Raw genomic sequence first — 72,089 nt, 5'->3', positions numbered from 1 at the left:
CAAAACATGTGGCTCCTACAACTTGCACATAGACGTGCTGTGAATTACTTTTAGCAGAGTCTACGAATTAATTGCTTTGGCAGTGTGGGTTGGCCTGTGGTGCAGACATGTTAGGGTTCATACATGCATCAAGAGTCAGTTATTAATGAATAAGATACTCCATTTCTAACAACATTATTGCTGGGGAATTTGGGTTGCATTTCTGGCCTCCTTTCTGATGGCATCACCTTTTCCTCTATAGGTCCATGATGTCACAAAGTCTTTCTGTCTTGTTTATCAGTATATCTAGGGTCAATTATTTTCTCACAGCCAATGCAATAAAACACTCATTTATTACTGTGATATTCTTCTTATTAGTCTATCTCCTCCCACTCCTAAACCTCTCTTTCTGTCTTAAATACCATTACCTAGTTGGCATTCTATGCTCGCCATCCAGGTCTTATCACTTAAGAACATAAGAGGAGCTGTGCTGGATCAGACCAGTGGTCCATTCAGTCCAGTGGCCAACCAGATGCCCACGAGAAGCCTTCAAGCAGGATCTGAGTGCAGAAGCATTCTGTCCTCAGTTTCCAACAACTGGTATTCAGAAGCATACTCTCTCTGACTGTGAGGGTAGAACATATCTATCCATGTCAGTAGTCATATACTCCAAGTTTTTTTTCCCCCTAATCCTCTTTTAAAGCCATCCAAATTCACTGCCTCCTGTGGGAGCGAGTTCCATGCTTTAGCTATGAGCTATGTGAAGAAGTACTTTATTTCATCTGTCCTGAATCTTCCAACATTCAGCTACATTGAATGTCCATGAGTTCTAGTATTATGAGAGAGGGAGAAAAGCTTTCCCCTGTTCACTTTCATCAAATTCATGGGTTTTCTTTTCTGTTTTCGTTTCAAGGGCTGGGAGTGGAATCGGTGCTGCCAACCGCAAGTGTTTCAGAACTGCAACCCAAAACAGAAACAAGAAAGCTGGGATTTGCAGGTGGTGTTGAAAGAGAGGGAAGAGATGGATGAGACTGCCCACATTGGAAAACCTAGAGACTGATGTCCACAGATGGTTTGAAAAGCCCTTTTAAAACCAGAACAGATTCCTTTTTAGATTTCCTCAGCATCAGATCTACCGAGAAAAAAATGTGCGAGAGAAGAACACATGGAGAATGGGAGATTAAAGGACACACAAGAGGTAAGCAATTTACATTTCACTGAGGTGTGGACAGGCCCGAAGTTTAGCCACCTCAACTTTAGAAAACTGTAAGGTGGTCTGTGGTGACTTGTTTAACAACAGAGGCAACAACAAAAACTTCAGTGCCGTGCAAGGGAAGTCTAAGCGAGGATGGAATGTCAGGACATGGATTATTCCTGGTCAGGGCATTGTAGAAAAGGCAGGACCAGAAGGTTATGTGTGAGGAAATATTAAATGCACCTGTACTTCAGTACCCTTCTGAGAAAAATGACTTCCTTTAAGTTTTGCATCTTAGTTTTTATTTAGCTGTGCTCAAAGTATTCTCCTGTTTTAGAGTACTTTATGGATAGACCTGGCTAAATGAACTATTAAAAATCATACAGATTATACGTAAAACCTTTGTGAGGCTTGGGTCTCAAGCTAAGGGCCAAATCAGATGTAACTTTAATTGTCAGAGCTGCAGTTTAGAGAGTTCCTTTAATCCACATGTCTGGTTTGCTAAGGGACCAGAATTTTAGTAGCTCAAGGGGTAAACTGCTAAAGACTGGCTGTTGGAATCCTTCCAGCATGTTTGTCCGGGATCGCTGACAGTCAAGTTGATGTCATAAGTCATGGGTGTCAAACACAAGGTCCGCGGGCCAAATCCGGCCCGCCAGACCTCGTCATGTGGCCTGTGTAGCCAGGGCCGGCGCCTCCCCTTCCTTCCTGCTGAGCAGCACTGGCCAGCACCGCCCGCCGCCGCCCGGTACCACCTGCAGGGCCGTCTCTGGGCCCGGGCTGGGGAAGGAGGACGATGCGGGAGGTGATCCTCCTCTGAGGCCGCCACTGCTCAGCGGGAAGGAAGGGGCGGCGCCCAGCGGCGCCCGCAGCTTCTGATTGGCTACAGAAATCTCCTGCAGCCAATCAGAAGCTGCAGGCTCCTCTGGGCGCCGCCCCCTCCTTCCCGCTGAGTGGCCGAGAGCGGGAAGGAAGCAGCAGCAGCATGGAGACTGCCTTCACCGCCCATGCAAGGTAAAAAAGGGAAGCCCCTTTTCTTTCTTCCCCCTTCCCCGAAGCTGCTGGCGTGTGTGTGTGCGTGTGCCAGGCCCCGTTTCTTCGGGTTCAAGGGGGTTCATTCACAAGGGGGGGGGAGGGTAAGGATGAGAAATGGCGGCAACGGTGCGCCTCAGCCAGTTCTCAATCTTTATCTTGAACACACTCCACGTCCTACAGATACAACCGGCCCTTTGAGCGTGACCAAACTGCTGATGCGGCCCCCGATGAATTTGAGTTTGACACCCCTGTCATAAGTGTTCCCTGAAGGGACAAAGTGTTAAAAAATAATAATAAACCTGAATTAGCTCAATAAACTGCTTTGGCCACAATGACTTCCAGACATGTGGGCATTGGTTTGAGCACCATGAACATGATGAAGCCAAGCCAGTGATGTGAAGTGATTTTAATGCTGCTTGATATCGCCCCCCCCCTTAAATCAATATTGAAAAGAATTCCTTTCCTCCACAGGACAAAAGTATAATCCAAAAGGTTTGTTCTGACATTTCAGGTAGGCTTACTTTTGCCAACTATCAAATATTCATGTAACAATCTTGCTCCTCTTCCTGCTGGGATGGCAGTAGACACAGGCCACTGAGGACCTTTCGTCATAGCTGCTAATTGTCCTTACAGAACCCTGCTTTGCATTTCAATATCCTCCCCCCCCCCCAGCAGCTTTTCACACCTAACTGGACCTGCATTTCACCCTCATTATACCTGTTCAGCAGCCTGCAGCTTTTGAACTCTTAACAGTCTTGCATTGTGTGAGTGTTTTGAAACACACTGCATGTCCCAGCAGAGTGAGCCACTCACAATTTCCATACATTAACACATCATGTCATTTTCTGTAAGACTGATGAGTGTGGCTGTTTCTGGTGTGTGTGTGTGTGTGTGTGTGTGTGTGTGTGTGTGTGTGTGTGCATATGTACATATATTAGATCATGTGTCACATTAATGCACTTCTGCTATTTTGCTATCATTGCTTCTCTAATACAAGCTCTAAGAATGGGCTTGAACCTCCCTCCTCAACTATAGTCGCATTTTTATACATCTGTGGTGACTAAATTGATTACAGCCCTTGAATTTTGTTTGGTATCAATCAACTCCATATGCAAGAAGATTAATTGTGGCTGTCACTTTCTCAGTTACATAATGAATGGACATCGATCCACAATGGCAGATGCAAAGACTTACATTCCTAAACAAGTTACAGGTGGGTAGCTGTGTTGGTCTGAGTCGAAGCAAAATAAAAAAATTCCTTCAGTAGCACCTTAAAGACCAACTAAGTTTATATTTTGGTATGAGCTTTCGTGTGCATGCACACTTCTTCAGATACACTAGAAACAGAAGTGTCAGACCCTATATATATACAGAGGGTGGTGGGGGTGGGTGGGAATGGGAGATGGGCTGATGGGAGTGGTAAACCTGTAGATGGGTGTTAATGGCTGCTGATGGCTGCAATTAGTCCTGGGCTGAGGTGCTAAAGAAAGCTTGATCATGCATAATGAGATAAGAATCCGATATCTCTATTCATCCCAGGTGCTTCCATGGTTTTAAGCTTGGTAATGATTTCCAATTCAGCAACTTCCCTTTCCAGTCTGTTCCTGAAATTTCTCTGTAATAAAACAGCTGCTTTGAGATCTTGTATAGAATGTCCTGGGAGATTGAAGTGTTCTCCTACTGGTTTTTCAGTCTTATGGTTCCTGATGTCAGATTTATGTCCATTTATCCTTTGGCGTAGGGTTTGGCCTGTTTGTCCAATATAGAGAGCTGAAGGGCACCGTTGGCATTTGATGGCATACACAATGTTAGAAGATGAGCAATTAAATAGTCCTGAGATGGTATGTTGGATGTTGTTGGGGCCAGTAATGATGTTGTCCGGGTGTATGTGGCAGCAAAGTTGGCATCTGGGTTTATTGCAGGCTCTGGTACCAGTGTCCATGTTAAGTCTGGTGGTTGTATTATTGTGGGTGAGGAGTTGTTTAAGATTGGGTGGCTGTCTGTAGGCAATGAAAGGTCTTCCTCCCAGAGCTTGAGAAAGGGAGCTGTCATTGTCCAGGAGAGGCTGTAGATCTCTGATGATGCGTTGTACTGTTTTAACTTGGGAGCTGTATGTGATGACTAGTGGTGTTCTGTTATTTTCTTTTTTGGGTCTGTCTTGCAGCAGGTTCTCCCTAGGTATCAGTCTGGCTCTGTTGATCTGTTGTTTAACTTCATCAGGTGGATATTTTAGTTCTAAAAAGGTTTGCTGTAGATCTCTTAGGTGAGATTCTCTGTCTGTAGAGTTGGAACAGATACGGTTGTAACGTAGGGCCTGGCTGTATACGATGGATTGTAAAAAGAACTGAACAAGATTGTCAAGGAGCTACCCCTACACATCCAAGAACAGATCCTCACAAACACACCAGCAGAACCTCGACCAGGAACTTTCTACCTTCTACCTAAAATATGACTAAACGACTCAACAACAACAACAACAACAACAACAGCTAGGTCATGTGGCCAGCATGACAACGCCATGTGAGGCTGTATCATCAAATAATTTGGAGAGATTTGATCATAGTAATTCTATCTAGAAATATTTTGGAAAATGCGATTAAGCTCATAATATTATTCAAATAACTATGGATGAGCTCCAAACTCGGGTGCTTTTTGTGAACACTTTCCCCTCTTGCATAAAGCATCCCTGTTTTGGGTGATTGTTTGACTGTTCAGAGGGAAGACTAAGAACAGAGTGGAAAACATTTAACTATTTAAACTCTAAACTTCAGAGTGAAGGTTGTAAGCATTGGCTCTGTGATGCCATTGTAGGAGCCCTTTACCAGTCTTTTAAGTGAAGCCATATTAGGCCTGTGTCCCATGTTACCCAACTTTGCTGAATTCAATGAGTAAGAGGAAAAGGAGATGTATTTTGTTAGTTGGAATGTGGATGCAGACCATGGCAGAGTTAAAATTAGCTAGAAAACTGGAGTGAAGCTTTTGGTGGTAGGTTGTAGCCTAGCTAGCTGGGAATCTGAAGCGGGATCAGTGGTTGTGCTGTCTGCTTGAGGAATCTATTTGCTTCAGCTAGGCTCTGCCTGTCTATTTGTACACAAACCAATGCTACAAAAAACATAAGCCTGCAATGCTTTCTCTTTCAGCCACATGAAACTAAACTGCTTAGTGAACACCTCTGCTCTTAGAGAAATGGGTAGCACATAACAATATTCATTTAATCCCCCGGGACCTGTTATTTAAGCAGCCAAACTGACATTTGTAGTAAAAGGAAAAGGTAGTGGAAGGAAGAGAAAGTAATCTTTCCAAACCACTTGACAAAAGAACGTATTTACTGATAGTAGTCTCTAAAATGTTAGATCACACACATGCCTGTTCCTCAGTCAATGAAAGCAACTTTGAGGGATATCTATAATGAGTGAAACAGCCCTCATAGGCAAACCTCCCAGAGAGACCATTCATATCACCTTAAAAATTCAATGTGACATAACTGGTATGGTAGGGGTATAATACTGTTGCTTAATAAATAAATCTCACAACAGCTTGAAATATATGCAGCTCATATTTTTACTGAATTGCAAAATTTTGTAAAGTGTACCTGAATGTATATGACAGACTTGGTCGATGTGGGAGGCTATGAACCAGTTCCCATTTGTACAGAAATTCCTGGCTGGCCAAATAGCTGTTGGCTCACAGTTGCTACAGATTCCCAGAGATCTTTAGACTGTTCCTCTTAGCAGCATTGTTGTTTTTGAAACATCAGCCCTAAATGCAGACATTTTGCTGCCTCAATCAGGTGTCTGTTACCTAAGGCTAGCTAAGTTGTTTTGGAGCCTGAGGCAGAAAATTCCACAAGTGTAACCATGGCATGAAATTACTACCGGTACTACTACTACTACTACTACTACTACTACTACTACTGAAGATTGCTGGTCTGTCGTGACACCCCAAACCAGCTGTCTGAGGTGGCTGCCCCATTAGGGTTGCCAGACTCAATAGTGGACAGGACTTCTGTGCCTTTAATTGCCCTGCTCTCTTTTGAGTCTAGAAACCTTAAAGAGAAACCAGCAGACCCTTTGTTTAATTTCCAAGCGAAGGGTCTGCTGGTTTCTCTTTAAGGTTTCCAGACTCAAAAGAGAGCAGGGCAAATAAATGCACAGAAGTCCTGTCCTCTATTGAGTCTGGCAACCCTACGCCCCACTCTGACTCTGGAAGGTTGCCCACAAGGGAATGTGGCCCTTAGGCTGAGAAAAAGATTCCCTGCCTCTGCCTTTGCCTTGCTGTAGATTCCTTCCTCTTCTTTTCTGCTGCCCAGAGAAGGTGAGCTTTATCAACTGCAGTGAGATCAGGGGGGTGAGGATGAGTGGACAGGAATAGGGCTCTCTGGGTGAATGAGCCCAAAGAAAACGAGAGTGGGTTTCATGATCCTTCAGGAACATGGCTTTCAGTGACCAAATGCCACCTTCTCACCTTGGTAGAGCTGGTTATGTACATGCTGAAGTCAGTTCAGTCCAGCTTTTGGCACATTAATGTAAAAGTTCAAAGGCTATTCCTGCAACAGGGCACCCAAATCTGATCCATTTGACTTTAACATGCCAGCTGACATCTCTGTAACTACTTGAATCCATGAACACTAAGGTTGGGAGTCAGAATAGCTCCTGCGTCCCATGAAGTTTGTGAGAATAGGTCCTGAGGGACCTTCTTTTTTTTTTTTTTATGTCGAAAGGAATAAGCCCCCAGAGTTTATTGGAAGCTGTCGGCTCTGCTGCACATATGGAACAAAATGAATGTTGTCAGTTGTGGGGAATGCGGGTATGTAAAGCAGAATGGGAATGAGAAATACATAAACCACAATCCATTCATAGCCCCCAAGGTATTCTTGTGCTCCCAGTGTGTGTGTGTGTGTGTGTGTGTGTGTGCGCGCGCGCGCATGCACAGTTTTCGGTCTGATTCAAATAAGCAACCATTTGAAAACCGTTTCAAAAATGCATTGACCTTTGTTTTGGATGTACAGAAACCAAACCATTCTGGGATGAATGCCAACATAGAGAAAAAATAAAGTAGATGCCATTGTACTAGCTCTCCCTTTGACGTGGCGGCTTGCATGGTCTTTTAATGTCCTGGAGACTGTCCAAGCCTCATCTTCCTATGCCTGTGTAAGCAATCAATAGGGACAGTGCCGCACCAATTCTGTCCCCAGTCCTGGTCCATTGTTCTCCCCAGCGAGAGCAGGCCCTACCATTAGGCAGAGTGAGGCAGCTGCCTCAGGCAGCTGATTTTGGAAGTCACAAAAGAGTAGAAAATTGCTAGTTGTTTCTTATTGCGTCGTCATTATTTTTACAGCCAGGGATGAGGAGAGGAGTATTTGAGATTTTCTGTTACAATGGCAAAATATATTGGTTGAAGCACCATTTATCTATTCCACCTCAGGCAGAAAAATGTCTTAGACAGGCACTGTTATCCCTGCAGCTCTATTATCTATCTACTGTACAGTGGTACCTTGGTTTTCAAATGCCTTGGTACTCAAATGCCTTGGTTCCCAAACAACGAAAACCCAGAAATAAGTGTTCCGGTTTTCAAATGTTTTTTGGATGTGGTTGTGGGCTATTGTTTCCGGGGGCCCTGCACCAATCAGAAGCTGCGCCTTGGTTTTCGAACATTTTGGAAATCAAACGGACTTCCAGAACGGATTAAGTTTGGTTCTTTTGTTTTTGAGGCTTTTTCGGTTTTTGTGACTGTGTGGAACCCAGTTCAGCTACTGACTGATAGATTGTGACTGTGGAAATGGATAAAAGCCCCCCATCCAAACAATGACTGTTACCAGTGCAGGCAAGATTTTTTTTTTTGTCATCTACAATACTGTCTTATTTATTTTATAGTACAGTACATTGATTATTGTTTTCATTTCATGGATTAATGGTCTCATTAGATGATAAAATTCATGTTAAATTGTTGTTTTAGGGATTGTTTTTAAAAGTCTTGAATGGATTAATCCCTTTTGCATTACAGTACTTTCTATGGGAAAGCGCGCCTTGGTTTTGGAACACTTTGGTTTTGGAATGGACTTCCAGAACAGATTAAATTTGAGAACCAAGGTACCTGGTCAGCTATCTCTGACCACTTTGAGTAAGGGATTACCAGCAAGTCCCATTAGCACAGCCATGGGTTGTTCCTTTCTGCTTCTGGGTTCTCAATGGGTGAAGGTGAGAAAGGCAGCTCCCTCTCAGGCTGGACTAGCCTTGGGATTTTTAGTGGCTGAACTGTGATCCAGAGCTCTGGTGCAGATACCTGGAATCTAGTGACAATGCTGGGACAAGCAAGACTGCTTGTGCAAGTGAGGAACATTGCCCTTGTTTGATGTCAGATTTTCCTATTGGAGGAGATAAAGTTTGAAGAGTGCTAGTGGACAATAAAAGAATTTTTTTATGGTTAGTGATGTCCACAGGCTTTTCTTAAAACCAGAATGTCACTCTACGTAATTCCTAATAACAATTTGTGGGATGAGTTGCATAACTATTCCCATGGGATAGAGAAAGAATTCTTTCCTTGTGTATGCATTTTCAAGCTCTCTCATACTGGCATAGCTTTTAAAAAGTTCATTGTAGAAAGGTTTATTCCCCATATATTTGAACATAGCATGATGTAGCCATTTTTAAAGCAGTTGGAATCAAAGCTAGTTCCCTTTTTTGTTTAATTTACTTTCAGTAAACCAGAGGTGACTATTTTTAGATTCTGGCTTAGTTTCTGGAATATCCACTTTTCATCTCTTCCTTCCTTAGATCTAGCTAATGCTTTATCAAATTCAGATCAGTAGGGGAGAGGCGGAAACCCCCCCCCCCAAGTTCTTTTTTAATAAAACAAAAAAGAGAAATAGGTCAGTTGTTTTTCTTGCTAGGCTGCTTGGCCTCTGAAATGGGCTTTTTGATTTAACTCTCTCCTTTCTAAACCGCTCTGCTATTTCAAGCTGTACATGATCAGACTCCTCACAGCAGGATTTCTTTTTTGCCAACTTGTCAAAATGAAGCTAATTGTAAGACAATTGCTAATTGAATTAGAGAAGGAGAAGCCAGAGCCACAAATATTAGTCTCCCCTCTCTGCCTCTCACCTTCTTTGGAGGAAAGAAAACCCAAACCCATATTTATCAGTATTTATATTAATAATATTCACATTTATATATGCATTTTTTTTGCAATGATTTAATTCTTATTGGAAGGGAAGCGCAACATAATGGTTTTGTTGTTGTTGTTTTTGCTTCTTTTTGAGTGGTGTGAGTGGCTTTCTCAAGTCTAATGGGATATGGAGAGAAGGACCAATTCCCACTGGCTGGAAGCATTGTGCTTGGACTCAAGCTTTGTGTGCATGTATCTTCCTTCAGGCATGAATGTCCTTTTTGCAAAAATAATAATCCCTTATTCGTTTTCGTAGATCAAGAGTAGCTCCACATGCCAGCCAGCTCCACACAGAACACATGGCATGTGCCTCCACTGTTGGAAGTGAATGGCAAATCACTTGGGTAGGCAGGCTCTCCATAATGCACACTGAAGCTTCCTCATGCATAGGGAGCTTCAGATTTCTTATCTTGTGGCAGATACCCCATGGTATGTCATTTCTCTTCTAACTGGACACAGGGGAGGTGAACAAGGAGGGAAAGCAAGAAGGCAGCAATTCTCCATTATTGTAAGGCAAAATAGGTAGCAATTGTTCTCTTGGTTGTGTCAAGGCTGATTATACAGTGTTTGGATGAACTGTGTGAAGCAAATTAAACTCATAATAGCAATTTATGCATGACAGTTATCTAATAAAGCAGCAGGTAGAAGCTCGCTCACACTGTATGATACTTCACATTTCACCTCTGCAGAAAACAATTTAAGAAAAACATATTAGAGGTAATTAGATTTGATTTTGATTTCCCGCTGCGATGGTATCTGATTGGTATACTTTATCTTTGTATCTGCTTCATAAGAGTTTGCACTGAATGCGTTGCCATACATCTTGTTGAAATAGATTATCAAAGTCAGATTTTCAAACAAACAAATAAAAAATGGCAGCTGGGTGCCAGTGTTCGTTAGTGTCTTTGTTTGCTAAACATTCCAAAATTAAATGCTTTAAGGTCAGCTAACAGCCATGTTTTCAAAATATGCATCAATTTAGCTAAATTTATCAGAATCACAGCACAACAGATGATGAATCGACTTTGACTTTCTGGAACAGGTACATCCTAGTCAATGCAAAATAAGAAAATTCCTTCAGTAGCACCTTAAAGACCAACTAAGTTTATATTTTGGTATGAGCTTTCGTGTGCATGCACACTTCTTCAGATACACTAGAAACAGAAGTGCATGCACACTTCTTCAGATACACTAGAAACAGAACTTCTGTTTCTAGTGTATCTGAAGAAGTGTGCATGCACACGAAAGCTCATACCAAAATATAAACTTAGTTGGTCTTTAAGGTGCTACTGAAGGAATTTTCTTATTTTGCTTCGACTCAGACCAACACGGCTACCTACCTGATCCTAGTCAATGACATTCATGAAGGGGCCAATAGGTGGAGGATGACATACTTAATTCTCTTGGACAATTCAATGGAATATCCTTCAGGATCATCTCGTCAATGTGAGATTGAGGGAAACCATTCTGGAGTAGCTTCAGCCCTTCTGGAGTGAATCTCTCAGAATATGGTAGTAAAAGATTGATGCTTGTAGTCAATGGGCTGCAAGGTTATATATTTTCTGTCAGACTATTTAACATCTACATTGAACCTGGTCACCTGTAGATCTGGAGTACAGTATCAACTATGCATATGGAACCCAGCTGTATTTCTCTTTATGTTAAAATCCCAGGAAGGCAATTGAGATCCCTGAACTGGTGTCTGAGATCATTGATTTGCTGGATATGGACCAAAAAATGAATTTTAATTCAGACAAGATTAGAGAATTGGCTGATCTAGGGATATATCCATGATCTGCATTGGACTGGGGTTTTGTATTATTCAGAACATCAAATATATAGAATTTCAAATAAATTTTAGTAGCAAATAAGATGTACTCACCTTTGTCATCCAGCATTTACTCTATTCTGTTAATTTGCAAGCCAATTATTCTCAAAACTTAAGCATTCTAAAATACAAGAAGGGGGTCTTCTTTTGTATGTTTCAGTGTGATACTGTCAGCCGATGAGAGATTTAATGGGGTAGCCTATTTTAATAGGGTATGCCCCTGTGATTCAGATGAAATTGAAACAGTAAGCTATACATTTATTATTTTGTAACTTTTATTGAGCTCTCCAGAAAGAGGTGGGTAATCCACTAATCTCTTTGTATCCTAGACTAGAATACTGTCTGAGTATTGTTTTTCCTCTTTTCTCTGATACAAATAAGATTATTACAGAAACTGCAGCTAAATTCCTGTTGAGAGTGAAGATAAGAGTAAAATGTCAGCTATCTCTGACCACTTTGAGTAAGAGTAAAATGTTTTCCAAACAAATGTAGTTATAGTTTTCTATCTCTTAATAGATATATTAAATGCATTCGTGGGATAACTAGCCTTATATAACCAACATGCTTAAGTCTAATTAATGCATGAAGGGGTTAAAACCATAGAGTAAGCTGTCCTGTTAGGCTTAGCTCACCTTGGAAGGGCCTAGGTAATCAAGCCTTCCCCCCCTCCTGTTTATCTGAGAAACTCAGCGTGTGAGAAGGTCTCAACTGGTTGCTCCAGTTCAGACTGCATGGCTCTCACAAGCTACTCTTCATTTATGATGCAGCAGTATAAAATTTTCATATATCAATAAATAAAATGTAAAAAGCGAAAGAAGCTCTCCAGACTGGCAGCCCATGATTCTGGAAGGTGTGTGGGAGGCAAGGTTTGGAGTAATATAAAAACAAACAAACCTACAATTCAAAGAAAAAAGAACCTGAAACACACAGGGTTCTAGTCACAAAAACATCCAGAACATGGTTAAAGCAAATTTTTGATATAATCACACCAAACATGGCCACAGATTTAAATGGATGGCAGACACTCAACCATTTGTTATAGGGAGAAGTCCATCTAATTAAAATCTAGCCGTCTGTGCTATGATTGATATGCATTATTATTATTATTATTATTATTATTATTATTATTATTATTATTAGATCTATAGGATATTTTTGTGGTGTTTTTCAGGCAGGCTGTGCTTAGAATGCACTAAATTGCACTGTCAGTCATGGAAAGTGAGATGAAGTTATCTAATTTATGTAATTATCACAGATCATTTCTTTTGACACAGGAAATTAAATGGAAGAAAGAAGCTCATAATAAACCCTGTCAGGCAGGGTTTACTTACAAAAACAGTCACTGTCAACACTGAAATGTTTTTTTTACTATGGGCTCCAATACAATGAGAGTTAGTTATGACTAAAGCTGCAATCCTATGTACCTTTACTTGCTGAGAGTAAGCCCCTTTCACGTTAATGGGGCTTACTTTTGAGTGGACATGTACAGGACTCCACTGTTAACTCCATTGAAAGTAATGGGAGTTAAGCCAACCATGATTAATTTGTTCCATTGGTGTCTGGGTGACTAATAACTAACTTCAGAGTGGAACCCACAACATACCATACCATACCAAGATTGGAACCACCACTTCTTTCTTCATTCAGCTGGGGCATGTGTGGGGAGGAATTGACAGGGAGAAGCTAACCAATGCGGTGATTTTCAAATGAAAACTCACTGACCCTTGTGGATGGCAGGATGTAGAATCAATCTAGATTGAAAGCAGAATTGCTGAGGACCAGCACACATGATCCTGTCTTGAGGAAAACGTCTTTGCACTACAAATGAGTAGGTGTGCACACAGCCAGAAAGGCCAGGGTTCAGGGATGATGGGAGTTGTAGTCTAACAACACCAACAAGCGTAGGTTTCTCACACCAGCCCTAGAGCCCTTGGGATAGGCTCAAAATAAATCCAGCTGTTTGCAGGACAGTATGGAATGTGAACATTTCACCCAGTCTCCAAGACGAAATTTGGTATCTCGACCATCACTGTTCTGGAGTTTGGCACCAACTCTAGCCCCTATAAACACATTTTAAATAAATAAAACCAAATTAAATTACAGAGGTTTATTCCCTTTTGTGGGCATAATTCCAGTTACTGTGCTGTTTCCAAAGAATGCAATTGTAGGTTTTGGTTGTTTCTTTTAAAGCGCTGTTGGCAGATTGTTATAAGAAACACAAAATTTCATTGACATATGATTAAAGATTATTTCTCCAGCACTGGAATTTTTTGGCAGGGATGGTTTTGTTCATTCCCATCCCTTATTATATGAAACAAACCAAGAAAACAATGAAGGATTCAAAGATTATAAAGGGGGGGCTATTTTCCTTCCCTGAGAAAGTTTCAGTTCCCTTTTATGCTTTTAATTAAGAAAGACTTGCATGAGATGGAGGAGGTTTTGAAAGCTTTCAGTGGCCTGGCCACATAAATGCAGGGTTAGTGAGATGGTAAGAAAGATTGCCAGGAAATAAAGGAGCACAACCAAGCAGCAGGATTTGTGCATATTGTTGTGGTTGCCCTTTTTTCTCAGGCATAAAATAGCTGCCACTACCATCATGGCTTCCAAATCATGCAATAGAATAAAAACATGGTGCTATTTTTTCACATGGTCGTGATTCCACCCAGGACTGAGCCAAAATTACGCACTATTCTTTGCAAATATTTCAAGCCATGCTAAAAATACAACCTGCAGTGTTAAGGGAATCCAGTCAGTGTGTGCTTTGTATGCTTGAGTTCCCAAGCATCTTGAGCAATTCCAGTTCAGGATTAACACAAAACTCAGGAGTTCTAGAGAACAGGCCCTAAGACAGTTGAAGAGAGATACTGTATATGGGGGTCTTTGCTCATGCCCAATGTTGGTTAGAGTCTGCTGTAACAAAACAGGTTGTTTGTCATGTTTTGTGTAAAGCATACAAGGTGCACATCTCTCTTACTTATTGCAATTTCCCCATGTATTTGTTTAATTTGCCTCCACCTGCCCTCACTCTCAGTTGCCCTCAGAGATGTCAACATGTATCCAAATCTGATTGGCTATGTAGCATAATGCCATCATTCCATTCATGGCATGGTACTGGTTGGCTGGGATCACATACATCGTGAGTCTAGAAAGGAGCATCAGCAATGAGGGTAAAAAGCTTCAGGAGTAGGGTGACTAGATAGTATTCCCTCCTCTACATAACTGTCATGGGTTATAGGATCCACCCTGATCCAATGGGCTGAAGGGGGCTTTGATAGGGTTGAGATGTCCCTCCTCCCAGCCTTGCCTGGCTCTTCTGGCCTCTTGCTAGTGCGGAGATCAACTGGCAGTGGGGATGTCTTGCCAGTGAGAAGCACCCCAATGCTCCCACCTACCAAAATGGCAGGTGGGCAGAAGCTAGTACAGGCTAAGATGGGATGCTGGCTCCTTTGCTGAGCATCCTGTTGCCATGCAGTAGTAATGGCCCTGATCTGGTCCTCTTCACTGTACCAGTCTGGTATCTGGAACAGTGAAGGGGCATTTTTTCCCTGCACCCATTCTGTTCTGGTTGGTGTGAGCATAGAGACAGTGGGTGCAGTGCTAGTTGTATCGCTCCATTAAGCTGCACTGCAGCTGGCCAGGGGTAAAGTTTGTGCCCTAAGGCTTCCTTCAGATAAGAACTTTGAAATAGTTTGTTGAGGTATTCCAGGCTGCATTTTTAAAACTTATTTAATTTCCCCCCAAAAGGGTAAATTTGGATTAAATGGGGGAAAAATATGGGCTGGCATTTTAATGCCAACAATGTTGGTGAGATACTGCAAAAAAGAAAAAGGGGGGGGGCACATGAGAAGCATTGACCTAACAATAAAAACATCCACCTGGAAGCACCCAAAGCGGATTTTCAAGATGAATTTCTACTGCATTTCTGCATTAGTTCTGATACCCCCACTCAATTTCTTTTTTTTTTAAAAAAGGTGAATAGTTAATGCATTCCTAGTGTCTACATCAGTAGACAACTCAGCTATTGCTCTAGTGAAGGATGTTTGCCTAACATAATGGCGTAACTAAGAACCATTTGGGATTTTTTGAATTTGCATTACCACTGCAAACTTGCCAAGCTCTCATGAACTTGTGATGCAAGGGCTGAAATGACAGATAGATGTAGGTAAGCCTCAATGAAAACAAATGGATGCCAGTTCTTTCCTCCAGAACACAGGTGGTGTGCATTATGCAGGGAAAGCCAGCCAACTCATTTTGTTCAGGCAGGAGTGTGTCTAAGCCAAGCTTCTGACAGGCAGCTAGCTAGCCTTGTAGAGTGGAAATCTAAATGAGAAACTTACAGCAGACTGGGTTTTAGAACCACTGATTAAAATTGAGTGTCAGTGCAAGCAGCATAATATAACCACTTTAATGTTGGGTAAAAATGCTTGCAAAATAAAGGCCTAGTGTAAAGCAGGCAATGCAACGTATATCGTGAGTGTCTTTCTTATCTCTTAGTGTCTCTGAATTCGCTGGTTTACAGAAATGTTTGATTTGCTCATTTTCAGCATGTTAAGCTGTATTTAAACTGGCGTGATAAAGGTCTGTCACGGGGTGACAGGCAGTAAGAGGTGACAGTTGCAACAGTTGGGCCACTTTCAAAAAGTTTTGCTTTACAAGCACAATAATCAGCAGCACAATCCTACACATGTCTACTAAGAAATCAGTCGCATTGTGTTCAAAGGTGCTTACTGTCAGAAAAGTGGGCATAGAATTATCTCTCTCATAGTAATCTTCTTTAGATATTAAAGCAGCAGGGTGGAAATTATTTGTGTGTGGGTTCATCTCAAGGTGCTACATCACGTTTATCTCAAGGTGTGGGTTCATCTCAAGGTGCTACATCACAGTCACGTGTGCAGAGCTGATCGCACGAGTCCCTCTCCACCAGGATCACTTGGGGGGGGGGAATTGAGGATTTTGATGTAAGGACACCAGAACTCTACCACTAGATTGATTTTGACCTTGTGTCTCTCCTCCCTTCTCCAGGTCCAAGTCTGAAGTTAGAAAGCATGATGGGGGAGGGTTTTGATTCTGTGCTGCTGAAAGAGTCCAGATACCTTTGTAACACAGTGGCCAAAAGAACCTTTGCCATTCCATCCAGCTTTGGAGCTTAAAAGGGTGGTAGAAGTTTGTTGGTCTGGACTTGTGACCTTTGGATTGCATTGGCAATACAGCCTTTCCCCAAACTTTGGCGCTAGAAATTGGATGGGATTGGCCATGTAACTTCAGGAGTGTTTCCCACCCCTTCTGCAGCTCCAAGGCTGGGACTTTTTGCACTTACCAGAGGACGATAGCCCATTAACTGTGTCGAGTGACAATGTGGAATCTTGCTTATAGTGCAGGGGGACATATCTGTCCTGCCTTCTGATATAGGGAGGTTTTTAATGTTTGATGTTTTATTATGCTTTTATATTTGTTGGAAATCACCCAGTCAGATGGGCAGGGTACAAATAAAATCATCATCATCATCATCATCATCATCATCATCATCATATTTGTATCAAATGCTAACCATTTGTTAGTGCATGGTACTCTGTGTGTGCTGACACAGCTACACAGATCTTTAATGAGATGCTGTCCTGTGAATCCTTTGGAAGCAGATGTAGACCTATCTTTGCTTTTTTAAAAAAATGAAAATGTAATCTTATATCTAAGTAACTAATTTTTGATGCCTTAGTGTGACTGGATACTCTTACCCATTAAAACAAATCCTGTTACAGTCACCTTGTTCTTAGTTGCTGAAGTCATTGCAAGACAGCTTCTTCAACAGTTCATCCTTTTTAGGGTAATCTCTGCATGTTTCCAGGGTGAGAAGAGCTGTCCATGGTTCTGATTCCTTTAGCAATGTAACCAAACACCTTCAAAACCAGGTATTGTAGGTTGGAATTCAAGTGACTCCAAGCACCTCTGATTGATGAGTAGCAGCAAACTTCACTACTCTTGATCAAGCCCTGTTGTCTCCTGTCTCCTGTCCCCTCTCTGCTCCCTCTTTATATTGCATTCTGAACTGGACTTATCTACATCATGTAACACATGGGCACCCAGTATATATGCAGCTATTCTTGCAATGTTCTTTGAATTTATTTAGCAGGATTTATATACCTTTAATTGTCAAAGCCTCAAAGAGGTATACATTAAAATATATTATTAGTAAGCAGTAAGCACTCAACTGATAAAGTTTACCATTTTTAAAAAATAATAATAATGGATGGCTCTGTCTTGCAGCAATGAGATATGAACCGTAGTTCATGAAATGAACATAATTTTAATAGGATGTGGATCTGTATATATGGTTCATATGGTGGAGTGCAGGGGTTCCTCATGCTCCACTGGCAAGTGGAAGCAGATACCACATTTAGCTCCAATTATGTGCTTTAAAACCAAGTACTAAATGGTTTCTGTGCCTTTATGCCTTCTCCCCCCCCCTTTCCCCCCCTAACGGTGTCTGGAGAGACACTTTTGCTGATAGCAATTCTTGAGGCAGCCGCTCCCAGGACTGCTCCTATAATTCTTATTTGTTAAGTTTCCTTTTCTGACTACTTCTTATCGCCTTCTCTCTGCTGAATAGAAAGCTGACATTCTGATCAGGGAAAGAAGCACTGAGCGGAAAAGCACATGAAAAGGAATATCAAATTGAAAGTACTCCCCCGAGTGGATGCATGTATAAATTGTAAGAAAAAAATAATCTCTAAATGCAGCCCTTGGGACTTGAATTATTTACACTCTTTTAATCCTCTTAACTTCAAATCAAGATCACTCATATTGCTTTACAGCCAGGCTTTCAATTGTATTATGCGTTCAGGAACAATTTCCTTGTCAATCATCACATTTAACAAATTCATAATCCGCTCGTGTTTTCTGCATGTATTTTGGGGCCTCACACTTCTCGTCTTCATCCTTTTATCAAAATCATATTTTCAGGTTCTCCACACAGTGGGCAAAGTAACAGGAATACAGCTGTCAGCAGCAAACAGGAAAGAAAATACATTTCCCCCTGTTATAAGCCTCTTTGGATGTGAATCAGCCAACCTTCGGGGAACCCGTGCATTTAGACTTGAAACTTTGTCTTCAATCAGACAAAAAGGTTAGACATTTGCAATTCCTGCTATCTGACAAAGCCCCTGAAGTGATATAACATATTTGATGTATTTAAACTAAGGGTAGAGAACTGCCAGACTGTGATTGGGTGCAGCCCATATTGTCTTTGAACCTGGACCATGTTCTCTATTCCCTTGACTGTATCTATTCCCTTGACCCTATCTATTCCCTTGATCCTGCACAGAACTGAAGTCTAGACCTTCCCCCCGCCCCATCATTTGCTTGAATTAGAGCTTTCCATCATAAGCCTAATTACCATGTAAGGGAGTGGATGTTTCTAAGGAGGTGCCAGCTGGGAGGAAAGGGCCAACTCTTCCCATGCATTCTGAACCCTTGAAATCCCCCTTCCATGGAACAATCAGTTTTAGGATTAAGGTTCCGGTAACATGGGTGTGTGTGGATAATTTTTGTGTGTGGCATAGAACAAACACCACATTCCAGGCAACTTGCAGCTCCGTCCTGCATAGCTACTCTTGTATAAGCAATGATGCCCCCCCTACTTACTTGGAAGTAAGTCCCACTGAATTCAGGGGGCTTACCTATGAGCAAATAAGAACAGGATCAGAAGGCATATCATATTTCTCTGGTCCTTGTTAGAATCCAGCAAAATGCATTTTTCATTTTTAGCAAGCCTCCAGTTCAGGGGTTGTCAGCCTGGTGTTCCCAAAATATTGCTGGACTCCAGGGTTGGCTACCCCATGCTCTAGCTCCTCCTGTTCTGACAGTGGAGAATATCAGGATGTAGTACTGTATATCCCTTACCAGGGGACATGTACAGAGATAATGTATTATTTTTTCTAAACTACATTGTTTTCCATGTCCTTTTTTTCAAGAATCACAGCAGTTCAGTGTGTATTTGAGGGCTGCAAATGAAACAATTTCCTAAAAAGCAGGATGCGAGAGGGAGGAAAAAAAGAAACCCCTCTGCGGTGCTCCTTATGTCTACCAATTCTAAATGCCTGACAATTGTATAACTGAGACTGACAGCCAGGTCTGCAGGATGGTGATCGTTTTTCCCTGCTGGAGAATAATATAAAATGCTTCTCAATAGCTATCGAGAATGATGTGCAGATTCGCATATGGAGCTGTGCAGGGACCAGAAATTATGTTAGAAATGGCTTCTTGACCGAGGTTCCAGAGTTTTATATCCATCCTAATAGGCTCCAGTGATGCTAAAAACAGCAAACCACCTGGTGTACCAAGAGAGCAGTGATGTGAAGCTAATACCAGACAAAGGCAATAAATTAACCCTCTGTTTCTTTTCCCCCATGTGCAAGCCAGGGATAGCAGGACATCAATAAAAACTAGCCATAGCAGAGACAGCAAATTAATGTGCCATGCTGAGGTAATCTTTTGTGTGAAAAGATGTAGCAGAATGTGATGTCCCTGCTTTTATGAGTATTCATACATACTTTGCAAGACTTTGTGCTCACATTGGTTAACTCTACCTTCCTCCAAACTTTCCAGTGCTGTGCCTCCACAGAAATGAGTGGCACATTATGGGTGATTAGGAAGCAGTCGCAGTGGCTTTTATCGCTTTGCTTGCATCTGGAGGTATGATATCAAGGTGCCACATTTTATGCTTATCATATTTGCCTATCTTTTTCTTTTTCATAAAAACAAATAGAGCAGATTCCGAATTATAGTTGGTAGAAATAAACAGCCCATATTTTAAGTGTATTCTTGACCTTCCTTTGCAATTTGTAAGTAAACTTGAACTTTGAATATACTTAGAAACAGTGACACTAGATCAGTCTGTGGGCAATCAAAGGGTGACTAGGTGCAGCTGTCTTTCATTGCTCAGTGTGCTAGTCTTTTTAAAAAAATAAAAGGGGTCTCAGGGTTGACATCAGTTGTGGGCCTGGCTCTTCTGGCCTCTTGCTAGTGGGGAGATCCACTGGCAGTGGGGATGTCTTGCCAGTGAGAAGCACCCCAATGCTCCCACCTACCAAAATGGCAGGTACCTAAGTATGCTAAGCCTGTGTACACAAATGCGTGTGGGGTGTGTGCGCCAAACTGAGACTTTGACTCAGGTGAAAAAAAGCCTAGTTTTGCCCCTGCCTGCTAGGAAAGGAACCCACCACTTGCCCAGGGTGCCCTCAAATATGGACAACAACCAAGGAAAGTAAAATGGAGGAGGGGAGCCGACCCACTGGAGTCTGTAGCAGGTAGTGAGCATCTAGGGCAGGCATAGGCAAACTTGGCCCTCCAGATGTTTTGGGACTACAACTCCCATCATCCCTGACCACTGGTCCTGTTAGCTAGGGATGATGGGAGTTGTAGTCCCAAAACATCTGGAGGGCCGAGTTAGTCTATGCTTGATCTAGGCGTAACGAGAGATCACCTGCTTTGTGGTTAAATAAAAGAAAAAAGAACTCTCTGCCCCCTGTAAAGGGATTTGTTAGACGGAGGCTGCTTTCCTCACTTTTCAGAATTGCTCTCCAACAAAATATTCAGTTTGGGGCTTGGAAACCTCTAGCACCACATAACATAGCGGGGAAAGGAGAGGAGTGCTTATTCTACCACTTCCGACCCTGCCTCGCCCCCAGTGCTACAGCAGCTTCGAGGTTTTCTGGAATCCTTTGCCTCTTGTGTCATGGCGGGGAGGCCAATCATAAACGACATTTCCCAGAATGCCCCGCGGCAGCAAACTGGGCCGGGCCGTAAACTACTGCTTAGGGGAGGGGAGAGCCGTCGGAAAGAGTCGTGCGCAGGCGACGGTCGCTTTACGGCTGCCAAGGCCGGATCCGCTTCCGGAGTTAGCCGCCCTGAAAGCAGCCGCAGCCGCCTGCCGTTCCGCGTAACCTGGAGACGCGACAGCGCCGTTCGGCGATGGGCGGGAAGCGATTGTGACAGGCCGCGCTCTCCCTGCCCGCCCCCTCCTCCCTGCCCGGGCAGAGCGGGCCCCTCCAGGCCTGTCGGGATGGAGGAGGAGAGCATGGAGGAGGAGGGGGGCGGCGGAGGAGCAGGAGGAGGCGGCGGCGGAGGAGGAGGCGGAAGCGTCAGTAGTAGCAGCAGCAGCTACGAGGCCTTAATGGACGACCAGAACCACAACAACTGGGAAGCTGCGGCCGAAGCCGCAGGAGGAGGAGGGACCTATGGGCAGACGCGGCGCCGGCCGGGCTCTCCGTCCCCCGGGGAGCCCCACAGGGCCTCCCTGTCGCCCCAGGAGGAGCTGGAGATCCACATGATGTCCGAGGCCGCCAACGGGCCAGGGAAGGGATGCGAAGCCACGCCGGGCAAGGGGGGCCCCGCCGCCAGCATCAACCTCAACATCAACCCCTCGGCCTCCAAGTTCTGTGAGTGAGAGAGAGGCCAAGGCGGCCGTGTTTTGCGCCACCTCCATCCTGCCCGCAACACGGTCGATCTGTTGGGGAGCTGGGCAGAGCGGAGGAGGCCAGCTCGGTTCGTGCTCCCCCTTTCATTGCAGAACCAGGAGTGTCAGCAAAGGGGGCAGGCATGGAGCATCCCGGCCCATTTGCCATTTTTTAAGGTCGTCAGAAGAGCCCTGCTGCATCTGGCCAGGGGCCCAGCTAGTCCAACATCCTGTTCTCATGTGACCACCCAAAGATGTCCCAGGATGCCCACATGCAGGGCCCTCCACAAATAATGGCTCCCAGAAACCGACATTCAGTTTACGGCCGTAAATCCTCTAGCATTGCTCTGTCCTCGCATCTTAGTGAAGGGATGGTTTTTTGGGGGGGCAGGGGCGGGTAATAACCACAGTTGCTCCCTGGGGTGATGGGATTCTGGTTGTACCTGTCTTAACAGGTGAGGAGCTGATGCGCTCTCTTCAGTTGTAGGTTCATGATTATTGTCCAAGTTGCTCCACAGCTATAAAGCTCTACACATGGAAATGTTAAGAGATAACCAACTATGGGACATGTGTCTGATCTCTGGTGACATGAATTTGTGTGCTTATACACACTAGAGACTGCTCTCATATGCCAGTCACCATATGGTCTCCAGCTGAGGATGGTGCTTCTTGCTGCTTAAACTGTTTCCCTGATAGCATCACAGTGTGTGCATGAATTGCTGCCCTCCCTAGTTTGGCTACATATGTGGGTATTGTTTTGGCTGTACAGTTCTTCTAAACACCAACAGTCAGATTTATGCAGAATAACATAGTCCTTTAAATAACCTGATCCCCAAACCATTTTGTTATGTTTGGCATTGCATATGGCTTATTTTACAGGGTAGTTGGAAGGATTGTTTTAATAGAGTATGCAAGGCACTTGGAGCGCTTGAAAAACTGGGTTATATAAAACAATATCTTGCTCTTGTACCAGTAGGTTTCCAGAGAAGCTTACAATAAAACATAATCAACAAAAACAATTCAACAACATAAAAGCATAAATAGTTACCCAATGTGCATTTACTTTTGCATGCGTGCACACACATGCTTATGGAAGTGCATGTTGTTTGCCCTATTGTTTTACTAAGAAAAGTATAAATATTTGAGTTGGGAAAATTGCTATGTAAACATCTGTGTGTTTCAGGAAGCAATCGAATGCAAACATCTATCAGCTTCTTTGCCTGTGTCCTCTGGTGCCACACTATTCAGAGCCAAGCCATAGATTGCCTTACTGTTACATCTGAATTTTCACCACTGCACAAACAATGAGCAGTAAGCCACGAACAAACCTTGGTTATAGCTCATGATTTGTCTGTAGCAAAAAGGACCATAAATGTGGATTGAGATGTAATGCTAAGCCAGACCATGGCTCTGTTCCAGGTAGCAGCAGGTCCAGAGTAGGGCACAATGACTGCAAATTTTTCTTTTGAGTATCCACATGCTTGTTCACATTTCGCCATGGTTTGGCTTGGGGTTAGGTGCATATGTATAATGTCTGTCTTTAAACATGTTTTGTGTTGGAAGAAACATATTAATAACTCTAGCACACTGATGAGAACAAATTCTTGTTCTTGTACCACAGTGAAATATACGTTTTTGCACCTCAAAAAATACTTTTTTTGCATTATAGAGGTGATTTAAATTTAAGACAGCTTTACAGATGTTGCTAAGAATGTTGGTGCAATTATTTTATCATTCTTTCTGTTGTGTTCCATAAGTGCATTAAGATAATTTATTTTCTCTTGTAGTAATGAATGTTATAACAATAGAAGACTATAAGAGCACATACTGGCCAAAGTTGGATAGTGCCATAGATCAGCTTTTAACTCAGTGTCCCGGTGACTACATCCCCATCTCCTATGAACAAATATACAGGTAAGAAAATTTTACAAGCTTTGTATGGTTCTGGAATAAATTATTTTGCATTTAAGGTTTGCTGTATATCAATTGTATGCCACAGAAGCTACTTTTAATGCACTAGTATTGCATTCTTGGGTAACAATATTCATTTTAATATTAGATTTTAAGACTTAAGGTTGAAAGACAGGATAAAAGTATGATAAAAAATGAACCAGGTAACACATTTTTGAAGCTTTCATTTATTGGAAGGTATTGGAAAGTAAGGTGAATATTTTCAGTTAATCTTGGGTTATGCATACAAAAGGAGGAAAAAGCTGTTTTTCCAGGATATGCATAATACTATAACCTCTACCTTGTTAGATAGGTCTTACTTTTGCAGAAGCTATGTTGGTTCTTCATCAATATGTGTTTTTCTATAAGCTTGGTAATACTATGTCTTCTACCAGTTTTCTTGGAGTAGCTGTTAAGCTAACTGGTCTGTCACTTCCTGGATCTCTCTTTAAAATTGATGTTACGTTGGTCACCTTCCAATGCTTGGGTATGAAGGCTGATCTTGGAGACAGAATACAGAATATCCAGAATGTCACATCTGAGTTCTTTAAGAACTCTAGTTTGTTGCCATCTGGACCTGGTGATTTGCTTATTTTCAATTTGTCGGTAAGCCCTACAATTTCATCGCTTGCCACCACTGTTTGCTTTAGTTCAATGGACTCTCTTCCTATGAAAGTTAGTTCAGGTATAGGGATTTGCCCTATGTTGTCTTCTGTGGAAACAAGCAAATCATTCAGCTCCTCTGCAATCTCCTATTCCTCCTTTAGCACACATTTGACTTCCTTGCCATTCAAAAAATGAACTGCCTCCTTGGCTGGTTTCCTGCTGCTGGTATGTTTAAAGAATGTTTGCTGTTGGTCTTACTTATTTTAGTGACATGCTGTGTGATGTCTTTTTCTTTGCACCCCTTCCCGTCTGCTTTCATTTATTTTGATCTCTTCATTTGGACAGGACTTTCATTTTCTTTGACTCCACTCACTAACTGTGCTGTTAAAACAAAATTTAAAAAACCCTTCCAGTAGCACCTTAGAGACCAACTAAGTTTGTCATAGGTATGAGCTTTCGTGTGCATGCACACTTCTTCAGATACACTGAAACAGAAGTCACCAGACCCTATGTATAGTCAGAAGGTGGAGAGGGGTATTACTCAGAAGGGTGGTGGGAATGGGTGATTGGCTGATGGGAGTGGTAAACCTGTTGATGATTGTTAACGACCGTTAATGGCTGCAATTGGTCTTGCAGGAAAAAGCAAGGGGTGAGGTGCTAAAGACAGCTTTATCATGTATAATGAGATAAGAATCCAGTGTCCTTATTCAGACCAGGTCTCTCCATGGTTTTAAGCTTGGTAATGAGTTGCAATTCAGTAACTTCTCTTTCCAGTCTGTTTCTGAAAATTTTCTGCAATAAAACAGCTACTTTGAGATCTTGTATAGAATGTCCTGGGAGATTGAAGTGTTCTCCTACTGGTTTCTCTGTCTTGTGATTCCTGATGTCAGATTTATGTCCATTTATCCTTTGGTACCTGAAGAAGTGTGCATGCACACGAAAGCTCATACCTATGACAAACTTAGTTGGTCTCTAAGGTGCTACTGGAAGGATTTTTTTAATTTTGTTTTGACTATGTCGGACCAACACGGCTACCTACCTGTACCTGTGCTGTTGTCCTCTTGACCAAGGTGGAACCTTTCCTGAAATGCTGCATACATTCTGGCAAAGCATCTAATAACTCCCAAGCATTTTGAAGAGTTTTTACTTTCTTGACTTTCCCTTTCAACTTCCCTTTTTGCACTTCTGTTGAATTTTGAGAAGGTTCCTCTTTTGAAGTGTATTTGTGACTGCTTTCAGTTTCCTTGGCGATTCCCCACTTCCATATATGTTGAACTTGATAGCATTGTCATACAGTATGTATTCGGTTCAACAGCACTTTACATCCCCTCTTTACCACTTAAATTTAAGTCTTGTGTCTCTTCCCATCTGATCAGTTCCATTAGGGCAGATATTTTGGGGCATCCTGAAAACTTCCATCCCTGACTGCAATCACCCAGTTAATCTGTGGGTAATTTGTCTCCTATTACTACAGCACTTCCTCCTTAGAATGCTTCCTTGATTTGGATTCATAATTTCAAGTTCACAATTTTAGTTAGGGTGGTGGGAGATGACAGTATGTCCTCAACAATTAAGTTACTAGTGTCACCCACAGTGGTTCTGTAAAGGAGCCTGTCCCTTTTGGGAATTCTAGCTTTTTTGACTATGTCCTCTTTGACTTACAGTGCTGTGTCATCCCTAGTATGCACTTCCTGTGCTTTCTGTAGACTTTGAATCTAATGATGACTACCGGTATGTGCTGCTGGTTTGTTCCACCAGGTTTCCATTATGGAATATCTATCCTGTTGCTATTCTATAGCAACGGTATATCTATCCTGTTCTTTAAAACCAAACACTGCAGCTCTCCCATCTTGTCTTGGAATCTTCTAGTATTGGCATATAAACACCTATAGAGAGCCAGTGTGGTGTAGTGGTTAAGAGCGGTAGACTCGTAATCTGTGGAACCAGGTTTGCGTCTCCGCTCCTCCACATGCAGCTGCTGGGTGACCTTGGGCTAGTCACACTTCTTTGAAGTCTCTCAGCCCCACTCACCTCACAGAGTGTTTGTTGTGGAGGAGGAAGGGAAAGGAGAATGGTGGCCACTTTGAGACTCCTTAGGGTAGTAATAAAGCGGGATATCAAATCCAAACTCCTCCTCCTCCTCCTCCTCCTCCTCCTCCTCCTCCTCCTCCTCCTCCTCCTCTTCTATAAATGGTGTCTCTCTCCAAATGTCTCTGGCATAATGTTTTCCACTATGGTGCTTTCAGCTCTTAGAATAGCTATCATGTACCCCTACACCTCTGTTACCTAGTTCTTCCCTCTCCCATTGGGACACATCTATAGATATGTTCAACCCATCACTTAGGGATGATTTGACCCAAACAGAATGCTTCACCAGACTTCCCCTCAGGGGTTCTCTGTTTGTATTGCTGGGTGGTTTTTAATGTTCCAAGGACTGCATTAAGGTTATTTAGAATTATGTTTCGGTGAAACTCTAGTCTCTTTATTTCCTTAGCTCAGAATCACTGAGTGTGTTAATGTCTTAGGTATAGTTCGTGGATCATCTATGATTGTGAAAATTTATGGAATATTCAAGGGCCAGCCAAATACAGTATGAATTACAATAATTCCTCAAGAGATAAGAAGTGGCATTTTTTAGTTAAAAGGGGCTCAGTGATTTTGGGCAGGGATTGGATTGTTGGTCCCTTCAACTCTAATAGCAAATACGGGTTTAATGGCAATGCTAGCTTGGCATTGGGGGTGTTGAGAACCCTCAATAAAATGGGCTGAGAATCATGGTTTACTGGAGGACCCCATGGAAATGAACAGAAGCTGTAATGCTGACAGAATACCACTGGCGCTAAAACTTCATTTTTTTTGTTATCCTCTACTTTCCTCATCTCCAGTCACTTGCTATGTGTACACACAGCACTTTGCAGTGCTTATCTCATGGAGCTTTGCAATGACTCCATGAAATGGGTGAGGCCAAGAGATGTTTGGGTCTTGTCCATGACCAACCAATTTTCTTTATTGCTGACCCAAATATTTGTCTAAAAGCAGCCCGGTGACTAAAAGCAGCATTCTGTTTGCTGTAAGCTGACACCATCTGACTTGTGCTTCATCTGCCCCGCTGTAAAAGTATCTTTCTGAAAAGGACAGCAGGAGGTGACCACTCAGGTTTTGAAAATATGGACCAGGGTACTGTCCATGTACCAAGTGTCAAAGAAATTGAATGCACGTGCTTCCATTTCCTCTGTTGTGCTGGGAATTCTAACATGGGGCTGAAATACAGAGTTATACACAATCAATATAAAGTTAGTTGTGGTGTAGTCCCATTTATTTTGGTGAAGCTATTTCATTATGTTACTTTATCCTGTTAAGATAGGCTCACTCATGAAAATGTTGCCATCCATTCCAATGCAAGTTGCTGTTTTTGTTTTTTCCCTGTTAAAGACAGACACACTCATGTAGACTTACAGTGGTACCTCGCTAGACGAATGCCTCACAAGATGAATTTTTCGCAAGATGAATGCGTTTTGCAATTTCAATGGAGACTCGCAACATGAAGTTTCCTATGGCGCGCTTCGCAAGATGAATTTTTTTCGTCCCATAGGGTGCCTTGCAAGACGATTTTAAAAAATTCGTCTTACGAGGCACCCTATGGGAAACCGCACTTCAATGCATTCCTATGGGAGCCGCTTCACAAAATGATTTTTTTGCTATACGAAGTGACTCGCGGGACGAATTAAATTCGTCTTGTGAGGCACCACTGTATTCCCTAAATCCTTTGGTTTCATTCACAAGAAACTTGTTAGACTTTTTTTTTATCTGAAAGAAAAAAATACATTTTTTTTTCTTGGTGAATCAGAAACGTCATATTGCATACAGTGGCCAAAGCAGCACCATTGACCATATTACATGTATGAGAAACAAAATAGCTTTGACCATATCATTGCAGAAGTGTTTTACACAATAAAATGAACAAGGGTTCCAACACGTATGGGGCTTTTTATTAATTAACAAAACTTAATTTTTAAATATTTTATTACCACCAAATAAACACCCTTCTGATTTTTAAAACATAACAAGTTCATGGTTAGCCCATTCTACAAAAAAAGGTATGATGCATGTGTTAGTTGTGGTTTGTGTGCTATGGCTTATTGAACGTACCAAGGTACAGAATGACTAAAATTCACTTTGAATGGTCGGTGAACCACGTAATACAATTTTTCTACCTTCTTTTGAAAGAGACAAAAATTAGCTTTATTTTGATACCAAAATAAGCCCAATTGGTTGAAAAATAAGCAAAACAGGTTTTTTTCTAAACTGACGCAGAAATTGCATTAGTCTAAATCGTGTGAAAATTAAAAATTTTAAAAATTTCTCCTGCACCCAATTTCAGACCAAAAAATATTTTTAAAAAATTATTTGAGGTTATCTCATATAATCTACATACAATTTTTTAAAAAAGAAAATCTGAGTCATGAGAGCACGGTCGAGTATTAAAATCAGGTGGTTTGGTATGGAAGGACCCTAGTAGAAAAATGGTTATGGCATTGTATCTGAGAATTGTGATAGTTGTGTTTCTGAAATTAATACAGTGGTACCTCGGTTTTCGAATGTCTCCGTTGATGAACGTTTTGGAACTCGAATACTGAAAACCTGGAAGTAAATACTTCTGTTTTTGAATGTGCTTCGGAAGTCTTCCGCTGAGGTACCACTGTATTTTTCTCAATTTTCTCTGTACATTTGCAGGCCGGCCTTTGTGCCTCGGTTTATGAACATTTCGAAAGTTGAACAGTCTTCCGAAATGGATTATGTTTGAAAACCGAGATTCCACTGTACTTAAAAGTTCAAATGAAGCATTTTGGAGTCCCACGTGTTATAATTGTTTTTTAAATATAATTTTGTTTTCATTTTACTGTTTTACTTTTGATCTGAGAACACTGCATGCATTGTCAGATATATTCCCCGTGTATAGTTTTGCTGATGTTACAATTTTGGAAACTTCTTAAAGGCAGTAGTATTTGGCGATGAAGGCTTTAGATGTTAAGAATTATGTAGATAATAACTTTGAATGGATTTCTCTTTTGATCCCGATTAAATTGATGCCATATGTAGTAGGGATCTGGAGACACACACAAATTGATTCAGAACCAACTTCTGTACTTTGGGTAGGACCTGTTTCACCTTGTACTCAGGATAGAGCCTCGATTTTGATTTTCTGAGTAATTTGATATCCACCTGCTTACTACATGACAGCCACTGTCAATGTGAGCAAGAGTTTCTCTGCTGGTGCACAGTGGGGCAGCTGTCAGAGAGAGAAAATAAATATTCCATCCCTGAAAATGGCTGGCAGCAGTGAAGAAGTCCACACCCAACATGGATCCTCCTGTCTCCATTGACTTGCATATGAAGAATCATGGTAGCTGTCAGAGCCCCAATGCATGCCTTCAGAGCAGTTCCTGCCAACAATGACACTGTGAGCAGGGATTGTTATGAAGGTGCTATCCTATATAGCTCCAAAGTGGATACAAAGCATAGACAGCCCTCTTTTTGTTTCAGGCCACATTGGTGAAGGTCTGAATACTAAAGCAGCATTCTTTGGTTTGTTACTTGGGCTTGATCTGAAGTGGCTTCATGCCCCTGGATCTGTGGTATTTTCTAGGTCAAGATGAAGGAACAGCTAGGTTTTGTGGCTTTGATGGAATTTCAACCATACTTTACATACCGTAATTGCTGAGAACAGAACCATTTCAAATGTTGGCAGTCTTAGGTGGAATCTACACCAGCAGCTTTTCATGCAAGTTACTCTGATCAGAGTGCAGTGGGACCTGCTTATATTTTCACACCATTTGTTTTGTTGTGCAAAATTTGTGTCATCAAGAGGCAGAGGAAACTTGGAAATAGGCAGGAAAGCAGGGTGGATAAAAATCAATGATTTTTTAAAATGGATTTTTTAAAATTTTAAACTGATTTTTTTCCTGATTTAAATTGGATTTTTTAAAATTTAAATTGGATTTTTAAAAGAAAATGCTTTTGGAGGAAAAATATTTCTAAAGATAGTTTTTTATTTAAGTTACATTATATTCCAAAGGTTATTAATCAGGAAATAAGGATTTGTTTAAACATGGATACATATGCTATAATGTTATTGTTTTAGTTAAATAAATTGTTTAAATTGTTATTAAGGAAATGATTATTTTTCTCCTTCCAATAAAGTCAGTAATTTTTGATATAACTGTGAAACTACTCTGAAAATTTATTATTCCAAAAATGAAACCTTCATCTGGTTGTAAATATTAAGATTATACCAGCAGGAATGAGTCTGATTTAAATCAAATGTTACTGACTAGTGTTTTAAAATTGAGATTTAAATCGATTTGATTTCAATCAAATCCACCCTGCAGGAAAGTAGAGAAAAGCACTAGTCTGGACACAGGGGTGTAGCCAGGATCAAAATTAGGGAGGGGCAAGGGGTGGAGCTAAGGCACGGGGGGAGGGGCCACAGTGGGGCAAGGAAAGCCATGGTCGTTCAGGGGCGAGGGGGCGCCAGGATCAGCCCGAAATTTGGCTGTTCCGATCCCCCCTCCCCCTCCTCGACTGGCAGGGGCGAGGGGGCGCCAGGATCAGCCCGAAATCGGGCTGCTCCGACCCCCTCCTCCCCCTCCGCGATCGGCAGGGGCAAGGGGGCGCCAGGATCAGCCCGAAATCGGGCTGTTCCGATCCCCTCCTCCCCCTCTGTGATCGCTGTCCCTTCTAGCCGGCTGGCTGTGGGGCGGGTGGAGGGAAAGCCCCAGAGCCACGCAAAGCGTTTGGCTGGCTTTCCCTCCACCCGCCCCACAGCCAGCCAGGGAGAAGGGAGACGGCACTGGGCGGCGGCAGGCAGCGGGGCAGGCTGGCCAGCGGCCCTGCTTCTAGGGGGGGCAACTGCCCCCTCCTGCCCCCCCTGCCTACACCCATGTCTGGACACCCCTTCAATGTCTTTCACTTTAAGCAAGTCGTGGAACACTGATCACAGATGATTGCTGAAATGTGGTTACAACTAGTGGCAGAACTGTCAGTTTCCGTTCAGAAATAGCATCTTTAATTCCTTGTAATGTGCAGGTATTGCTGTGCTACTTATTTTGTTTGTGGTTTGCAGCTCGCATTGCTGGGAAAGCCAACAAATATTAGCTTAGCTCAATCTAAGCCTTATTTATTTTGATTTTTAGAATCTCCTTATATGGAACATTTCAAGGTGATGTCAAAATGTCAAAATATACATTATAAACAATACCACACCCAAAACCAACAGTTTAAACACAGTAAAATAACTCACTACAACGATGATATCAATAACTCTTTAAGCAATCAAACAATAAAATCTCTCCGTCCCAACAAACGTTATACTGTATGATCACCTAACCTTTAAAACTCAATCAGCCCCCAAGAAGTAGCAGTAAAATATCTGCACTTAAGTGCCTAGGAGTAAAGTAAAGGAGTAACAATTGCTTGCTTAAAGTGAAAGACATTGAAGGGGTGTCCAGACTAGTACTTTTCTCTACTTTCCTGCATATTTTCAAGCTTCCTCTGCCTCTTGATGACACAAACTTTTGCCCGGCAGGCACCAAAATAATGTCAAAGTCTGTGCAAAGTAAGCCACCTTAGGGAGAGCATCCGTTGGCATGGGGGCCACCACCGAAAAACCCTTCTTTTTTGTAACTACTCTCCTGACTTCCGGAGGGGGCACAGAGAGGGAGGCCTGTAATGGCCTCGGGGGCTGCGTAGGTTCATATGAGAGATCTGGGTATAGGGGTCCTGCGCTGTGTGAGGGTTTGTAGATTTAAACCAGCATTCTGTGCCCAACAGGGAAAGTGCAAAGTAGTTGACAGGAATGCCTTTATGTTCAGAAGTAAAGACTCTCTGAAGGAATTAGATGAAGCTGTGGTTAAAGTGCATATACTTGAGAAAGTGCCCCATGTTAATACAGTCATGTGAATAATTATTTGATGGCTTTCCATAACAATTTGATACAATCAAGCTATTCTATTAAAATCCCAAACATTATATAGGAGGCAGCCATAACTTTTCAATGTTTGCAAGGCTGTCTGTAGGGAGCCCAGGTAGTAGGCTGCTACAAAACCTGATGGATATGTAGGGTCTTTGTTTAGGATGCGTATTGCTGAAGTTTCCTTTTAATTTGAAGCGGAATTTCTACTGGCTTGACATTTCTTGTTTTTCCCCCTCTGTGCTTCAAACTGTTGTCAATTCATCACTGTTCCTGTATTTATTTCTGCAGTTGTGTGTATAAATGTGTGTGCCAGCAGCATTCGGAACAGATGTATAGTGACCTAATAAAAAAGATAACTAACCACTTAGAGAGAGTCTCAAAGGAGCTGCAGGTAAGAAGCTGCACAATTTTGTTTTCCTGGGATTTGGCATTTTACTGGGAGTAGTGTGCCACTGATCATTTGAAATGATTGTTATCACAGCTGTTACCTATGTAGAACTCAACTAAACCTTATGTGTAATGTGTGAGTGTAGAGCACTAACCTTTGAATGATTCCTCTAGGAAAATGAGGTTTCACTGTATTTGCTTAGGTCCTGTATTTTATAAAACTGTCATGAACCAAAAGTTGAAATAGATGCAATGGAGGAACATTCTTGACTCTTAGACATCTAGACTTCTCTGGGATAACATAAAAGTGAGCCAAAACCAGAGCAATTATTAATGTATATTTAAATTTTCTAAAAACATTTCCTTAGTGGTCCATTATGGCACATCATAACCTATCCCGGGTCAGCACAAAAGTGCATTGTTTCCTCTTATTTGGTCAGCAGTGTCCCCAAAGGAGCAGACATTACTATATTTTTGCCTGGGTAAATTCCTTTGTGTTTTAGGATTGACCACAAATCTATCGCAGAACTTCAGCTTTGATTGAGTCTTACTTATACTGCTGATACACATTTGTTTTTACCTAGCCAATGTCACTTGCGGGTGACATTGCCATCTTAAGAGGAGCTCCCCCTTCTCTTAGAGTATAAAAGTTTCTTTTTGATCATTCTTGCTTGCCCTTGATGATGGTTCCACTCTCAGTACTGAGCTACAAATATTCTAATACCTCTATGCTTTACATTAAAACATATAGAGCTGTTTACACTCGTGGTTCAAGGTTAGGCAACAAGGTGCAAAGGAAAGGAGAAGTACATTATGAGAACAAGTATAAAAGTGAGTGGTAATAAGAAAAATCGTTAAGTCAATTTCTTACTCTGGGCTTGTAGAAAGATGAGAGAAGTGGCTAGAAGTTCCTATCCCCATGCATGTTTTCCGGTTCTTTACTGGAATGTGGGGCTTTAATGGAGGAGGACTCCTGAGAGCAGCTGCTGCAACTACTGTTCCCTTTAATCCACCACTATCTTTTGTTTGCTTGTCCTGGCTGAGCAGGGAAAGGCATATGCTTACAGACCCCACCATAATGGAAGTCTAACCTGGTTCAGGGTAGACATTACCCACTGTATCTCTCTGCTTCTGCCGTCACCTCTTCTTGGTCTCTGCCTGCTCTTCCTCCTAGCTTTTGAATGTGCTTTTCAAAAATGACTTCGTTTTTCAAAAAAAATCTCCAAAAAATCAAATCCCTTTAAAAAATCTGTGTTGCTTTGTTTTTACTTTTGCCATTGTTGTTGCTGCTGTGCTGCTACTGCCAGTTATCTTCTATGAATCTGCATTTTCTGCTGTGAACATCATCCAAATACTACTCTGTTATTGCAGATACAGTAGATGCTTGGATTAATCTTTGAATTTAACTGTTATCAGATTTCATTAAACTATTTAATCCTTAGTGATGCAATGCAGTGCAAGTGTTCTGCATCAGCATTGAATTTAGGCTTCCTTCCTGAGTGCCTGGCGTGCTATGGTCCATGGGGTCACGAAGAGTCGGACACGACTAAATGACTAAACAACAACAACAACCTGTTGGGAACAGGGTTTTTAGGTCTGCGTTCTCTTTTCTGCGAGCCTGTCAAGGCAGAGGTTGATATGGATAAATTTCAGAGGTGGATGCTGGGATTGATAGGCATATAAAGTTTGTATTATGTTAAATGTGCAAGCCTTAATACATTTAATCACCATACCTACCGTGTTTCTCCTAAAATAAGACACGTCTTATATTTATTTTTCCTCCAAAAAAACACACCACGGCTTATTTTCAGGGGATGTCTTATTTTTTTTGTTAAGCTTTTTTATTTTTTACCGGTATTAAGCTTTCAGAGAGTTTTGCTGGGTCGGGGCTCCGTGCGGCGCACGCTGCTGTCCTTGCCGGCTCCAGCTCAGTCGGGGCTCGGCGCTCGGAGGGGTGTGTGGGTTACTTGCTAAGCAAAGAGCGGCTGCTGCGGCGACTACCCCCCCGCCCCTTGTCAGCAGCCGGCTGCCCGGATCACTACTGCCTTTGTTACAAGCTTGCAGAGAAGCAGCTGCCCAACAGCAAACTTCCTCACGCGATTAAGTTTCCCCTCCGGGTTGCAGGACTGCGCCCCTCCACACTCTCGCGTGATATTTTGTTTAGGGCGGGGTGTGTGTTGTCTTTGCAGATCGAACATCAAAGCTGAGAAGCGACTTTTCAAACACAGACAGTCGCTATTTAGCCGTCATTACGGAGCCCCCGCCCCCCAACTGCCCCTCTAAAATCTGTTGCTTGGGGTGCAGCGTCTGCAAAGCCTTGGCTGCAGAGCAGGGTCTCCAAGCAAGCGAACAGCGGCGCGCCCATTCAAGATGCCCAAGCGAAGAGCAGCAGTGGCTGCCGCTGCCTCCTGTTGTAGCAACCCCAGCTCCGTCGAGCCGCTTCGCCCGGCGGGATGAAATGGAGGACAAACGCCGAATGAATAAGCGCTTAACCGGCGCCCTCTCTCCCCCCGCCCCCAGCAGTATAGCGTGCATCGACTGCTAAAGAGGCTTCGCATTCAAAACGGCTGCAATCCCTGGCGCGTTTACCTGGGCGAAAGCTCCGTGCAACTTGGCAGGACTTGCTTCCGTGTAAAGCGTGCACAGAGTCGGGCTGCAGGGGGCTTTGCTTTTTTGAATGAGGGGCGGGCGGGTGGGTGGCAGAATCAGATCCAGGCTGCCTTTTTCCAAGTATCCACATTTCTCGCCAGGATCTTGACCTAAGCTTCCTCGAAGCCTCTTCCACTGGGTCTTTACCGGGTCCCGCTGAGTTGGGGCTCGGCGCAGCACGCGCTGCTGTCTTTGCCGGCTCCCGCTCAGACTGAGCGGGACCCGGCAAAGACAGCAGCGCGCGCTGCGCCGAGCCCCGACTGAGCAGGACCTGGCAAAGAGCAGCGCGCACCGCGCCAAGTCCCGACCCAGCGGGACCCAGTAGAGACAGCAGCGCGCCGCGCGCCGAAGAAGCGCCATGCAGACCTGCTCCCACCACTACCGTAACAATACCCCAACACGTCTTATTTTGGGGGGATGTCTTATATTTTTTTGCCTTTAAAAAATCGTGCCATGGCTTATTTTATAGGCACGTCTTATTTTAGGAGAAACACGGTAGGTCTTTATGTAGTTTTTGTGTAGAATTTTGGGGTCAAGTGTAGTGCCTCTTATACTCATCCTGGTGTGTGGCTTGTGGTATCCAGCATGCAATTGCAGTTGGCTGGCCTCTCCCATGCTTTTGCTTTGTGACTGACTTTACTGTTGCACCTTAACATTCTGGCTAAATAAATGAATAAAAACTTTACACTTGGATCCCACCTTTGTACGCTCATGTTTAAGGTGATGAACATGTGATTCTCAGGCAGGTATCTATCCAGGTACCAACCAAACAAATACCTGCTTTATTTCAGCAAGGTAGTGGTCTTACGTGCCTTCAGATCATGGGTCTTGCAGCCTTGAAGACTGCTCACCCCCAAAATATGTTGACCCACTTATCAGATTGTATTGTATCTCAATTTGTCAGTCTTTGGAATGAATATTCCCATAATGAGAGGAACAGAAAAGTGTGTGGCAAGCCGCTTTAAGAAAATGCAGGCATTTACTAGGCATTTCTGGCCTCTTCCAGTCTTCTTCCTGCTCCTCTGTCCTGATAGAGCTGGGAAAGTAAACATGATTCCCTCCCAGCTTCTAAGCTTCTTTAAGAAGATGCCATAATTTACATGTAATCTAATGTTTTTTCATGAAATAATTATTTAGACACTCTATAATCTGTAAATCTTATTTTCAGCATCACATAATTTTATTGGCAATGATTCCACTGGTGTGAAGTGTCAATGTATAAAGGTTGTTTGCTAAAAAGAAAACTTGCCGCTGGATAGCACATTGTGCCTCTGAAGCATTATTCTCTAGTAAATTCAAATGGTCTGATACTTGCATATTGCTTTGCTATACAATAAGGTTGAACATTGTGATTAGTTATTAAAAGTAGTGCTTCCTTATACTTGTTCATTGCATAGCCATTTCTAAACAAGATGCTTCCTGGATCTACATGGAGATACTCACGGGAACCAGAAAAACCTGCATGTATATATGGTTTCCCAACTATGCTTATTTATTACTTAAGAGATTTATACCCTTCCTTTCAGCAGATATCTGATGCAGGTTGGCAGGAACATGAGACAGTACCTGTTTCATTGTGGTGCCCAGAAAGCACAACTCCTTCTGTCATGAGATTTGCTTAATAATAATAATAATAGCAGAGAGTGGCTAACATAGCTCTGCTATTTTTATTCTTATTATTAATTATTCACCTGTCTCAGGATACATTTTTTATTTGTAAATCTTTTGACCTCCCCTTTTGTTTAACATGTTTTTGTTTTTATGGCACAATTTGGGATTCTGTGAGACTCCCCATTGGAGTTGGAGTTCAGTTTCCATCAGTGCCAGTTAGCAAAGTCAGTGGTCAGATTATGGGAGTTGCCCTTCTTGTGCTATTGTTACGTTTTTTTAGTTGTCATCCTGTTTTTATTTCTTTTGACTAGATAGAAGCTGCCTTGATTGCTCCGTTCTAGACTGGAAAAGTGAGCTAAAGATCTCACTACGTAACTAACTGCACATTGCTAGGCCTGAGCAAACGGGAGAACGTTTGTGTGTAAAATGTTCACAAGTGCTGCCAGCTGGGTGGACAATGCTATGATTTCTGTAGCTCATTCCTTTCCTCTGTTTGTATTAGGATTTTGATGATTCCTCTTCCTTGTCCCCAGTGCTGGTGAAGGTGCTTGAATTCTGAAGGGGCCTGCTTGAACATAGGGGGGAGCTGATCAGTATCCAAGATGGGGCCAGAGTTGTTGCTGGTGCAATCTTGCACTGGTGAAACTGTAGCAAGGTTTTGCTTGAAAGGGAGGGTTAAGCAGGTTAAAGCTGAATGTGTTTGCCTCTCATAGGGTGTCACAAACTTATGCTTGATCTGTGACAGCTGCAGAGGAATGTTCTCTTTCTGCAGGATGTAACATATCCTTCAGAGAGTCCTTGCCTATCTCTCATTTACCCTAAATATTGTCATTATTTTAGCACTCGGTGGATTTCTTCAGAATATTCAGCTCTTATCCCATTCCTCTATATATTGCAGTGAAGTACTAATTTTGCTTTTTGTGTGACTCTAATAAACAATTTGAGTGACAAGTGAGCTTAACTTGCAGTGAGCAACCTGAATAGATGATCTCTGCTGTGGACTCTGAAGGGACGCGGGTGGTGCTGTGGTTTAAACCACAGAGCCTAGGGCTTGCCGATCAGAAGGTCGACGGTTTGAATCCCCGTGACGGGGTGAGCTCCCGTTGCTCGGTCCCAGCCCCTGCCAACCTAGCAGTTCAAAAGTACGTCAAACTGCAAGTAGATAAATAGCGGGAAGGTAAACGGCGTTTCTGTGTGCTGCTCTGGTTTCACCAGAAGCGGCTTTGTCATGCTGGCCACATGACCTGGAAGCTGTACGCCGGCTCCCTCAGCCAATAACGCGAGATGAGCGCCACAACCCCAGAGTCAGTCACAACTGGACCTAATGGTCAGGGGCTCCTTTACCTTTGCTGTGGACTCCACCAGCTTAGGAGAAAAAAGGGTTTTCCATTTTGTAATTTGTACTGTAGGTGGCAGCAGAATGCTTTCACTGTCTGAATACTGTTTAAACTGCAGAAAAGACAAGATAGATTTTCTCTTTTGAAAACCTCGTAGCTTTCCTGTGCATTAGATTGTCTCATAGATTTGCAGATCCTGAAGCTTTGTTCCATACTGACTGTTCCCTGTATCACCTACCACCTCCCTACTATCCTCCACATGCACTACATTAAATATAATTTATGCCTGATATATTACCTCCCCCCTTTATGTCACATAGTAACTGCTTGGTTTGGTCTAGCATAGTAACAACACTGTAATTAGCCTTCCTTCATTATGCATCAGTGAGCATTAAACAAGTCTTGGAGATAGATGCAGATGACAATCAGTTGTATAAATATCATATAAAGGTTGCATAAGTCTACTTGGCATACTGTATTGTAATGGATGTTAATGGAACTTGAAGCACAGCCTGAGAAAAACGCTTTAGAGGTTTGTATGTACGATGCATCCAAGACCCAGTACAGTTCTGCCAGAACTGAATTTATGTACTCTGACCATCTTGTCCTAGTGAGCAACCTGGCTTCCAAATTCTGCACCTGCTGCAGTTTCTGAACTGTCTTCAAAGGCAGCCCCAATGCATTGCAGTTGTCTAGCTGGAGATTACCAGAGTTTAGACCAGAACTTTCCAAACTTTCCATGTTGGTGACACACTTTATAGACATGCATCATTTTGCAACACAGTGATTCAGTTTTACTAGAAAACCGAAACTAACCCCCTTCCAGCCCCGGGAGGAGCATGAGGAGCGGTTGTGTGACACACCCACACACTGCTGCCGACACATGTGTTGTGACACACAGTTTGGAAAGCTCTGGTTTAGACAACAGCAGTTAGGTTGCCTCTATCTATGGGTCACTTGCTAAGAACTGGAAATAATTTAAAATACATTAATTGCTATTTTACAAAAAATTCAAATGCTAAAAGTGTTGAACACACACTGAAGAGTTTATACTTAGGCTTATCTGTTGTTGTTTTTATGTTAAATTCAGGAATAGTGGAACTACTGTGAGTGATTTTTTTCTTTTCTTATTTTGGTCTTCCATTGAGCTATGTCAGAATACTATGGCTTTAGTTTGAGCCCTAGGTGGCTATATATGAACATTCATAATAAACTCACATTACTGGTTATTTTGTAACTAACTTTAACTATTTGCATATATCCACATGGCATGTTGTTTGGTTTTACTGTATTGTCAAGAGGTAGGGAAAATCTTGCAATTTCTCTTTTTTCTTGGATATTTTTTTTATCAGGCAAAGAAGTATTATGTCCTTCAGGCACAATGTGGTGACACATTCAATAGTGGCTAACCAAATGGTTATATATGCATATGATAAGATACTGCTTGATAAATGGTTGTCTACATGGCTCACTTTTAAAAATCAGAATGGTAGTGCAGTCAACAAAGCTATATTGGCTTTTCTGTCAAAGAGAACATGCTAGGTTTTCATTTTGCTGCTGCTTCAGATAGAAGGACTGCTTTATTCAGAATTTTATGAAGAATGGAAATGAGGGTGGTTTCTTGAATTTACTTTGCATTGATTATATGTCTGCAGCATAAATAAATTTCCCCTTTGGGATCCTTTCTCTAAGAGAAAAAGAAAATGTAACCAACATTTTGTCAAAATATATGCATAAACAGCCGCAGGGCTCAATCTTGGTTTGAATAGTGACTGCTTAGCCATCCTCAGGGAAGTGTAACAAAATCTGAGCGTTCCTCCAAACCATGGAACTGCAGGCACAGAGATTCTTCTTTTCCCCTTTTACCAGCCCCAAAGATGAGCAGATTTATTGCTGGGTGTAAGTGGTGGATCAAAATAAGGCACAACCTCTGCCAGTCCTGCCCAACCCTAAATTGTGGAGGGGAAGATGGAGATAGGTTGTCTTTGTCTTTCTGCTTTCCAGGGGTGGGGGTCCCTGGCAAGCCCCTCTCTATCCCCACACCAGCTCTGCACGCAGTGGAAGGAAGAGGAGCACATCCTTTTACTAGAGGTGTGCAGCACCCTAGCTAGGGTTGAATAGCAAGTGATTTGGGATGTCTTTACCCCTCACTATGGTGAAATGAAATGTCAATCAAGTGCCCCAAGTTGGCCAAACGATACTCTGTGTCTGTACTTTTGTGCACACTGTATCTCTGGTTTGTTAATGTTTCTTTAGGTTCATGGACTTCGAAACGCTGCCTGTGGAACATTGGAAATCAATGGATGGTTATTCTTGTTTTTGTTAAAGCAGAACAGTGGAAGGGTGGGTTGGAAACTTCCTTTAACTTCTTCAAAAATGCTCTGCTTGAAAATAATTTGTCCAAAACCTCTCCAGCACTCTGCAGACAGCCTTGCACCCAGCCATCATCACCTCATAAGGCTTGCTGGAAGGCAGTCCCTTCCCTCCAAGCACAAGCAGGCCCTTGAAAGTCAAGGCATCTCTTATGAAGCTTCTAGCGTGTTAAATAATGTACAAGCAAAAATACCCACCATCAGCCACCTCTTAAATTATTTCATGGTAAGAAGCAGCATAAGGCAAACCTTCATTCTCCCCTGAAAATATGAAAGTAATCATAGAATTGTTGAGTTGAAGGGATCCAAAGGGTCATCTAGTCCAACCCCCAGGAATGCAGGAATCCCAGCTAAAGCATCCAGGACGAGAACCAAAACACAGCCATCCTTCAATATTTACACTTTTCCTAATTTTGTGATGCGCTTTTCCAACCAAACAATGTTGGTTACCTGCTGAATTGAATCTCGGTTTAGCAAAATCTTAAGCAAAAATGCCTTTTGGAGCAAGATGTTCTTAGCAGCAGTGTTAGTAGAGGTTTGTAGGTTTTTAGATGTTTCTGTAGTCCTTCATATGTAAAAATTGTGCCTCGCCCCTTCTCAGTTTCCTTCTTTTCTGGGTGATACTAATCTTTTCTTTATATAAATGAAATGTTAGCTAATCATCACTTCTTCTGGATAACCTCATGTTGTGGTGTTTTTCTCCATTTCCAACCATTCAAATGGTTGAATGCATTTCAGGATTTCATTTTGAGTTTAGAATTGAGCAATTTCAACCTGAAGGGGTAATTTTAACTTGTTAAGACTTGAAACTGAAAGGTAGGACTTAGATTTGGCTTCCAGCATCAATGCAAAACCATCCCTTGTACCCTAATCATAGTGCTGGATATAATCCTGCTGTGTAGTAGCTTGTAGAAGTGAAGCATAACTTTTTAAAAAGAACAATGATAATTCATACAGAGAAATTTCAAGCAAACAGATTTGCATTTCTTAAATACTGTTGCTGGAAAAGAAAATGAATATAATGGAGAAAAAGGAACATGCTTCAATAAGAAAGTATCAGCTGAAAAAGTTTGTGCTTTAAAATAAGTATAATGCCGGAAGACCTGTTCCCCTGCAAGTCTGTTTGAAAGTTGTTACAGTATGCACTTGATCTAATAATGAATTTAATTATGCATACAAGAACTCCCTAGGTATCTTATGAACTTCTTAACAGTTTATATGAATTTTTAATTTAGCAGTCTCGGAAAATCATTTTTCATTCTATACTAAGGAAGACTGACAGGAAGACTGTGAGAATCACATTTTTTCTGTTACGCCGAAAGATTGTCTCTTCTATATATTAGGTTTTGGAAATCTTTTCTACAACATGGCATGGGATAAACATTTTTGTGGGCAGAGGGTATGTGTGAAGCAAAGGGTTTTGGTTTTTGCAGATGGGATTCTAAATAAAACTAAATTGAAAGAAATTAGACTAACTCACAGTCCTATTTTCAGAGGGGTAACATAGCTGGGTTAGCCTGTTGCAACATTTCCCAGCAATTCACTGTGAGCTTGTTTAAAAAACTTTCGTGTCAGCATTAACTGATTAGGGAGTTCTTCAGATAGTGTCAGGGTTCCGTCTGTGCAAGAATTTCCGCTTGCAAAGTGGGACTCCCCCCCTCTTTTTCCCCTATACACTCCAAGCATTATTTAAGGGTTCTCCCAACCCTCTGGAACAGATTTGAGGAGAGTGCACACAGGGGCAGGACTGGAGGGATGGAAGTCCTGTTGCGCAAGTGGAAATCAGTTTGTGCTAGACAAGCTTCCCTCCCTGAATTGCATATGCAACTTGGGATTTGTTGGGCCTGCGTTTTAGGCTTTACCTTTTTAAGAGAATTACTGTTGAATTTTGATGTGTATTCAGCATATTCAGTTACAAGTGGAAGAGCAAATGCTCCTTTTCAGAATATAAATAATTACATTAAATTGATGCCGACTTCCTGGAATATTCTGAAGTGTCCCTTTCGAGAAGAGATCCTTCAACCCATAGCAACAACAGAAATTTTTCTTCCCTTCTTTCCTGCCGTCACTTGAATTTGTTCTTAAACTTTCCCACACTTGACGTCATCAAGACCCAATTATAATTTCTAAAAGCATTCCTTGGTCAGTAAGTGTTGCAGTAATTGTAATGTTAGTGCTGCATAGAGTACAGATAAAATGATTCCTTCAACAATTCTTAGATGTTCTTTAGGAAAATTAGGATACAAACACACATTCTTTTGCTTGGATACAAATAAAAATTTAACCGGATTTCCCTCCCCCCTGAAAAGTCTAATAGAATGTGTGTGTACTGATGGTCTTCATGCTTTATAGAACCTGGAGCAAGTAGAACCTGGACCACGATGGTTCAGTGCCTCAGTTCCAGGTTCCAGCCAACCATGCCCCTTTCTGGGCTATTCCATACCATCCCCCTGTCCCCTGCAACAGACATTTGGCATTCTGTGGCTACTGAGCATGCCCAGTCCTCATTGGCTTGGTTTCAGGTCCTCTCCCTTCCTTAGTATTCCCTGCCCACCACATTGTTTACCTGCAAACATTGGGGATTTGCCCAAGCCTGCTGATAACTTCCCATGTTGGTTACATAAGGTTCCACGCTCATGGAGTGAATTCACTGTTGGCATATAGCAGGTTTCTAAAAGTGGCACACTACAGACCACTTGGAAAAGTGGGCGTAATCACACCTGCTAATCACCTGGCACCAGGTAATTGAAACTTCAACTCATAGCAGTAAAGGAAGATTTTTTTTCTTTCTTTCCTGCCATAACTTGAATTCTTTCTTGAACTTTCCCACACTTGACGTCATAGGACATGAAGCGTGGAAAAGTGTCCTTGGGTCACTCAAAACACCCTGGCTGGCCTAATGAAGCCTGCAAGCCGCAGGCTACCCATTACTGGTTAATATGATATTATATCAGCAGATACAATGGTGCTCTTTTTCGTTCTCCCTGCACATTTTCTCTTTTTGAACAAGCTCTTCCCCCCACTTTAGGACAAATTAGTAGTGCATTTAACCAATGTGATCCGAGATATTGTATTATTTCACCTTATTTATTCTTGTTTTTTTACCTGCAAGTCCAGCCTGGTTACTTATTCTAGTAAGAAGATGTTTTCTTTCTTGCAGGCCAGCCCTCCAGACATCTACATTGAAAGGTTTAACATAGCACTTGGACAGTATATGGGAGCATTACAGAGCATTGTGCCTCTTTTCATATATATGGTAAGTTTTTAGAATATTTTTTCCAAATTGTGCATAGTCTGGAAGGAAGGAACTGATTAGGTATGAGGTATAGCAGTGGTCAGCAACTAGATTCTCCTGAAGACTTACGTTGGGAGTTAAGTGCGATGATCACCTGCTAGAGCCACAGATTTCCTTTCTCTGCTCATAGAATAGAATCATAGAATTGTAGAGTTGGAAGGGACCATGAGGATCATCTAGTTCAACCCTCTGCAATGCAGGAATCTTTCACTCAAAAGTGGGGCTCAAACCCACAAACCTGAGATTCAGAGTCTCATGCTCTACCAACTGAGCTATCCCTCATGGGCTCACTTGGACTTATTTCACTAGTTTAATTAAAGCCCAGGCCGTAAGAGAACCTTGCCTAGTGTGCTGAGGTACTTCTGTGCTGCACTCTTTATCCCCCAGCAGCACCTTCTGAAATTAACCACCCAGTTAGGAACAGAACTATCATAACACGGTGCATTTTGTTCTCAACCCCAACAGCCTGTTCAGAAGCATGCCATGGCTGGTGGTATTGAAACCCAGCAGCATTGGTCGGTCTGTCAATGCAACCATGAGGTTTGACTTGTACAAGCTGTCTGTACCTGTTTTTTGCCTGTTTTCCCCTTGGGCTGCTTGGGAGGCTTTATAAGGGACTGCAGAAAGGTGCAGAAAAGAGGGTATGCTTGCATAACTCAGGTTACAGTTAGATTAATCTCATCTAAGAGTGTCTGGAGTTGCATGGCAACCATTTGGGTTGAGTATGGTTGTACTGCATCAAGCATTGCTCATGAGTGTTCTAAAATTGATATAAGCACTCATTTGGAAGAATCAGTTTGGCCATTAGCTTGGTGTGCTAAGCTTAAGAGTAGATGTACATTTATTTTCTTGCAGATGTGTTACCAGGCTTTCATATTTATAGACATTTTGTATCTTGCATAATCTTCCCTGGATCAGTAAGGTTTGCTTGTTTTTTTTTTTACATACTGTATTCAGACTATTTAATTCAAAACATGCACTTACATTGCATATGTTAATGTCATTTACATGGGGAGGGGTATTAGATGGGTTCTGCTCTAAAATGTTTTGCAGCTAAAACATTGCAAACCGATTGAGAAATTTGATAACTATGCACATCAAGAGAGTTCTGATCAGGGTGGATTTGATTTAAATCAAACTGATTTAAATCACGATTTAAATCACGATTTAAATCACTAGTCAGTAAGGCTTGATTTAAATCATAGTTGATTTAAATCATAAAGACTAATTCTTGCTGGTATAACTTTATTATGCAAGTAGGTGAAGATTTTTAGAATAACAACTTTTCATATTAGTTTTTTTATCCCCAGTTTAATAGGTTAATCATTCATATTTGGACAACTTTACTGTTGTACTTAGGAAGGAGAAAAATAATCATTACCTTAATAATAACAATTTAAATAGATTTATTCAACTGAAACAATAACATTTCAGCAAATGTTATTTGCTTAAACAAACATCCATGTTTGTTAACTAATTTGGCTAAACAAAAACAATATATATATATTTTAAGAAACTTAGACTGTCAGCCCAGCCTACACATGAAAAACTTAAATACTGTCCACTCCAAACAATCAGAAAAATATTGTTTCTATTCTATTCACTGAACTTCTTGAAACTTAGCACTGAAGGGGTTGCTTCTGTATTCATAGGTTTGTAGAACAATAGGATTAAGGTCTTTTTCTCAACTCTGTTCATGTTATAACATTTTTGCTGTGAAGAAGAGGCATGTGATCTCTGTTGAGTCAAATTCAGTTTTGAGAACTGCAAAAGTAAACCAAGCACCTGTGATAATATCTTGTAGGCAGAGAAACTGCCCAATAATCTTACAAAAACCTCTGGAAGAGGTGAATGGATTAATGGAATTTATTTACCCCCAAAATTAAACATATACAACCTTATACTACATAATTAAAAAACTAATCTTTATTTCATGATGGAATAACCTTTGGATGGTAATATGTTTACCTCAAAAAGCATTTTATTAAAAAAAATCCAATTTAAATCAAAAAAATCGATTTAAATCAAAAAAATCCGATTTAAATCAAAAAAATCCGGTTTTTTTTATTTTTTTAAAAAAAAATCATTGATTTTTATCCACCCTGGTTCTGATCTACTTTGCTCGTCCCATGCCATGAAGCAGAAGTTGTGGTAATGCTTATTATTGAAAGAGCATTTTGGCTCTAGCTGTGTTTTTAATGTACCAAAATAAGCTTGTAATTAAAAACAACCCTCTGTCAATACACCATCTCAAAAATAGGATTTGTTTATGCACAGTTATGATTTGAGTTTTGTCAAAACTCTTTTACCCACCTAGAACCAACTGTTACTAGATCTCAGATTTTAAAAAGAAGTGTATTGGCAAGTCACAGATAAGATTTACAAATATGTGCCATAATTTTTATTGCTTTAGTATTTGTTTGATTTAAATGATTGTACCACAGATACTATTTATAACCCTTTGACTTCAGATCATGTTATCTGTACAGTGGTACCTCGGGTTACAAATGCTTCAGGTTACAAACGCTTCAGGTTACAAACTCCGCTAACCCAGAAATAGTACCTCAGGTTAAGAACTTTGCTTCAGGATAAGAACAGAAATTGTGCTGTGGCGGCGCGGCGGCAGCAGGAGGCCCCCATTAGCTAAAGTGGTGCTTCAGGTTAAGAACAGTTTCAGGTTAAGAACGGACCTCTTCTTAACCAGAGGTACCACTGTAGTCCTAAAAGAACACTGGAACAATGCAAACTTGTGTTTCATTAAGAGCCTTTAAATCTCCATTAATCTTAGCTGACAAACCAAGCTAAGCTGTTAGAAAACTCTTGTTCCATGGAGGCCATTTGTAACTCCCATGACTGGATCTAGGCGCATCTCCAAACTGTCACCAGAAAACTGATTAGCTGGTATCCTTGGTAGCATTGCTTTTAGAGAGGATTCCATTAGCTATCCTTCATAGTATTGAATAATGATACACACATACAGGAGGGTTATATTATTTGCCATGGCAACAACTAAAACGAATGTTGTAAAGATTATTGTGTTGTCCTTTAAAACTATCTGAGCTGGTCAGTATGTAGCCTTTCTTTTGTGTTGTAATTTTTCTTGATTTGATTTTTTAAAGTGACTTTTGACTAAATGGTAAAAATTCTGAACGGTAGTGAAGGGTTTTAGTGTTATCAGAATATGTGCTAGTAGTTCACAATTGACCTTTTGTGAGGAACGTTTTGAAGTTGTTTTGAAGCATGTGTCTTTCTCAAGAGAAAATGAAGTGCTTTGAGGTGTCCTGTACAGTATTTGGCTAAAATCTCTGGGTGGTATGTTCAGGTCTGTAGTGATTCTAAATGGAGTATGAGGTGGGCAGTGTGTTAACTGTTGCTTTAGTCAGATTTAATGTCTTGGTTCTCATTCTGCTCTGTCTCTAAATCAACCATGTGCTTCTGCTGAATCCAATAAACTTCACTCGCTTAGATTCATATACAGTCATACCTCAGGATACGTCCGCTTCATGTTGTGTCTTTTCAGGTTACGGACACGCCAAACCTGGAAGTCCTGGAACGGGTTACTTCCGGGTTCAGTGCGTCCGTGACCTGTGTGCATGCGCAGAAGCGCTAAAGCACGCTTTGCGCATGCGCAGATGCAGCACTTCATGTTGCAGCCTTTTCATGTTGCGAACAGGCTGCCGGAACGGATCCCGTTCACAACATGAGGTACCACTGTAATAATTTCTGTATTCTCATCTCCCAATGGCACTCAAGCCTGAGGATCATTGGATTTGGACTGTTTTCACACCCTAATACCACATCCTGTAGAATTCTATCAGATATATTTCATCTGTCCACTTGGAATGAATTTCAAGAACTGAAATGCTTTTTCTGTGCAGCCTGAGCAAGAGCTGTCACCATTAAGAAAAAGACGTCGGAATAGGCTAAATATATATGTGGACTGTCCCTGATCAAGTGATGTTTCTTCCTTAATCCAGCTCAAAGTTGTCATCTGAACTAGCCAGATGTTTAACAGATAATCAATCACAGGCAGTCCACCATTTGAAAAATAAGACTTTCGAGCTGACTTGCCCCAAAATGACAAGTAGACATTCCGTTTTGGTAAATGTAACCTTGGCTTAAGGAGCCATTTCGATGGATGATTCAAAATATGAGGGGTTTTTCTCTTTGCTCTATGTTAAAAAATCACCATCACCTTAGAAGCCCCAGCACATTTTGTCTCCTGACATTTGCTAGGTTGCATTTGAAAGTGGTAGAATATAGTGTGGCATAATGGTTAATGTTGGGCTATGGCCTGGGAGACCAGGTTTTGAATTCCCACTCAGCCATGAAGCACACTGGGTGACCTTAGACCAGTCACTGTCTCTCAGTCTTGCCTACTTAACAGGGTTGTTGTGAGGATCAAATGAAGAGGAGAGCTATGTGCACCACCTTGAGCTCATTGGGGGAGAAGGTGGTATATAAATGCAATTAAATAAATAAGTAATAGTGGGGACAGCTGGGCAGAGCTGGTGTTTGACAGGTATTGTTACATTCATTTTATATGCTTGCTATCTGGAGGACCATAATGGCTACTGATGTGTGATGCTGAAGAATAGCAGCGATACAAGCAGGAAACGGCTCCTGTAGAAATATGTGATACCTGCAGTACTGATAAGCAAGATAGCTCTACTGTGGTTTTACATTGAACTGTTTTATCACTCTGTGAACGCTTTCTATGTAATGGGATAGCAAAAGTTGTTAGAATCACTTTCAAAGAAAGCTGTATTTACTTTATATCAGAATGAGCAACATGCAGCCCTCATTTTCATTTCGAGCACCCCTTGGCCTAATTTCATGCATGTGGCAAACAAGGGAAAGGGGAGTGGCAGAGAGAGAATGAGAAAAGAATTCCTAAATCTTGGGGTGATCTAGTGTTTTTTAACTTCTGTCTTGTTGATTTCATCTCTCCCTTTGAAATGGGTATCATGCAGGAAAGCTGCCTATAAATACTGGTACCTTGTAATAACAATGGATGATAATAGAAGTTGGGCCACTTGTGTCTCTAGTACAGCCCATGTCTACCACCACCATGTGGTCCCTGACAATTTATCCCTGAAGAAATGCAGTGCTCAATAACAACAACAACAAAGGTTCTAAGGAGTGATGATGAATGATGCTTTTCTGAAGATTTTCACAGGCCTTTCTTTGTGTTGCTGTAAATCCAAAACAGTTAACCTGGTTTCTTCTGTTTTGTTTTTCAGAATAAGTTTTACATAGAAACCAAGCTTAATCGAGACTTAAAAAATGACCTTATAAAACTGTTTACGGAACACGTCGCAGAAAAGCACATTTACAGCCTAATGCGTAAGTAAAGTTCTTGGGCTTACGTTTTCTAAAATATTAAGTTAATTGGCTTCTTTCGTATTGTGGAGTTACAAAATGCTGAAGTGTCAGTAGTAATGGGGAAATTGAACAGGTAAAAAGTCTAAGACCAAATATTATATCAAGGAACCTTTAAGAGCTTATTTCAAAATAGGCTTTGAAGACCAGGTGATGGATGTCATTGATTCCTGGCCTATATTAGAAAATGCAGTATGATTGATTATTTCAATAAATACAGCTATCTGCTGAAGAGGTTTGAAGCAGATGTCTTTGACAGTTTTAAGTTGTACAGTCACTGGGAAAAACTGGCTCTATGCACAGATTTTCAGGCTTCTTGTGTTTTTTTGTGAACAAGCAGCATGCCAAGTCACTTCCACTGCACTCTATCCCTGATATGAGCATGATATACTAACCAGAAAGCCTAGACTTCCTGTTCCACTTGAAACAGGGGGTTGTGATTTGTTTCTCCCTAGCAAGCCTTGATCTCTAGCTAACCTTAAACCATGGGAGGTGAAGGTCATTCATCGGGGTAGTTAAGGAGAAACAAGCCATGATCCACAGTTTAGATCTGGGCTCCTGAGTTTGTTTGTCCTACTCATGCCTGGAAAGGAGTTCAGTCGGAACATTTGGGAAGCATACAGTAGCATGTTGGTCATTCACAAAAGACCATTGTAAGCCAGGAAGTCTGTAGCCAGAGTTCACTGTTGATTTGTTCTTACTACAACATCCAGGTTTTTGTTACTTTTTTACAAATCTTTTGCTATGAATGGAAACAGTCCTCTTCAGATGTCAATGTTGACATTGGCAAAACAGCAACTATCTCTGGATTCGAACCAACCCAGTAAGAAAATGAGAACACTTCAGTGATTACTTTGTCCTCCATTGAAATCGTTCATGGAAATTCTGTTCTTCAGACATTTTCATATACTGTCACCAGTTTTCTGCATATAATGAGTTACATATTTCATTTTTGTATGTGTGGAAGCATGAAACATGCACTTTTCCATGCCCGTCTTTAGGAGAACTGTACAACTTGTTTTTTGTGAACCTGTATACAGTCAAACCTTGCTTGCCGAATGGCTCCGTTTCGAAATGTTTCGGCTCCCGAACACTAAAAACCCAGAAGTAAATGTCCTGGTTTTTGAACGTTTCTTGGTCGCCGAAGGTCTGATATGGCTTCCGCTTAAGTGCAGGAAGCTCTTGCAACCAGTTGGAAGCTGTGCCTTTGTTGTTGAACGTTTCGGAAGCTGAATGGGCTTCCAGAACAGATTACGTTCGACAACCAAGGTTTGACTGTCTCGGCTTCCGTTAAGGTAAATTTGTTACTGTCATTGTATCAGCCCAACCGAGGTATAGGTTAGAATTATGGGATATGCGCTAATGTCCCATAAATATCGCATCTACGGTAAATGCTTTCTGCTAGTAGTTTAATAGCACTTATTTAAAATTCCCTTATATCAAGGTAATCCTGCCAACCTAGCAGTTCGAAAGCACATCAAAATGCAAGTAGATAAATAGGAACCGCTACAGCGGGAAGGTAAACGGCGTTTCCATGTGCTGCTCTGGTTTGCCAGAAGCGGCTTTGTCATGCTGGCCACATGACCTGGAAGCTATACGCCGGCTCCCTCGGCCAATAATGCGAGATGAGTGCGCAACCCCAGAGTCGGTCACGACTGGACCTAATGGTCAGGGGTCCCTTTACCTTTATATCAAGGTAAACAACTGATCATAGTCAATAAAAGGAGATGTCTGTTATTCACTTCCTACATCCCAGTCCGCAGCTAATGAACTCTATCACCAATGCCATTTTGTCGTATTCTACATTTTTACTGTCTAGTGCTTCAGCGCCAGTTCCATTTACTTGCAACTGATACTTTTTCTAAATCATTAACGTTATAATTTTAGTGAGACTGACTCATGCATCTGACATATGAAAGAATTGGCAGCAGTTTTTTTATTTAGGTGTAAAGGTCAAGGCATTTAGATGTAAAGGCATTGTTAAAATTCAAGAAGTAATTTCCTGCGCTGCTATTGGGTGTAATCAATAGACATTAAAAGGCTGAGTCACCTCAGTAACTATAAGGGATTTTTTTGAACAGTCAAAAGGTTGAAGTGCTAGGTTTTCTAATATGGAGAAAAGACAACCAAAACATGATAGCGGTCTATAAATGTATTGTCTGGTGTGGAGAAAGTGCATGGGCCAACTCCTCACCCATTTTCTCATAACAAAAGTATTCTTGGCCACCCAGTTATATTAATGGGTGAGTATGTGCTATGGTCCATGGGGTCACGAAGAGTCGGACACGACTAAACAACAGCAACATTTTCCATGCAGTTCATTGTTAAGTTACAGCAGTGGTTCCCAGTTGGTGTTCCATGGACACCAGGGGGTCCCCGTAACCCACCCAGGGTTACCTTCAAACTCTTATCATTGCATACAGAGTTTTTCCTCTGTTTTTTTTAATACAAACTAGGTATGTTATCTTACTTGATTTTATTTTTAAGAGGCTTAAAATGTTTTCTTGTGAAGTTTTAACAGGCCTTAAATAATAATAATAATATAATAATTTATTATTTATATCCCGCCCATCTGGCTGGGTTTCCCCAGCCACTCTGGGCGGCTTACAACAGAAAAATGAAATAAAACAATTAAACATTAAAAGCATCCCTAAACAGGGCTGCCTTCAGATGTCTTCTAAAAATCTGGTAACTGTTTTTCTCTTTGACATCTGATGGGAGGGCGTTCCACAGGACAGGCGCCACCACCGAGAAGGCCCTCTGCCTGGTTCCCTGCAACTTAGCTTCTCGCAATGAGGGAACCGTCAGAAGGCCCTCGGTACTGGACCTCAGGCAGAACGATGGGGGTGGAGACGCTCCTTCAGGTTCCTACTGTGTCATGTGGGGGTATCAATAGATATTGGAAGCATCCAGTATTTTCATACTGTTGTTAATAAAGATGGTAAAGGCAGTTGTCACTATATTTGGAAAAGGTTGTTGGAAAATAAAATATTCTTCAATACTGAACTAGTAACAATTGATAACATGGTTCATTCAGTTTTGTCTTCTGAAAAGGTTACTCGGATGCCACCATTACCTGCTTAATTGGGATACAATTAATGTTTTATCATTTCAGCTTTACTCCTAGAAGCTCAAACCACGCCTTTTTGGATAGACCCTTCCACTATGGCAAACATTGTCAAAGGATTGTATATGCTTAGGCCAGGTAAATTATTCTTATTTTTATTCTTATTTTAAATAATCTTTATTAATTTTGCACAATGTTTAGAAAGCAATAAAACAGTGGTGATCACATTTTGATGGATAGTAGATATACAGAATATTGATAAGTAGTGTATCTTACGCTTCACAGAAGGAATACAAACATAGGAAATGAGCTAAATCATTTTTCTTTTGAATAGTCTAAAATTTACAGGGCTGATGTCCCTGGAAAATCAAGCAGCAAGTTCTTTGTCTCCATGGTGCTGATAATGCCATTGTTGAAGGTTTGGTCCCTGTATGGGATAGCTGCATTTTTCTGCACAGCAAGGAGTTGGGCTAGATGGTCCTCAGGGTCCTTTCCAACTCTACAATTCCATGATTCCGTGACATCATGGCCTGGGTTATGTATGCATGGCAAAAAATGAAAGGGCTTGGCTTTGAAGCCTTCAAAAGCGGTATCTTTTAGACAAGTCTCAATAACCCGATCAACAAGAAGAAGACGTATAGCACACACACACTGTGTGTGTGTGTGTGTGTGTGTGTGTGTGTTACAGTCCTTTCTTATAATCTTTTTTGGCCAGATTGTGGTCTTGCAGATGAAGTCCTAGATCAGAGCCATTAATGCCAAGGTGTGCAGTTAAACTGCTTGGCACATTGGAAATTGGATGCATTTGTGGTACGTTTGTCATTATGATTGCTGTCAAAACACTGGGCACCTACTCCACCAGGCTGCTCCCTAACAGACATCTTTTTCTTGTATAGCTAAGCAATCTGGTGCCTTGTACATGCATTTAGCATGCAGCAAGATAATATTTAATCCTTTCATAGAATCATAGAGTTGTAGAGTTGGAAGGGACCCTGAGGATCATCTTGTCCAGCCCACTGCAATCCAAGAATATGCAGCTGTCTCATATGGGGATCGAACCTGCAATCTTACCATTAACAGCACCATGCTCTAACTAACTGAGCATGAAAGCTCAGTGTTAGGATGTTACAGGCCTGCCATATGAATTAATGTGTGTGTGTGAGAGAGTGAGTGATTTTGTTTCATTCACTATTACTTTCCATCTCTACACAGAATGGGTTCAGATGGCACCAGCTTTATTTTCTAAATTTATTCCAAACATCCTCCCTCCTGCTGTAGAATCTGAGCTTGAGGAATATGCTGCTCAAGACCAGAAACTCCAACAAGAACTTATTCAGGAAGGATTTTCCAGGTAATAACACTGGCATTTAAAAATTAGTACCCAGTTTTTTAAGCGTGTGTCTCGAATTGAAGTTGTTGGGGTTTGGGGGTGGGGTCAGTCATGGCTATGATTATTTTTGAGCTGAAATAAAGTGCAGGCACAGTCAGAATAATTGCTGCCAGCAGTCCTTGTACCTGCCCAGAAAAGTCAGAACACCTTGTGTGTAAAGCAAACATTTTATGAACTGGCCAGAGAGTAGAGTTTAAAGTGCAATACGTAATAACAACTGATCCCCTGTACTTGTCTGTTTGTTGTAAATGTTTTTGGGAAGGAGCACGTGTTTCTCTATTCTCTTCCTTGGTGTTTCCATTGACCGTGGAGAATGTGGATGCTTGTCCACTGAGGAGCTATCAGGGATGGGGGAAAAGCATTATGTCCTACAGTTTTCAAGGACTGCAAACAGGACTAAAGAAAGACATTGCCTCTTGAACAACTGCTACAAAAGCACCTAAAGCTGTCTGCTTAAAGCCATATGATAGCCTTGATAAACCAGCTACCAGAGTTTTGAATGTTGTAATGGCTGAGTGGATGGGAATTATTACTGTTCTACTTTGTTTGTTGTTATGTCCTTGTTATGTATGTGTATGCACACTTTCAGCTTTTACCAGGAAAAGCTGGAGTTCTCTCAACACCCTCCTTAAAAAGTGGTTCTTGAACCCTTGCAGAATGGCTATAGATTTCTTGCGCAGTTAGGTAAAGGGACCCCTGACCGTTAGGTCCAGTCGTGAACGACTCTGGGGTTGCGGCGCTCATCTCGCTTTACTGGCCGAGGGAGCTGGCGTACAACCTCCGGGTCATGTGGCCAGCATGACTAAGCCGCTTCTGGCGAAACCAGAGCAGTGCATGGAAACGCTGTTCACCTTCCCGCCAAAATATGATTAAGTGCTCTGTTTCATTTTAATTTTGAATTTTAAACTGCTGTTCCCCAGTGACTGGGTATATTTAGCCTTGGGGCTGAGATTTAGCACTAGCAATGTTCCAGGAGGATAAGTTAGTTGTAGTGCTAGAGGTCACTTACAATACAAAATAGTTTTAGCTATGAGTCATACATATGTTGGAGGAATGTTAACTCCTCCCTTTTGTTCACTAAATGGAACAAAGTTGGCTTGGTAGCATTTCTTTCAGTAGCTTATCAGTGTGGTTTCCAAGCTGCTCAGTTCAAATCTTTGGAGATTATATATATATATATATATATATATATATATATATATATATATATCCAGTAGCACCTTATAGACCAACTAAGTTCTTGGTATAAGCTTTTGTGTGCATGCACACTTCTTCAGATACACTGAAACAGAAGTCACCAGATCCTTATATATAGTGGGAGAGTGGGGTGGGGTTTTTCTCAGGAGGGTAGTAGGAGACGGGTGATTGACGCAATGGGTATGGTAAACCTGTTGATGACTGTCATCAACAGGTTTACCATACCCATTGTGTCAATCACCCATCTCCTACAACCCTCCTGAGAAAAGTATATCTGAAGAAGTGTGCATGCACACAAAAGCTTATACCAGGAACAAACTTAGTTGGTCTCTAAGGTGCTACATCAACTGCGTCAGACCAACACGGCTACCTACCTGAATCTTTGGAGAAATAGTAAATTTGAGAAATCTCATCAATACACTAACTAGTCTGATGGCTGAGGCACAAATGCAAAATGAAACTCCCCATGTTAGTAATTGTTGCCCTTTCCCAGTTTCTAAATAAGCTTCCTAAATAAAGCTGCTTTCTTGTGACTAATGGCAGGGTTGCTCCTTGTGCCTCAAATCTTTTAGGCAAAATTAGTTGGCTCATTAAATATATGTATGTTTACTAACATGCTTGGCTATTATAATTATTATTTTTAGGTAGTCCATTCTGGGCTGTTAGCAGCATGGATGGGAAAAGGTTATGGCATCCTAATGAAAACAGCCCCTCATTGAAGGTGCTGCTCACCTCCAAAAGAAAGTTGACATAGGTGTCAATCTCATGTTATGCTTTTGGGTAGGATTGCTACTTCTGCATGGTTGGATCCGTCCCTGTAACATTTAGAAAGGTGGCCATTGTGTTGGATAGGTAGATTATGTGCCTGCTTCACATGCCAGCGTTACTAGCCACAGAGTGTTATGCTGCCAGCATGGGAAGTAAGCACATCATTTGCTTATCCTTTTCAGCTCCTCATTTCAAATAACTGCTAGTGTAGAACAAGATCATACAGAAATAAGACCCTGACACACAGGTAATTTAAAACTTGGTCCTAAATATTAGGGATAATACTTGTCATGCAGAATAAATTGATTCTGGTTCCTTCTGTTCCTTCTGTTATTGTTGCTCTTCTGGCATACATAAATATTATATTTTATTTGTATTGTTTTTGAACTCTATGTTGACGTCAGGCTTCATGCTAACTTTCTATAATTCCTTCCATTTTTTTTTAGAGGTGACCAGTCACGTAAAAGAGCTGGAGAGGAATTAACCTACAGTAAGTAATTTAAATTACCATTATAAATTGATTAACAACAGAAGCTTCGTTTGAAACAGTGAAGCAAACAACTCCTTCTCACCAACATTTGCAAAGTTAAGTTCCTGGGTGTGGCCAACTTGCAGCACAGGTCAAAGAGAAGGTGCCAGGGTGCAGAAGGTTCAGAATGTAACCTTGAGGAGTAAGGAAAAACTGGCTCACTCTAGTTCCACTTCCCTCTACATCTCTAAAATATTGGTAGCCTGAGCCCATAATACAATAAAGTTCACTCTTGGGCATCAGATACACTCCCTCTTCATAAAGTTTGTAGAGATGAGCAAAAAAAGATCCAAGAAGTTGTAAATTTAGTATTGGATGGCTGAAGTGTGTGTGAATGTGTAGGTTAACTTTACCTTCAGCATGATATCAGTGAATGGATACTACTTGAATTGGCAGGATCAGAAATACTCAGGCCTTATCAGTGTTGTTCGGCAGTCCTTGGTGTTCCAAACTGATGTAACTACTGTAGCATGTTGTATAATATGGTGGTGTTTAGGGCTTTATGGCTTAACAGCCATCTATGTACTTTTCTGGCATATGGAAAGATGTCCTTTAAGTTTCTTAGGGTATTTGTACACATAGAAGAATAGGTGGCATGCTTGTCTTTTGAGATAATGGATCAGGTGGGAGGGCACCAGCAAAGATGCTACCTTGAATCATTTTTCTCCTTAAACTTTTTTTTATTTTTACTCTTTTAGATGGTTCCGCTTCGTGTGCAAGCTCAAGAGGATGCAGATAGTGACTGTGCGACAAGTATTTTATTCTCAATAGGAGCGGACACTGCAGTGACATAGGAAGGGAGGGTATCCAGAGGCCCAGTTAGGCTCTACTGATACTCAGGTTCTTTGATGCAAACTATACCTACAAGAGGAGTTTGGACATGTTTCTTGCCATGTAATAAAATATCTGTTTGCTGCTATTGGGGGCCTAACTTGGAACAATGTGACCAGTCTTGGGCAATCCTGTGAGGAGCATACCTTCCTGTTTTTGTTTTAAAAAGACCAGTGCATACTAAAACATGGTAGCCAAAAAAAAAAAGGGGGGGGGAGAACAGCTTCCTCTGAAAGAAACTTTGCACTTTCTAAAAAAAAATGTGTGGACATTGCTGAGCTTCTGCTCATTAGGTTTTGTCTGAAATGTTTTGCTTAGAAAGAATAAAAATTGATCACTTGGCAGTATTTCTTTTGTTCCACAAAAAGTTTGCCTCCTAGAGTCAGACTTATGTTACTGGCTCTTGACATTCCAGATTTATATAGTTCACCTTTTTAGCCCCCTATCGCCCCCCCTTTATTCAGATATCCATTAATAGGTCCTTCTGTGCCCTCAATCTCCTTGCTTTCAGCTTGTGTGCTTTGCAGCTTTGTCTCTCTTAAGCTGTGATTTGATTAAACATGCTGCAATTTTGCAAGGTTTTCTTGCAACCTATCACTTAGGAAAACAAGAGTGAACGAAAATTGTAATTATGTTCCCTGTCTCCTTCCATATGAGAAGTATTAATGCAAGTCTCAACATTTATTGTATTTTGTTGTTGGCTTTGGTAATGATTGCAAAAGCTTAAACCCCGGATAGAATGCGGTTCCCACATGTGATCTCAATTCAGAGTTGAAACCCTGGTACATACAGATAGAAGGATTTGACAAGACATTGTGGGTCAGGTTATTGGCTCACATCTACCGTGTTGTGCTGTGGCAGTACAGATAGATTTTTATTTATGGTTTTAAGTAATCTGTTTGTTTGATTACATTGTTATTGGACTGCTGTAATAGATTTAAACAACATAGCTGAAACTTTGCTTGTAGCTTACCTCTGGGTAGCAAGGTACTCTAGGTCAATTTTACACCCCCATGAAAAGCTTTGTACCCTTTTCAGAAGGTAAGTGAATTGTGTACTTGATTTGCACGTAAGGGATTTTTTTCCTCTTTGTTAAAGCTTGAACGTCCTGCAATAGATTGCACTGCATTGTGGGTATGAATATATATGCAGCAATCTGTACCTCATGTGGGATGAATCTGGATCCCTGTATTCTACTTCTGGTCCCAGATCAGAGGCAAGTCACAAGGTGCTGTCCTGCCCACCCCGTGTTCTCTATGAAGAAGCACCATGCATGCATAGAGAACTAAGGGATCCCCTGTGTCTTATGTGTGGTAACCAACTAGGTCATACTCAGAGTAGATCCATAGAGTAGACTTGTTAGTCATGGGTAGGATTTAGTTGGATATCACACAATGAAGAGGGTTTTTTTAATAGAAAGAGTAGGTCGTTCCCTGCAATAAAAGGTAAGTGCAGATATTGATTGCCACTGAGACAGCAACGCCAAACTGGATGCAGTTGTGCTGAGAAGTTAGTGCTCAGGGGAAGTTCATTGTGAATTAACCTTTAATATAAGTGTTGTACCCGTGGAAGGCCATGGAGAGAGGAAGCATTTTGCATTTCCAGAAGTAATAAATGGCAGCTCTCTTTATTAGTAAAAAAATAATCTTATTACATGCCTTCCCCACTTTTGTGCACTGGTCACTGGGCTTACCTGGTGCACAGAGTGCCCTGCACATTTTTGAAATCTCATTGGGTAGGACTCTTGAGAGATATGTTTGTCCATTATGGTGTGAGAGCATTATCTTAAATAGCAAAATGGTACTTGGAAAAAGTGTTGGTTTGTTTTAACAAGAACAACAAAACCCTTGCAATATCAAAAAATCTTTTAGACCTGATGGGAAAACTGGGCTCTTAGTTAATGGTCAAAAATTATGCATCACTTCAAAGAAACCATGCCAGTGGATATGGCAAGAAAATTCCTTTCTACTTTTACATAGGCTGTCCTCCTTTCTTTTGATATTCAAATGAAGGACACTAGGAAATTACAGATTGTTAATTTTTGAAATGTTTTAAAAATTAATCCCTTGCATGTTCTTGGTTTGTTCAGTATTTTTCTTCAAAAGAACTAATTGGATGGAAAGTACTAAGTGAGAGGAAGGTATAATTTTGTTAGAGCGGATTCTGCTGTGGAAGACTCTGTTTTCCATTAGAAACAATGGACTACCTAGAACCTTTACCAGTGTAACATTTTTTGTGGTTTCATCCCCAGCAAATTGATACCATGAGCAGTATATTGTGACATCCCACTCAGTGTCCATAAGTTTGCACTCTGAGCTCCCAGTCATTGAATGTGATCAGCAAGTACATAGTCATGTCACTAGAATTACATTAGCTCAGTTGGCGTCTGCTCAAGGTTGGCACCCTACCCACCAGACCTCAGTTGCCCTCAAGGACAGAATTCACATAAGGCCTTCTGATGTTGAAAAGATCTGGGGGGTATCATCTGGTAAATCCAATACTGGATTTAATGCAGAATGTATCTGTACAAATGCCACTCACACCAGTTGACATATAGGCTATAGGTTCCTCATCTCTGCTCTGGTTAGTGAATGAGGACTGGAGCCAAGCATATGGGACACCATGCCTACAGTCATTCCATGGCACTGGGTCTTCTCTAAAAGATGGAAACCTAAGAGTTTTATCCATTGAAGTCATCTCATTAATGCAAGGTTTTCCACAGTGGGACTTCCTTCCCTTCCCTTCTCCCCTCCAAATCTGTTCTGGCTTTCCCCTCCAACCCTCCAGAAGAGATTTGAGAGGCACCGAGGAGAGAGACGGGAAGTTCCATTGCACAGGTGGAAGTCCTTGTGCTCATGGGGCAACTTAGTTGGGTGCAACCCATATTCTGCCCTCTCCATTTAATGTCACCACTGCCCTACAGATCACCCTTTTGAGTGGTAAAGCACCACATTACTTAATATAACCTGCCATATACTTCCTATCAATGGTCCTCTGCCATTTGGTCCACTTTATCTTCGTTTAGAGTGGCCAGAGGTAAAGTAATCTGAAGGATAGCCATCTGAAGCACAAGTGAAATATTTGGTACCACTGAAAAGGGTGGGAGGTTGGCGATCATGCCTGGGATTTGAGGTTCTTGTCTAACCAGAAAGGCCATGTAATTTAATCTTCCACCTTTCTGCCATTTTGCTTTGACCAATGAGATATACCAAGGAAACATAAGCAGAAAGTATTCATGGTGACTTATACTGTTGCCATGGAATTCCCTTCATTTGGAGTGTTGGTACTGTTTGAGCCTGAATATATTCCACATAGGCTTCTGTCTATGTTGCTATGGATTAGAATGGGATTCTCATTTGATATTTTGTTGTTGGCAGAACTAGAGCTACCAGAATCAAGTGGATGAGAATGTTAACATAAAACACCTTTTTGATTTCTAAGAGTGTGCAGGTTTATGTATGTTGGGCTGCTTTTTTTCTTTTTTCTTTCTTGTAACTAATTTGTGATTTGTAAATAACATGTAGAATGCAACTTTTGTTTCAGGTTATATAATTTTTGTGTGTGTCATTGAATGTTGAGTCTTAGGACATTACCTTTTTGAAACCAGTCCTTCTCTAAAAATTAGGACAAAGCCTTCCTCTAATGTCAATATTCTACACATTCTTTGGGGGGAAAATGTTTTAGCCCTATGTAGCATCTTGCCTGACTAGGATACTGAAAACTTTTTGTAAAAAAAAAAAGTTGTGTTCTGTTGTAAATTAGTATTAAGATTTCTGTATGTTTTGGCATCTAATGCTGAAATCATTTGTTTCCTTATCTTCAAAGGGTTTTATCTTTGTGAGCTGAGCATGAAAGAACACAACAAAACATATGAAACAATGGTTACTCTGTAGACATTTTTCTTGGTCAATCAGTGTGTCAGGTCTCTAAAGCCATGACTTAACCAAAGCAGCATGGTCTTAGCTATGGTGCTTCTGTGAATCAGACAACTTGCCACGTTTGTGTGTGTGTGTGTTTCCTCCCCCTCAAATGAGACCTAAATAGCAAAATTTTATGCATCGGGTGTCATATATCAGATTTGTTTCTTGGGAAAGTTGCTCTATTAAAATATTTTTAGACAAACATTTTGGTTCTGAAGTTTCCATTTTTAACTTGCATCCACTTATCCATATTGGTTTGCCTGGCTGAGAGAGACTTTGATGGCCAGTAACAGTGCTGGCTGTTGTATTTGTCCATGGAGTGTCCACAAAGAGTCGGACATGACTAAACGACTGAACAACAACAACAACAACAACAGTGCTGGCATTACACAATGAGTGCAGACGTGTCCCAAGGAAAACTCTGTCTGCCTTTTGAAGGGTGCTCCTGCAATAATCAGCCAGAGAAGTAATGACATTATTTTCTCTGTGAATTCTATCTCGGATCTATTGTGCAAAGGTTCCCAATATTATGCTGTTGAATATATTACTGTGCAGAGTACACATAGGAGTTATAGGTTGCTCAAACTCTTCACACCCCATTCAATGACATGAACAAATTTTCAGCATCAGTCTTGTACCTCACTGCTTTTTCTTTTTTTTTTAAGGCTGCAGGAGAGCTATGAAAAGTGCTTTGCATATATAGTGATCTTTTGATCTTCATTTCCCGAATCCCTATTTTCTCTGCCAGACATAATTATGCCAGTTTACATTTGCTGGTAATGGAACAGCAGTTCATATTTAAGACATCACAAAAAGTGTTGTGATTTAGCCACTTCACTGCTCAGTGGCTTGTTTGCTTGTATTTCCACACTCTGGATGAACCTTTCTAATTTTTAAAGCTGCCAGCCGGATTTTTGTTGCTAGAGTAGGGTGATTGTGTGGCTAGAAACCCCTCGTTCTGAAACTCTTTTTTTTTTATTAAAAAAAATTCATCTAGGCCAATTAGGATGGCTATCCTCCATATAATGTTAGTGATTGCTCTTTTGCTGATGGAATGAGATAACCTTGGAACTGTATTCTCTAGATTAGTAGCCGCCTATTTCCGAATCTGAGACCCACCTTTAACTCAAAGATAGATTTTGGGGGCCCATTTCTTAATCGTTTATCATAGGTATTTAGGGAAGCTTTTAATGTTTAATAAATTATTGTATTTTAATATTTCTGTTGGAAGCTGCCCAGAGAATAATAATAATAATAATAATAATAATAATAATAATAATAATAATTGTTTTGTGGTAGTGGTGCTGTTGTGAACCACCTTGGATCATGCTGTGACCCAGTAGTGAGTCCAGACCCATAAGAGCTGAAGGCCAATGCTCTTGAGGGATCCGTCATAGTGCTGGGAGATTTCTTATCAGCAAGCAGCAAAAAATATAATGGGTCCCTTTGGGATTAGTCCCATGTATGAAGTTCCCTAGCCTAGAGGTACCAGCCTGCAGTGATTTCTATAGTTGTGGCATTTTACCAGGACTTATTAATTGTGGACATGGTGGGTTCCCTTGGACAACCACTATTGTAAGAAGAAGGGAACCTACCGTACTAATTTGCTCAAGTGATGTAAATTATGTGATTGCACCTCCTGCTTACCCTTAAAACTTAAAGAGCAGGGAGAGTTTGCATGGTACATACACGACTTTCACATCTAACAACAATCCCAATTCCCACTCCTCGTAAACAGGCATGCTTGCTTACACTTCTTTATATCCTGGGTTGGAGGGTGAGGATGACTATTCCTACCAAGTTTTCTTTACTCCTTTCTTTACCAAATCAGTGGCTCCATTAGGCCCTATCCACACATGTGAGTGAGATGGAGGGGAGTGTTCAGACATAGGATGTGATTAGGTGCAGACAAAGTGGCAAAGTGTGGCAGCGGGGTCTCATGCATATTGATTTACCTTAGCTCTTGGATACCTGTGGCTTGGATACCTCTTGAGTTACCTGTGGCTTTTGGTGGGAGCCACAAAGTTTATCTTCATTGCCAGGTTGACTGGCATTGGTGCAATTGCTGCTGAAGAGAAAGCAGGGGTGGGGGGTGGGGTGGGGTGTCAGCGGAGGTAAAATTCTTAGTACAAATCATCATAATGTGCCTTGTTCCTGAGTAGGTGGGACTTGTTTCCTAGTAGATAAGCCACGGGATCGTGGTTATTAGTAAATGTTTTCAGACTCTGAACCCAACTTTAAAGCTTCATTATATATGCCAGGCTTCCCTTGTAGGCACGAGGGACACAAAGGTCAGAAACAATTGCCTGATACTGTCAATCACTGTTGCTTCCAACCCAGCAAATGATAAACTGAAAATCCTCAATTGGCAAGGAGAGAAATGAATCTGCTTGAGGGCTACTTCTCTAGCTTAATAGTAGACTTATAAAAGCCACAGCCAACACCTTCAGATACGCTTGCTCACTGCTCTTCTGCAGGAAGCTCTCCAAACTACACCCCTGCTCTTTGTGTGTACACAGACATAGCCTTAGGACTTTCCCTCTTCCATTTCTTTCTGCCCACCAACTCAGACTGCCCCCCATCCCCACTCTCTGTGTCCATTGGGATCTCTTGCATCCGCTCACCACCTGCCATCCTTCCCCCCCTCCTTCGGCTGTCAAACATTAAGTTATCCCACAAGGACCTTCTTGCAAGCTCTATGTACCACTTTCATGCATTCCACCAGACACATGGTTGTTATCAATCCATGCTCCTACTCTGTCTTCCAAAAAAGCAGCATCTCCTGTTTCTTTCAGAGCAGCCAGTATTCTCCCCAGCACCAGGACCTGAGCTAGCACCTGCCTGAGTGAGCTATCTGCCCAGCCACTATGCACATAGTCCTAACAGAGTAGATTTCTTTTAGAAGCCATATACAACTGCGTGGCTCAGGGTCCCCCAGTTAGGCAGAAACCTGTATTATGGGTAGCCCCATTTTGTTTCCAACCCATTTGAGCCAGCCAATGAGCCACATTGCTATTGGAAGGGGAAAGTGCTGCATGCAGCTTCAGTTCAGAATGCTAGTTACCTCATTCTGTTACCCTTCCTGTCATCTCCAACCCTCAGTATTTCTTGCTCACTGAGCATATTTGGGTGCTGGTGAGGTTTCCCTTCCCCTCCATTTTGAGTGTGAGAATGGGCAATAGCAGCTGAATGAAAACCCTGAATTTCTCCTCTCATTTTTCTAGGCATCTCAGGGAGCATCTAAAAATGGCTTTTTCTCTTGTGGAGCAGGCAGTGACCTATCCAGACAGTGAAAAAGTTTTCATCTCTCTACTTGCCTCACTTTCCCGATGATCATTTCCCAGTTGCTCAATTTCATTTTCTCACCCACTTTTCTGCATCTCCCTCTCAACAGTCTATCAGCATTCTGTGTCCAGTGAGCATGCTCTATTCCCAAAGGGCTTGACTTGTCTGTTTGGTGTGTATGTGTATGGGGGGCAGGGGGCTGTCCATTCTTAGCAAACATCAGGTTTGCTGTGTGTGACTTAGAATCATAGAACTGTAGGAAGGGGTCCTGAGGTTCATCTAATCTAATCCCCTGCAATGCAGCCATCTCAACTAGATCATACGTGGCAGGTGGCCATCCAACCTCTGTCTAAAAACCTCCAAGGAAGGAGAGTCACAGGAATCAGTTCTACTGTCAGAAAAGCTCTTACTGTCAGAAAGTCCTTCCTGATGTTTAGTCTGAGTCTCCAAAGAAAGCTAATTCCAGGTAAGTGCTGTGGCCTGGAACTTTTCACATCTTGGATAAGTGGGGCAAGGGTAACTGGGACAGAAGCCAAAGCCTCATTTCTCTAAGATTAGTCTATGATGGCATTAAGAAACAGATGAGATCTCTTCTAATATAATATATGAAAGGTGCCTCTCCCAGTACCATCCAGTCCACGTATTGAGATCTCTTGGAAAGGCCCAGCTAGTAGTCCAGTCATTAACAGATGTCTGTTTGACTGGTAAAAGTAAAGGGACCCCTGACCATTAGGTCCAGTCGCGGATGACTGGGGTTGCGGCGCTCATCTCGCTTTATTGGCCGAGGGAGCCGGTGTACAGATTCTGGGTCATGTGGCAAGCATGACTAAGCCACTTCTGGCGAACCAGAGCAGCGCACGGAAACACCATTTACCTTCCCACTGTAGCGGTACCTATTTATCTACTTGCACTTTGACATGCTTTCGAACTGCTAGGTTGGCAGGAGCAGGGATTGAGCAATGGGAGCTCACCCCGTCACGGGGATTTGAACCGCCGACCTTCTGATTGGCAAGCCCTAGGCTCTGTGGTTTATCCCACAGTGCCACCCGCATCCCTCGTTTTCTACATGCACTTACCGGGACTCACCGAGCAGCGCTGGAAATCGCTTCTGTGCAGCTGCGGACATGCGCAGAAGTGATTTCTGGTGCTGCACTGCCCATTTCCAAAATGTCTGCAGCGCCAGAAATTGCTTCTGTGCATGTCCGCGGCTGCGCAGAAGCGATTTCCAGTGCTGGCTGCTCATTTCCAAAATGTCTGCAGCGCCACTGGAAATGGCTTCTGCGCCTGTGTGGCCCATGTCCGGCCCACGGGAAGAAAAGGTTGCCGACACCTGGCCTTGATACTCAAACAACTTGGAACCCACACCCAGAAGTGTTCCAGTTTGTGAACTTTTTTTGGAAGCCAAACATGCTCCGTTTTGAGTGCTATGCTTCCGATTTGAGTGTCACACTTCCGTTTTCAGTGTTGCGCTGAGGTCTGTATGTTTTTGCTAATTATTTTGCATTTTTGTTTTTGCTGCTCTTTTTTTCTTTTTGTGACACTGGAACCCAGTTCAACTACTGATTGTGTGACTGCAGTACATTGTTTATTGCTTTCATTTTATGGATTAATGGTCTCATTAGATACCGGGTAGTAAAATTCATGTTAAATTGCTGTTTTAGGGTTGTTTTTAAAAGACTGGAATGGATTAATCCATTTTGCATTACTTTCTATGGGAAAGCGCGCCTTGGTTTTGGAATGCTTTGGTTTTGGAACAGACTTCCGGAACAGATTAAGTTTGAGAACCAAGGTACCGCTGTAGTAATTTAAAACACCCACACCCACATAAATGCATTATTTTAGGGGAAATTGCTTTGCAAATTTGTTTATATTAGCTGAGTCCACCACCTTTTGAGAGAGTCGGCCCCACTTTTGAACAACTCTTACTGTTAGAAAGCTCTTACTGGTGTTTAGTTGGAATCTCCTTTCTTTTATCTTGAATCCATTGGTTTGGGTCCTAGCCTCTAGAGCAGGAGAAAACAAACTTGCTCTATCCTCCATGTGACAGCCCTTTAGATCAGGCATAGGCAAACTCCGGCCCCCCAGATGTTTGGGACTACAACTCCCATGATACCTAGCTAGCAGGACCAGTGGTCAGGTATGATGGGAATTGTAGTCCCAAACATCTGGAGGGCCGGAATTTTCCTATGCCTACTTTAGATAGAAGATGGCTCTATTTCTTCTTTACAGACTACATAAGCAGTGGCATTTTAACAAGTGGAATTAGAGTGGCATTGGATTGAAGACATTAGTGTAGCTTCTCCTTAACCCCAGATTCATTTTTGAAAAGAAAGCCAATCTGTGATGCAACACACAAGTGATTAAGCTTCAGAACAATGCCTCTTGAGCTTTTCCTTCACCTGGTAAATGGCATTGTCGGTCAACAAATTTCAGATAAAATGCATGGGTTTGGTTATATAAGCAGGCACATTGCTGTATCAAGTGTGGTTGACTCCTCTGGTTCCTTGTTCCCTCTAGAAGGTTTGCTGCCTTTGACAAGGGTTGATTGGAAAATAACAAAACGTACAGTTTGCCAGGCATTGCAATCCCACTGCATTGACTTCTTTGCCTGATACACTTATCAGTTCTCAAGGGATGTAAGTAACGTGCTATTTTGGTTTCTGTCAATGTGATAAACTTTAATGGCTTTAACTGCTGAAGTCAGGATCACGCATATAGTTTTGAAGGTATATGGAGAGAAGATTCAGTAAAGCAATTATTGCAGAAAATTGGGTATAAGAATGTATAAATCTTATTCTAGTGCCATTAAAATATAATTTATATAAATTGCCACTTAGTATCTGATGTTTGTTCATTTGCAGAAAACACAGTCTTCAGGATGATAATTGCTGGAGATGTCAAATGCAAGCCTGTTACATTTATTTTGGACTTGTCCTCAAGTAATTGGAAGAGATATTGAATACAATGAAAGCTATTGCAGTACTGGTTATGGTATCCCAAGGACAGCAGAACCACCCCCTTTGGCAATTTAAAAGAAATGGTTGAAGAATCAGATCTCAAACATACATAATATTAGATAAGAGCAGCTAGGCAAGTCACTGCTAGCAACTGGAAATCTTCAAAACTACTGATAGTGGTATAAAAGAGTTTGGGAAATAGCATTTCTTAAAAATTACTGTATAGAAGGAATAGGAAAGGAAGGGAGTATAGCATCTAGATCAAGGGAAGTAATAGTACCACTGTATTCTGCTCTGGTCAGACCTCACCTGGAGTACTGTGTCCAGTTCTGGGCACCACAGTTCAAGAAGGATACTGACAAGCTGGAACGTGTCCAGAAGAGGGCAACCAAAATGGTCAAAGGCCTGGAAACGATGCCTTATGAGGAACGGCTTAGGGAGCTGGGTATGTTTAGCCTGGAGAAGAGAAGGTTAAGGGGTGATATGATAGCCATGTTCAAATATATAAAAGGATGTCATATAGAGGAGGGAGAAAGGTTGTTTTCTGCTGCTCCAGAGAAGTGGACACGGAGCAATGGATTCAAACTTCAAGAAAGAAGATTCCACCTAAACATTAGGAAGAACTTCCTGACAGTAAGAGCTGTTCGGCAGTGGAATTTGCTACCAAGGAGTGTGGTGGAGTCTCCTTCTTTGGAGGTCTTTAAGCAGAGGCTTGACAGGCATATGTCAAGAATGCTTTGATTGGTGTTTCTTGCTCGGCAGGGGGTTGGACTGGATGGCCCTTGTGGTCTCTTCCAACTCTACGATTCTATGATTCTAACCAAATAGAATCTAATTTGGTTAGATTCTATTATTCTAACCAAACACTGGAGATTATTTAGAAATCGTAAGTTCCAAGGCAATGCTCATCTTTATACTTTGTTTTCATTTCCAAGAAATTATTGATGATGTGATTAATTTGCTACCGGTAATTGAGTCTTCTAACTAAGTTAAATAACAAATATTTTTGCGCTGGTACTCATCATGAAGTTGTTACAGTAAGTGCCCTTGTGTACCCCTAGAAAAATAGCACTAGCAAGAACCTTTCCCAAACTACCGCAATTCACCTTGTAATTTGTGGTACACACATAACCAGTGTAAACCATTTTATCTTTGAATTTACTTGCTAGTGCCAAATCAACTTCACTTCCCCCTCTCTCTTTTAAAGAATCTGTTACTGAAAGGCCTTATGGAAAACTCAAATGGCCTTCCCCAGGCTACTATCTTTGCTTCCAGGAACTGATGTCAATTACTGTTCAAGACTGCAGTTAAGAGCGAGGGGGCAGCTTATCAACCGAAGCCTCGGTTCTGCTGAAGGTTCAGTGCTGTTCGGTGAGCAGCTGTGTGCTCTCAAGTATCTATTTTGAGAGCACTAATGAAATTACCGCTCCATAAACATGTATTATAAACAAAACGTTTCATCCGAGCGGCCAATGTTGGTTGCTTTAGCAGCCATTTATTCAAAGGAGGCTGACCTTCAGCAACTCATCGGTGTGAAGTGGACATTTCTGCAGAGTCACTGCAGATCTTCTCAGCCTGTGCCATAAATCCACAGAATGATATAGTCATGTATGGCAGGGGGTTGGACTAGATGACCCTTGAGATCCCTTTCCACTCTATGATTCTACGATTGCCACGTTTTGAATAACCTTGCTAATTATTACACTGAATTCTTTTTTCTAGCCAAGCTTGGCTGAATCCAGCTTAAAAAACCAAACAACCAACAACAATTAACTTATAAAAGACTTTACTTTTTGTCAGCATAAAAAAGGATTCAAGAGATACCTGAAGGTTAGCAGGAAGGATAACTGCCAGATTTATTCTGCTGGATTTATTTATTTATATTTATTTATTACTCATTAAATTTATACCCTGTCCTTCCTCCTGAAGGAGCCCAGGACAGCAAACAAGTGGAAAAAACAATAAAATGTCTTTTAAGCAATTCCAATGCAGATGCAGAAGACCGGGAAAGATCTCAAAAGGGATTTTTCAAAAGATCTTGAAAGAGGGAGGGTCTGAAAAGAGGGAGGTGTTGAAAAGAGAACAGAGATGGTGTCTGTCTAATATTGAAGTGCCGCCCCTCCCCCCCCCAATGAATGCAGTTCACAAAGCAAAAGCAAATTCCCTGTCATGGGCTGTGAGAGTGAAGACATTGCCTGGTTACTTCTCTGGGGACAGAAGTGGTGACGAATTCCTCTCTCCACCACTTCTCTGAACCCTTTTGTCGACCTTCCCTTTTGACTCTATAGCATACTCCTCTGCCTCATGAGATATGTGAGATTTTCTCCACTTTTCTTGTACGTCATCAGTGCTGTTTCCCCCTTTTCACTGCACTTTATTGTACGGCGCACTCTACTCTCTTTATGCTGACAGGCCCCAGTAGGAAAGCCCTCAAGATCCACTTGTGGCTGTTGCTTGCTTCCGAGTTGTGTCCTGGTGATGGTTTTTGTTGTCATGATGAACTGTATTTTGTTATCTTTGCAGCTGGATATAGAAACATCGAATTGTAGAGTTGGAAGGGACCCCAAGATTCATCTAGTTCAGTGCAGGAATTATAATGACAGATGGTCATCCAACCTCTGTGTAAAAACCTCCAAGGAGTCCAACCGCCTCCTGAAGGAGTCCGTTCCACTGTTTAACTGACAGGCAAAGGCAACCTTGGCTCTCCAGATGTTTTGGAACTACAACTCCCATGATCCCTGACCACTGGCCCTGTTAGCTTGGGATCATGGTAGTTGTAGTTCCAAAACATCTGGAGAGCCAAGGTTGCCTATGCCTGGTTAACAGCTCTTACTGTCAGAAAGTTATTCCTGATGTTTAGTCAGAATCTCATTTCTTGCAACTAGAAGCCATTGCTTCAGGTCCTCCCTGCTGGAACAGGAGAAAACAAGTTTATTCCCTCTTCCACGTGACAGCCCTTTCAATATTTGAAGATGGTTATCATACCTCTTCTCAGTCTACTCTTTACCAGACTAAACATACCCAGCTCCTACAACCGTTCCTCCTAAGACTTGGTTTCCAGAATGTTGATTATCTTGGTTGCCTTCATCTGCATGCTTTTTCCTCCCTCCCCACCCAGAGGTTACCCCCCCCCCCAGCCTCATATCTTACCCTGCCCCCTGTATTTTAGGTTTTTCAGTTTTCCTTTCATTTTCAAAAGCCTAGCTTGCTCTTCAGTCTTTAACAGCTGCTTGGTATGCAGAACCTAGTAGATAAAGCACAGAGCTAAGCATCATCACCTGCTAATATCTGTACATCCAGGTGGTCTTTAAAGGCATAGTTCCAGGGACTACTCAAAAGATGGCAGCCAACATAGGAAAATTAGACTAAGTCAGAGCATTGGTCCATCTAAAGGTTAAAGGTAAAGGACCCCGGAACCATAGGTGCCAAATCACTGGGGCTCTGGGTGCCCAAGCACCCACAAAATTCCCCATGAAGGGGCCAGGCACCTACAGCTTTCGATGCCAAGTCCATGCACGCTGCAGGGCACCCATGGCCCCCAGATAGTTGCAGGGCCAAGTTGGCACTCCAGCCTTGGACAGTTAAGGTCAGTCAAAGGTTACTCTGGGTGCGCCGCTCATCTCACTTTTCAGGCCGAATGTGGCCTGAGTCATGTGGCTAGCATGACTAAACGGCTTCTGGCGCACGGAGGACCGTGACGGAAACAAGAGCTCACAGAAACACTGTTTGTGTGGCAATAGCCCTCCTTCCCATGTAATAAAGACTCATGACACAGTGATTAAGATTTAATTGGGTGGTTAAGGCCACAACTTTATTAATTATGCATGTTGAGCGGAATTGGCTTAGGCGTTGGAACCTAACAGACTATATCCGACTCCAACCCGTGTGTTGAAGTCTGTGAGAAGTTAACCACCAGAAAGGAGCCCCGCGACGTAGATCTACTAGAGCTCCTCCTGTGGCCACCGAAGGGGCGTGCCTTACGGCCCAGGCAACTCCAGGCTCAGGACCAAGCCTCGCCCCCGGAATCCTTTAACGGAATTACTTCTCCAAATTTGGGCAGCTGATGACGTAGCCTGCCCCTCCTCCATCTAATTGTTATGCAAATTTCCAACGCCTAACCGCCTAACCTAAGTTGTGACGACATGCTACGAGGTAGGCGAAAAACCCATCATGGCTAGCCCAGTATGGGAAAAATCCTACCCAGCCCCCTGGCCAACCAGGGCGACCAACTGACGTCCACAGCAGCGTCCCCTTACCTCTTTTTAAGGGGTGGGCGGGCGGGTGAATTGTTCGCTCCGGCGAAGAGGGACAAAAGAGGGAGCTTTTCCCGCCTGCAGAGTGCTTAAAGTTGGTGGCCCCGCCCCGACCGACCTCATTGGCTGGTCGGGGGGTGACGCAGGCGGGAACCTACCATTGCGTAGGGGCTGAGCTTGCAGCCCCTACGCGATGGTACAGTCGGGCAGCCCACAACCCCACCTCCGTCGCAGGCGCGGAAGTGGCTTTGTGTGGCAATAGCCCTCCTTCCCATGTAATAAAGACTCATGACACAGTGATTAAGATTTAATTGGGTGGTTAAGGCCACAACTTTATTAATTATGCATGTTGAGCGGAATTGGCTTAGGCGTTGGAACCTAACAGACTATATCCGACTCCAACCCGTGTGTTGAAGTCTGTGAGAGGTTAACCACCAGAAAGGAGCCCCGCGACGTAGATCTACTAGAGCTCCTCCTGTGGCCACCGAAGGGGCGTGCCTTACGGCCCAGGCAACTCCAGGCTCAGGACCAAGCCTCGCCCCCGGAATCCTTTAACGGAATTACTTCTCCAAATTTGGGCAGCTGATGACGTAGCCTGCCCCTCCTCCATCTAATTGTTATGCAAATTTCCAACGCCTAACCGCCACTCGAGCCCCCCCAGGCTCGCCGCCAATCCGCTC

The 72,089-nt window shown here is 41.9% G+C and overlaps 1 protein-coding gene and 1 non-coding gene across 4 annotated transcripts; one reads left to right on the top strand and one right to left on the bottom strand.

The window, feature by feature from the left end:
* The first annotated feature begins 21,048 nt into the window (after window positions 1-21,048).
* Window positions 21,049-61,118, top strand: CACUL1 (CDK2 associated cullin domain 1). 3 transcript variants are annotated; one of them, XM_035137872.2, is made up of 9 exons: window positions 21,049-21,634; window positions 23,439-23,565; window positions 32,468-32,570; window positions 43,696-43,791; window positions 49,074-49,176; window positions 52,328-52,417; window positions 53,558-53,630; window positions 56,081-56,124; window positions 56,862-61,118. In XM_035137872.2, exons 1-9 carry the CDS (start codon window positions 21,259-21,261, stop codon window positions 56,900-56,902), a joined length of 1,053 nt encoding a protein of 350 aa, XP_034993763.1. In that variant the 5' UTR covers window positions 21,049-21,258; the 3' UTR covers window positions 56,903-61,118. The 3 variants fall into 3 exon arrangements, with proteins under 3 accessions (XP_034993763.1, XP_034993762.1, XP_034993764.1); XM_035137871.2 differs by having other exon boundaries at window positions 53,492-53,630; XM_035137873.2 differs by lacking the exon at window positions 53,558-53,630.
* Window positions 44,040-44,116, bottom strand: TRNAQ-CUG (transfer RNA glutamine (anticodon CUG)). The gene has a single exon. It is a non-coding gene; the product is annotated as a tRNA-Gln (tRNA).
* Window positions 61,119-72,089: the final 10,971 nt, after the last annotated feature.

The sequence above is a fragment of the Zootoca vivipara genome, chromosome 5, assembly GCF_963506605.1.
Source record: "Zootoca vivipara chromosome 5, rZooViv1.1, whole genome shotgun sequence".
Lineage (NCBI taxonomy): Eukaryota > Metazoa > Chordata > Lepidosauria > Squamata > Lacertidae > Zootoca > Zootoca vivipara.
Note: the sequence above shows the minus strand (reverse complement) of the source record. Positions and strands in the feature narration are given on the sequence as shown.

Excerpts from the sequence above, each read along its gene's own strand:
- CACUL1 (XM_035137871.2), top strand. The coding sequence starts at position 21,259 with ATGGAGGAGGAGAGCATGGAGGAGGAGGGGGGCGGCGGAGGAGCAGGA. Across the intron at positions 32,571-43,695 it reads GAGTCTCAAAGGAGCTGCAG|GCCAGCCCTCCAGACATCTA; the intron begins GTAAGAAGCTGC and ends TCTTTCTTGCAG. Across the intron at positions 49,177-52,327 it reads GCACATTTACAGCCTAATGC|CTTTACTCCTAGAAGCTCAA; the intron begins GTAAGTAAAGTT and ends TTATCATTTCAG.